Below are 72,089 nucleotides of genomic sequence, written 5' to 3'. Positions count from 1 at the left end.
TTAAATGTTAATCACATCTACAAAATGTCTTCATGCCAACATATAGACTGGTGTTTGGCCAATCTAATATATGGGTACCATGGCCTAGCTAGGTTGACACATAAAGTTTGCCATCACACCAAGTAATCCAGCACTACCATTCAAAAGGGTAGTTTTGCAAGTTAATAAAAAACTCTAGCAGTGTGGAAGCCAATTAGTCAGGAAACAAGCTGAGTCATCTTAGGGTTTCACTGAGAGCCGAAGGGCAAATGGAAATGTATAAAATGGAGGAAATTAAGCCAGAGTACTCAAGATGTTTATAAAGAAATAGAAGAGTGTATAACGGAAATGAAGAGTACTACTGCTGAAAGGAGGATGGAACTGGCAAGGAATATAGAAGGTACCAAAACAAACAAAAACATCCTTCAAACCCAGACCTTAATATTCTGAGCCCCAATGCCTTTGCCCATCTCCTTGGGCCTCTTGCCTCTTGGGGTCCAAGTGTTACAGAAGCTGCTTCAGCAGCAGCAGAGCAAGACCTGGACCCAGCACTGGTGGAGGGGGAGGCCTAAGCCAATTTCCACGACAGGAAGGAATGCTCCAGAGGACAATAAAAGTGAGGTCATCATGTGTCTACGAGTCTCTCCAGAAAAATATCAGATGTGAACTGTAAAACAATCAACATTCAGTTGTATAGGAAAAGTTAAAGCCATACTAGAGCAGGGGCCAAAAGCTTACAGAGAATCTGTGAAAGCCAGTTGCATGTAAGGGAGCCAGCCCTAATGGCATGCAGGTAGAACTCGAGCTTGTGGAATTTTTCTTTTAAACTATGAAGGACAGAGGTTCCTTTTCAGTCGAAAAGTGAACAAATGTTATGCCCATCTTTTAAAAAAATGGGCACTGGCATTGTGGAAAGCATTTGGGAGATTTATCAAAGAGCTTAAAACAGAACTACCATTCTACCCAGCAATCCCATTATTTGGTATATACCCAAAGGAATATAAATCATTCTACCATAAAGACACAGGCATATGAATGTTTATTGCAGCCCTATTCACAATAACAAAGACATGGAATCAACCTGAATGCCTATCAATGGTAGACAGGATAAAGAAAATGTGGTACGTATACAACATGGAATACTACACAGCCGTAAAAAAGAACAAAGTCATGTCCTTTGCAGCAACATGGATGGAGCTGGAGGCCATTATCCTAAGCAAACTAACACAGGAACGGAAAACCAAATACCACATGTTCTCACTAATAAGTGGTAGCTAAACATTGAGGACATATGCACACAAAGAAGAGGATAACAGACACTGGGGCTACTTGAGGGTGAGAGGGTGGGAGAAGGGTGAAGATTGAAAAACTACCTATCATATACTATGTTTATTACCTGGATGATAAAATGATCTATACACCAATCCCCTGTGACACACAACTTACTTATATAACAAGCCTGCACATATACCCCTGAACCTAAAATAAAAGTTTAAAAAAAGAGGGAAGAATGGGAGATAGGGTTGAATTAATATAGTAATTATAGACCAGACAGCATTGAAAACCAGGAAAATTTGATTGAAGCTTTCATTAATCACTGTATCTAAGAGCATAAAACACTAGTGGGTAAACTGTGCTAGTCTGTTTGGACTACTGTAACAAAATGCCATAAACCAGATGGCTTATAAACAGTAGAAACTTATTTCTCACAGTCTGGAGACTGGGAAGTCCAAAAGGCTCCAGAAGATCTGGTGTTTGGGGCCTGCTTCCTGGTTTGCAGATGGCTGTCTTCTCGTGCCATCCTCATATGGGCAGAAAGCAGAGAGAGAGAGTGGAAGCAAGCTCTCTCGTGTCTTCTTATAAGGGCACTAATTCCATTCATAGAGGCTCCAACGTCATGACCTAATTACCTCCCAAAGGCCCCACCTGCTACTACCATCACCTTGGGGATTAGCATTCTAACATATCAATTTTGAGGTGACACAAACACTCAGGCCATAGCACAAACCACAGGGCTTTTTGAAAGTCTTAGGGAAAAGAAAGTTGAAGTGCAACTTCCTTTCCAAATGTGGGCACATACACCATAGCCACACCACCTGTTAGCCCAGAACTGTATTTATGTCATCCTCCAGCCTGAGCCTCCAGGGGGCTAGGACTGCAGGACCCATGCTCTTAGTATGAAATGTGCTATCAGTGTTTTTCTTTCTGCCCACATAGTTACAAACAACTGAATTCAATCCAAAGTGCATTTCTTGAGTGTTTACTAGGTACTGCCTTACCAGGAAGTGACTTAAAGAATATAAAAATGCATAGGACATGGTTTCTGCCCCTCAAGATCACTACATGAAGGAGACCCACATACATATTAATAAATGAAAAAGATTATTTTAATTAAAACAGAAGGGAGAATTCAGACTTAAGCAATAACTCTTGACCATCAGAATGATAACACTGGAATTTCCTCTGAAAGGCGAGCTGAAGAGTTTCCTCCTTTAGACATAAAGTGAGACTGAACAGCCAGCCATCTTTGGTTGGTTAGACACCCACCTGACCCAGAACAGAGCTTGGGGCAGGTAATATTGCCAGGCCCCTCCCACTGTATAATTCTAAGACACTGTCATTTCTAGGTTGCTAAAAATAGAAACATGGCATCTGGTATGTAACAATATACAATATTGCAGCTGTGTCTTTATGATGAATAATAATACTTTGGAGTTATATGATGAGGCAATCACCTTGCAAGTGCAATCTCATTAACCCTCACAATATTCTGATTAGGTAGGCAGGTGGCAAGTGATCTGAACTCAGTTTGCAATTGAAGGAACCAAGACACAGAGAATCTGAGAAACTTCCCAAGGAGCACCCACTTTCAGTCACAGGTGGGAATGTGGCCCAGGTCTCCTGTCTCCAAATTTGTTGCTCTGAGCAGTAGTCCACACTGCTTCCAAGGTTCAGCAGCAGAACAAACTCGAAATTGGCATTGTCCTGGATCTACCCCCTGGGAAATATTGCTGACTTCTCTTAAGTGAATGCCAGAACCACCCCAAGATTAAGTTCAGTATTTCCTTGTTCTATTAACCTCTGGCAATTAACCTCTTCCTCCTTCCAAACTCCAACCTGTCTTGAAATAAACCGAAGAAATATTTAAACCACGCCAAAACTTCTCTATGACTTCTGTTAATCTCTCCCGAGTTTTTGTTCTGGTGTGTGGGTGCAATTTAGTTGAAGGTCAGTTGTTTTTAGAGAGTCACTGTTCTAAAAGTCTTTAAACACTCGTTCAGGCACCCTGTGTAAATAGATTTCTTCTCTCAGTCCCGATTTTATTCATGTCTTTGATAATAGAAAAAAATACTTGTTTGCTTTCCTAAACATGCTGTGTGATTTTGCTCAGACTAGAGGAACAGGTTTGGTGATGCTGATTTAAAATCACAGGAAAATGACACCATGAGCCAGGAGACATTTGCCAGCCCAGAGCAAAGGCGTCTTCTGAGCCTCTGGGGAAACACTGATATTCGTTTATAGGGAAACAGTAAGATTAATATGGGAACTCGGGTTGTGCTTTTGGGGGCAGGATTCCCTGGCTCCTTTTGAGACAATGACACGCGGCCACATCTTCAAATTGTTAATTATGTACTGCCCCCTAGGGATTTTTGTTTTGCTGGTGACAACCTGCTTCAGATCCTACAGGAAATATTTATCAGCCAGCTTCAGCCGGTATTTGTCTCATCGAAGGCTGCACCTTTTTGTGACCTTGTTGTACTGAGTCTACCCCTTTCTCTAGCAAGTCAGATTCACACACTTTACTTTTTGAATTGTTGATTTTTTCCCTCCCTCTTTTGTCTTTATTTGGTTTTATTTCCCCAGGATGGCTGCATTTGAATAGTGTGGGGAGGACTGACGTCTCTGCTCTTTAAAGCGCTGCTCTTACCAACCTCCACATTTCCCCTGTGGCTTTGTAAACATCCTTGGATTTGGGTAACAGAGGAAGAGCAAACTGTTAATCATAGACACTTACACATATGCACTTACATGTTTATCTGCACTTACTGATGGAGGAGTTCTCTATACTCTGAAATGTTCTCTATGAAATTCCATTTAAATCAAAAACTTTTATCAGAAAAATGAAATTGCTTCATGATTGAATAGCACTTTGCTTCTAAGTACCAGCCATCGAGGCTGATGAAATGGCCCAGATGACGCTTTTCCCCAGAAAGACATCCTTTACCCTTTATTTTAAAGTTAGAGTAAAAAATGTTGGCCCTATATTTCTTCGCACACTTTCAATACAGAAACGGTCTTAAGCTATAATAAATGACACAGTATCTGATATGAATGTTGTAAATATGCGTTGTTTTTACTGTTTGTGTAGTTTGTTCCTTTTTTTAAATAATGCATAAGACAGCCCTGGCAGGAATCTTTCTTCATGGATTGTATATTTTTTTAAACACACACACACACACAAATCCTGTACACAACAACTTTAGCAAATATATGCACGATCCAAACAGTTCAGAAATATAAGATCTGAAAATGAGCAAAGGGCAGCAGATTTTTGAATAGGCTTCATCAGCCGAGGGGAGAGGTCAGTCGTGGAGATTAGTTATAGGAGCTATTAAGTCTCCTCTGACACCCACAGTACAAGCTGCTTAACATAATCAGCCGCAATCAGCAAAACTGCTGTTTATTACAAAACGTTTTTCCCTTTTAATATTTCATATTGTTATGTAAAATGGTGCAGTGTAGGGACACACACATTTCACCAGGGACATATTGTACAAATTGTCAGCAATAATAATTTGTGGCTCTTCTCATGACATCTTTTGAAGTTAAAACGGTTGAGCGATACCTCTCCAGGGCTATTTTCTCTAATGTGGTTAATAGTTTGCACTGGAGTTGACCAAGCACCCTCTGGGTGATGTCGACATTTACCAGTATGAGAAAATGTTTGTGTGACCGAACATCAGCCAGACAAGTCTGTAATTCCAGGCCATGAAGCTTGGTTCTGCTTTCTCTTACCCATTTGGTCAGTGCCCTCAGTTATAGGTGTGTCTCATACTGGAATAAAAATGAGCAGAGGCATTCCCTAGTCTGTCCTAATCACCAGAGTAATTCCTCTTTCAAAACATTTTAATTTAAATAGAACTGATTATGAGGCACACGGTAGGAGTCTATGTAGAATGAATTTCATACACTGAGTATTGGGATAAGAGAAATTTCCTAACTGTCCAATAGGACAGGTTGCCATGGCCTAGATTAGAGGACACTTGGATATTTTTTTTTTCACAGTGCAAGTTCATGTGTGTTTTTTTTTAATACTTTAAGTTTTAGGGTACATGTGCACAACGTGCAGGTTTGTTACATGTGTAAACATGTGCCATGTTGGTGTGCTGCACCAATTAACTCGTCATTTACATTAGGTATATCTCCTAATGCTATCCCTCCCCCCTCCCCCCACCCCACAACAGGCCCCGGTGTGTGATGTTCCCCTTCCTGTGTCCATGTGTTCTCACTGTTCAATTCCCACCTATGAGCGAGAACATGCGGTGTTCGGTTTTTTGAGAGGACCCTTGGATATTATTTCCACATTTCTCTAAGAGAATAAGAAAGTACAGAGGCAGACGTTGCTGGTTCCCCTTCCAGTCCACTAAGCATCTTGTACAAGATGTCCTAACCCCTGACAGCTGTCTCCTAAGGTTCCATCCCTGGTCATCCCTCCCATTCACCCAGAGCCAGCATAGCTGGTTCATGGGAACTCTGGGCTGAGCAGGAGGCACTGGAGCAGAACAAAAGTGTAGGGTTTTATTTGTACAAATATGGGAATACTTAAAAGCTAAAATAAGCATTGTCCCTTTCCAAGTGAGCACCTTAGCAGGCTAAATGACACATTTATTCGAACACTGGAGCAGCCATTTCTCCCAATTTTGGTCCATCTTGTTTAGAAGCTGTGAAAGACAATCAGTGTCCTTCCTGTAGAGTCACTCATACCTTCCTTTGAACATTAACTCAATCATCTATTTCATTCATCAGGTCTGACTCCAAGTGAATGGACATTCCTCATTCTTTGTACACCTCCTATTTGGAAAAATTCTTTTGGATATTTATTTCTGTATCTATATCCCCAGTGTAATAAACTTCTTGAGATGAGGAGATTTTCATTTTCCCCTCTATATGCATCACCGTCTAGCTGCATCAGACACATAGTAAGTGCTCAATAGATGTTTGTTGAATAAATGAGCAAAGAGTTTAGGAAATTAAATTCACTCTTAGAGAACAAAGGTGTTCCCCTATGAGGGCTCTGGACTTGGAAGACTATTCAAATGTAGGGTTTTCATTCCTTGAACGTTTCTTGAATAATGGAAACTTCTCAGGAATTAGTGTTCACGGACAACATATCATTGAAATTTTAAAACGCTGTTAGATTTCTTAAAACCCCAATTATTGGACTTTCTAGACCAGTGCTCTCTAATAGAAATACACCGCAAGCTGCTTATATAATTTTAAATTTTCTAGTAGCCACATTTAAAAAGATGAAACAGGGTGAAATTAATTTTGATAAAATGCTAACAACATTTAATTTAACCCATATATGCAAAAACTTTTTTCAACATATAATCAGCTTAAAAAATTATTGATGTTTTTACATTCTTTTTTGCTGTTGTCCTAAGTCTTTGAAATTTGGCATACATTTTATGTTTATAGCACAACTCCATTTGGAGTAGCTGTATTCCACGTGCTCAGTAACCATGCATGACTGCTAGCTACCAATACTAGCAGCACTGTTCTAGATTCTGGGCCTGCCTCATTGCCCTCTTGGCCAGTACCTTCTTGTGATTGATACCTCCGAGGGTGGACTACAGGGGGCAGCAACAGGCAATGACTGGATGTGCCATGAGTGGTCACTTCTCTACTTATTTGCCCTTTCTTCCCTAGCTGGAGCAAAGACGCCAGTGGTACAATAGCATTTTGAGCAAATTAGAACATGAAAGCATGTGCAACACCCCAGATTTCATGTTATCAGTGCCAACCACATTTTTATTCCTTGGGCTGGTTGTTTCCTTGATTTTTCTTATATTCAGCCTAATGCAGCTCATGAAAAGGCTCAGACAAGAGACAAGTGTGGTTTCCACTCCTGAAGTCAATAGCAGAGCCGATGGGACCTAATGAACCCTGATATAAGAAAAAGAGAGGAGTCAGGGTGATTCCTGGGTTTTTTCCTTGTTCAACCATGTTAGAGAGTGGCATTGGTACAGTCACCTAGGGAGGGAGTGTGGCTGGAGAAGCTGGTATTGCTAATTTCAGTGCCTTGGGGCCTTCCAACACAATGTGGCTGGGAAGAGGAGGAGGAGCAAAGGAGCTGGTTAGAGAGATAGAGACCAAACACCAGGGAGTGAAGTCTCAGACTCTTAGGAAAGAAGCTGTCCCCAAAAGCAGGAAGTGCCCAGCTCCCAGAGGCCAAATAAGCCTTCTGGATGCAAACATGTGAGGCACAAGAAGTAGATTGAGAAGACAGGCTTGAGCAGTGAGCCGAGCAGCATCAGATGGTCTGAGGAGAGAGCTGGCAGGTCACACTGATGCAACAGGCCCGGGCAAGTGGAGGGCTGCATCAGAGAACCGGTGCTAGAACCCAATTAAGCAAGCTGTAGAGGGAGCATAGACAGAATAAGGCTACATAGCAGCCTTGAGTGCTTCTATGTCCCTCATTAGCCAGGGAAGAGCTGTCCCTCCACCATGTTTTCCTCCTGCACAGAGAAGGATGAGGGACTTCTCCCTCACAAGGATCCTATGGAGGTGAAGGGTGTGGTGATTTGAGCTCACTGAAACTAAGCATAACCTGAGACCTGGTTTCTCAGAATCAGATTGGCTTAGGAATTTTAGGAAAGAAATTCTTGTTTGTATAACTGATCTAAATATTCTTCAGTAGAGAATTAGTCAAACAAATGATGGAACATTCGGACAATGCAATAGTAATCACCCGTAAGAATAAGCGAGAAGGTATTGATGTAGGTATGTGCATATTGATGTAGGTATGTGGACAAGATTCATTTAGAGTGAATAAAGCAAGATTCAGAACAGCATAGAGAGAAGGTTCACTTGTGAGGGAAAAAAGACAATCATATACATATACATATTCACCTATATATATGCACCTTATATATGTATAGAAATTTTCTGGAATGATGAACAAGAAGCTGTTAAGGGTAACCGTCTCTGGGGGAGGAACTAGAAAGGACTTCAGAAGGACAGAGAGATTTGCCTTTTGCATCTCATCTTTGTATTGCTCAGTTTTGAATGGCCAGGTGCAGGAATTATTTTTCAAATTAAAATAAGTTTAAAGTGTTTTAAACAATGTTTTACTTGTAATGTCTATATTAAACACTATGAAATCTCTTAGAGAAAAGACTGCCTACTTTTATGTTGTGACCAGTGAACTGTATTCATTCATTTCATCCTTCTTTTGAATTTCAAATTTGGAGGCACTGGAAGACTGCATTGATTAGGGTCCATTCTCCTGATGTCAAATCTTTTCCTTTGAGTAATTCCACTCAGTGTCCAAATATCAAGTTCATACACTGGCTGGCAGTGAGGCACTGATGTGCCACTGGACATCAAGGCACCTAAGAGCCCAAAGACGAGGTGAAGTGGGAAAGGCAAAGTGTGGACCAGTCACAGACGCACCCCCAGGGTTTCCCGTTGCTGTATCCGCATCCCCTGCCACCCACTTCATGACAAACAGAGATTGCCGCTGGGAAGACACCAGGAGGCTGTCTATAGGGAGCAAGGAGACAGTGTTTATTGAGACTATGTTTACTGCTGTGTAGCTCCTTTCTGCTTGTATATAAAGTACCAGTCACCCATTCCCTAACTAAACAGATGTAAAAAACTACTGGCATCAGGCAGGTGGAGGATAATAGGGTTACAGTCTCTTCAGAGAGATAAGAGAGAAATGACTACATGCTTTAAGAGTAAAAGGTGGTAGAAATTGCTTCTAATCTGTTTGATTAGAAAAGATAGAATTTGGGGTCCATCTTAATGCATGTGAAGGAAAATGTTACTTTATTTTATTTATTTATTTTTATTATACTTTAAGTTCTGGGGTACATGTGCAGAACATGCAGGTTTCTTACATAGGTATACACGTGTTATGGTGTTTGCTGCACCCATCAACCCATCATCTACATTAGGTATTTCTCCTAATGCTATCCTTCCCCTAGTCCTCCACCCGCAACAGGCCCCAGTGTGAGATGTTCCCCTCGCTGTGTCCATGTGTTCCCATTGTTCAACTCCCACTTATGAGTGAAAACATGTAGTGTTTAGTTTTCTGTTCCTGGGTTAGTTTGCTGAGAATGATGGTTTCCAGCTTCATTCATGTCCCTGCAAAGGACATGAACTCATCCTTTTTTATGGCTGCATAGTATTCCATGGTGTATATGTGCCACATTTTCTTTATCCAGTCTATCATTGATGGGCATTTGGGTTGGTTCCAAGTCTTTGCTATTGTGAATAGTGCTGCAATAAACATACGGGTGCATGTGTCTTTATAGTAGAATGATTTATAATCCTTTGGGTATATACCCAGCAATCCCATTCCTGGGTCAAATGGTATTTCTGGTTCTAGATCCTTGAGGAATTGCTACACTGTCTTCCACAATGGTTGAACTAATTTACATTCCCACCAACAGTGTAAAAGCATTCCTATTTCTCCACATCCTCTCCAGCATCTGTTGTTTCCTGACTTTTTAATGATAGCCATTCTAACTGGCGTGAGATGGTATCTCATTGCAGTTTTGACTTGCATTTCTCCAATGACCAGTGATGATGAGCTTTTTTTCATATGTTTGTTGGCCATACAAATGTTTTCTTTTGAGAAGTGTCTGTTCATATCCTTCACCCACTTTTTGATGGCGTTGTTTGTTTTCTTCTTGTAAATTTGTTGAAGTTCCTTGTAGATTCTGCATATTAGTCCTTTGTCAGATGGGTAGATTGCAAAAATGTTCTCCCATTCTGTAGGTTGCCTGTTCACTCTGATGATAGTTTCTTTTGCTGTGCAGAAGGTCTTTAGTTTAATTAGATCCTATTTGTCAATTTTGGCTTTTGTTGCCATTGCTTTTGGTATTTTAGTCTTGAAGTCTTTGCCCATGCCTATGTCCTGAATGGCATAGCCTAGGTTTTTATGGTTTTAGATCTTAAGTCTTTAATCCAACTTGAGTGAATTTTTGTATAAGGTGTAATGAAGGGGTCCAGTTTCAGTTTTCTGCATATGGCTAGCCAGTTTTCCCAACACCGTTTATTAAATAGGGAATCCTTTCCCCATTGCTTGTTTTTGTCAGGTTTGTCAAAGAGCAGATGGTTGTAGATGTGTGGTGTTATTTCTGAGGCCTCTGTTCTGTTCCATTGGTCTATGTATCTGTTTTGGTACAAGTACTATGCTGTTTTGGTTACTGTAGCCTTGTAGTATAGTTTGATGCCAGGTAGCATGATGCCTCCAGGTTTGTTCTTTTTGCTTAGGATTGTCTTGGCTACGTGGGCTCTTTTTTGGTTCCATATGAAATTTAAAGTAGTTTTTTCTAATTTTGTGAAGAAAGTCAATGGTGGCTTGATGGGGATAGCATTGAATCTAAAAATTACTTTGGGCAGTATGGCCATTTTCACATTATTGATTCTTCCTATCCATGAGCCTGAAATGTTTTTCCATTTGTTTGTGTCCTCTCTTATTTCCTTGAGCAGTGGTTTGTAGTTCTCCTTGAAGAGGTCCTTCCCATCCCTTGTAAGTTGGATTCCTAGGTATTTTATTCTCTTTGTAGCAATTGTAAATGGGAGTTCACTCATGATTTGGCTCTCTGTTTGTCTATTATTGGTGTACAGGAATGCTTGTGATTTTTGCACATTGATTTTGCATCCTGAGACTTTGCTGAAATTGCTTATCAGCTTAAGGAGTTTTGGGGCTGAGAAGATAGGTTTTTCTAAATACACAATCATATCATCTGCAAACAGAGACAATTTGACTTCCTCTCTTCCTATTTGAATACCCTTTATTTCCTTCTCTTGTCTGATTTCCCTGGCCAGAACTTCCAATACTATGTTGAATAGGAGTGGTGAGAGAGGGCATCCTTGTCTTGTGCTGGTTTTCAAACGGAATGCTTCCAGTTTTTGCCCATTCAATAAGTTATTGGCTGTGGGTTTGTCACAAACAGCTCTTATTATTTCGAGATACATTCCATCAATACCTAGTTTATTGAGTGTTTTTAGCATGAAGAGGTGTTGAATTTTATTGAAGGCCTTTTCTGCATCTATTGGGATAATTATGTGGTTTTTGTCATTGGTTCTGTTTATGTGATGGATTACATTTATTGATTTGCATATGTTGAAACAGCCTTGCATCCCAGGCACGAAGCCGATTTGATCGTGGTGGATAAGCATTTTGATGTGCTGCTGGATTAGGTTTGCCAGTATTTTATTGAGGATTTTTGCATCGATGTACATCAGGGGTATTGGCCTGAAATTTTCTTTTTTTGTTGTGTCTCTGCCAGGTTTTGGTATTAGGATGAAGCTGGCCTCATAAAATGAGTTAGGGAGGAGTCCCTCTTTTTCTATTGTTTGGAATAGTTTCAGAAGGAATGGTACCAACTCCTCTCGTACTTCTGGTAGAATCTGGCTGTGAATTCATTCAGTCCTGGACTTTTTTTGGTTAGTAGGTTATTAATTACTGCCTTAACTTCAGAACTTGTTATTTGTCTATTTAGGGATTCGATTTCTTCTTGGTTTAGTCTTGGGAGGGTGTATGTGTCCAGGAATTTATTCATTTCTTCTAGATTTTCTAGTTTATTTGCACAGAGGTGTTTATAGTATTCTCTGTGGTAGTTTGTATTTCTGTGGGATCAGTGGTGACATCCCCTTATCATTTTTTATTGTGTCTATTTGATTCTTCTCTCTTTTCTTCTTTATTAGTCTGGCTAGCGGTCTATGTATTTTGTTGATCTTCTTAAAAAACCAGCTCCTGGCTACATTGATTTTTTTGAAGGGTTTTTCGTATCTCTATCTCCTTCAGTTCTGCTCTGATCTTAGTTATTTCTTGCCTTCTGCTAGCTTTTGAATGTGTTTGCTCTTGTTTTCTAGTTCTTTTAATTGTGATGTTAGGGTGTCCATTTTAGATCTTTCCTGCTTTCTCCTGTGGGCACTTAGTGCTCTAAATTTCCCTCTACACACTGCTTTGAATGCGTCCCAGAGATTCTGGTACATTGTGTCTTCATTCTCATTGGTTTCAAATAACTTCTTTATTTCTGCCTTAATTTCATTATTTATCTGGTAGTCATTCAGGAGCAGGTTGTTTAGTTTCCATGTAGTTGTGCGGTTTTGAGTGAGTTTCTTAATCCTGAGTTCTAATTTGATTGCACTATGGCCTGAGAGACTGTTTGTTATGATTTCCATTCTTTTGCATTTGCTGAGGAATGTTTTACTTCCAATAATGTGGTCAATTTTTGAATAAGTGTGATGTGGTACTGAGAAGAATGTATATTCTGTTGATTTGGGGTGGAGAGTTCTGTACATGTCTATTAGGTCTACTTGGTCCAGAGCTGAGTTCAAGTCCTGAATATCCTTGTTAATTTTCTGTCTCATTGATCTGTCTAATATTGACAGTGGGATGTTAAAGTCTCCCACTATTATTGTGTGGGAGTCTAAGTCTCTTTGTAGGTCTCTAAGAACTTGCTTTATAAATCTGGGTGCTCCTGTATTGGGTGCATATATATTTAGAATAGTTAGCTGTTCGTGTTGCATTGATCCCTTTACCATTATGTAATGCCCTTCTTTGTCTCTTTGATCTTTGCTGGTTTAAAGTCTGTTTTATCAGAGACTAGGATTGCAACCCCTGCTTCTTTTTGCTCTCCATTTGCTTGGTAAATATTCCTCCATCCCTTTATTTTGAACCTATATGTATTTTTGCACATGAGATGGGTCTCCTGAATACAGCACACTGATGGGTCTTGACTCTTCATCCAATTTGCCAGTCTGTGTCTTTTAATTGGGGCATTTAGCCCATTTACATTTAAGGTTAATATTGTTTTGTGTGAATTTGATCCGTCATTATGACGTTAGTTGGTTATTTTGCACATTAGTTGATGTAGTTTTTTCATAGTGTCAACGGTCTTTACAATTTGGTATGTTTTTGCAGTGGCTGGTACCAGTTGTTCCTTTCCATGTTTAGTGCTTCCTTCAGGAGCTCTTGTAAGGCAGGCCTGGTGGTGACAGAATCTCTCACCATTTGCTTGTCTGTAAAGGATTTTGTTTCTCCTTCACTTATGAAGCTTAGTTTGGCTGGATATGAAATTCTGAGTTGAAAATTCTTTCCTTTAAGAATGTTGAATATTGGCCCCCACTCTCTTCTGGCTTGTAGGGTTTCTGCAGAGAGATCTCCTGTTAGTCTGAGGGGCTTCCCTTTGTGAGTAACCCGATCTTTCTCTCTGGCTGCCCTTAACATTTTTTCCTTCATTTCAACCTTGGTGAATCTGACGATTATGTGTCTTGGGGTTGCTCTTCTCAAGGAGTATCTTTGTGGTGTTCTCTGTATTTCTGAATTTGAATGTTGATCTGCCTTGCTAGGTTGGGGAAGTTCTCCAGGATGATATCCTGAAGAGTGTTTTCCAACTTGGTTCCATTCTCCCCATCACTTTCAGGTACACCAATCAAACGTAAGTTTGGTCTTTTCACATAGTCCCATATTTCTTGGAGGCTTTGTTCATTCCTTTTTATTCTTTTTTCTCTAATCTTGCCTTCACACTTTATTTCATTAAGTTATTCTTCAATCTCTGATATCCTTTCTTCTGCTTGATCAATTCGGCTATTGATACTTGTGTATGCTTCACAAAGTTCTCATGCTGTGTTTTCAGCTCCATCAGGTCATTTATGTTCTTCTCTAAACTGGTTATTCTGTTTAGCAGTTCCTGCAACCTTTTATCAAGGTTCTTAGCTTCCTTGCATTGGGTTAGAACATGCTCCTTTAGCTCAGAGGAGTTTGTTATTACCCACCTTCTGAAGCCTACTTCTGTCAATTCATCAAATTCATTCTCCATCCAGTTTTGTTCTCTTGCTGGCGAGGAGTTGTGATCCTTTGGAGGGGAAGAAGCATTCTGGTTTTTGGAATTTTCAGCTGTTTTGCACTGGCGTTTCCTCATCTTCATGGATTTATCTACCTTTGGTCTTTGATGATGGTGACTTTCGGATGGGATTTTTATGTGGACGTCCTTTTTGTTGATGTTGATGCTATTGCTTTCTATTTGCTAGTTTTCCTTCTAACAGTCACTCCCCTCTTCTGCAGGACTGCTGGAGTTTGCTGGAGGTTCACTCCAGTCTGTTTGCCTGGGCGTTACCAGGGGAGGCTGTGGAACAGCAAAGATTGCTGCCTGCTCCTTCCTCCAGAAGATTCGTCCCAGAGGGGCACCCACCAGATGCCAGCCAGAGCTCTCCTGTATGAGGTGTCTGTCGACCCCTGCTGGGAGGTGTCTCCCCATCAGGAGGCACAGGGGTCAGGGACCCACTTGAGGAGGCAGTCTGTACCTTAGCAGAGCTCGAGCACTGTGCTGGGAGATCCGATGCTGTCTTCAGAGCCAGCAGGCAGGAACATTTAAGTCTGCTGAAGCTGTGCCCACAGCTGCCCCCCTCCCCCAGGTGCTCTGTCCCAGGGAGATGGGAGTTTTATCTATAAGCCCCTGACTGGGGCTGCTGTCTTTCTTTCAGAGATGCCCTGCCCAGAGAGGAAGAATCTAGAGAGACAGTCTGGCTACAGCAGCTTTGCCGAGCTGTGGTGGGCTCCACCCAGTTAGAACTTCCTGGCAGCTTTGTTTACAATGTGAGGGGAAAACTGCCTACTCAAGCCTCAGTAATGGTGGACGCCCCTCCCCCTACCAAGCTTGAGCATCCCAGGGCAACTTCAGACTGCTGGGCTGGCAGTGAGAATTTCAAGCCAGTGGATCTTAGCTTGCTGCAACTGTGGGGGTGGGATCCGCTGAGCTAGATCACTTGGCTCCCTGGCTTCAGCCCCCCTTTCCAGGGCAGTGCATGGTTCTATCTCAATGGCTTTCCAGGTGTCACTGGGGTACAAAAAAAAAACTCCTGCAGCTAGCTTGGTGTGTGCGCAAATCACTGCCCAGTTTTGTGCCTGAAACCCAAGGCCCTGGTGGTGTAGGCACCTGAGGGAATCTCCTGGTCTGTGGGTTGCAGAGACCATGAGAAAAGCATAGTATCTGGGCCAGAATGCACCATCCCTCACAGCACAGTCCTTCATGGCTTCCCTTGGCTAGAGGAGAGAGTTCCCCAACCCCTTGTGCTTCCCGGGTGAAGCAACACTCCACTCTGCTTCTGCTTGCCCTCCGTGGGCTGCACCCACTGTCTAACCAGTCCCAATGAGATGAGCCAGGTACCTCAGTTGAAAATGCAGAAATCACCTGCCTTCTGCATTGATCTCGCTGGGAGCTGCAGACCAGAGCTGTTCCTATTCAGCCATCTTGCCAGCCACCCCTATTCATTTATTTTTTGAGATGGAGTTTCATTCTTGTTACCCATGCTGAAATGCAATGGTTCAATCTCGGCTCACTGCAACCTCCGCCTCCCGGGTTCAAGCAATTCTCCTGCCTCAGCCTCCCAAGTAGCTGGGATTGCAGGCATATGCCATCACACCTGACTAATTTTGTAGGAAAATACTACTTTAAAGTGTTATTTTAGGTAATTTTTATTCACCCGAATTCCTGCTACTTTGCAATTCTCCATCCATTGGAGCTGAAATCATCCTTCTTTTAGGGAAGGGCAGAATATAGCCCTGAATTTGGGGAGGATGCTATTTTCTCCTTCCTGTTTCAGGTCTAAAAGTTGTGAAAGCCCAGGCTTTCATTTGTGAGAGCTAACCTTTGCTGAAGGAAGAAAGGATTGGTGGATTTCAAGGATCTCAAGTGAGAGGAGCAGAGTTTTTACAATTTACCACAGGGGGAGGATGGCATGCAGGGTATGGTGTAAGGAAAATTCTTAAAACCATGAAAGAAGAAAAGTCCTTTCAAAAATGACAAGGAGGGGGAGGGCAGAGGAGAAGGAGGAGGAGTACAGAGGACACAAACCTGGTGTTAGAGCACTAATTATACCTATAAGAAAGACCTGGGTTTCTCAGTCTTGGCCCTGGGCTAGAGAGCGTGCAAGATGACAGAAACCCAAGATACACTAATGAGGGCTTGGGTCTTGATTTCCGTTGAAATTAAGGGAAGAGACCACCTTGCAGGTCCCTAAACCAACAAGCATTGTTGCAGGAGAATATGGCAGTGTGGCATGTAATTGTACTGGTAACCCCCAGAGAAGGTCTGAGATAGAGTCCCTCAGATCCTCACAGTCTGCATGTGGAGATCCAGAAGTCCTGTCATGATCCCAGGGGAAGCATGGAAGGCCTGAGAGATGGAATAGATCAGACAAGTCTTGGGATTAGAACAAAAAGATGGTGGATCTTGTGAACAGAGACTTCAGCAGGGACCTCAAACATGAGCTGTGGATACCACTGAATACTTCTGATTAGAGTAATGTGGAGAATGTGGTACTTGAGAGAAGCTGGTCTTGACGCTGGGTTAGTTCATTGTACACACTTAGGAGGCAGAGTCTCAAAAATTGAGCCCTTACACAAAAGAACAGCAGCCAAGGCCGGGAGGCAGTCTTCCAGAGAATTACAAGATTGGGCTACTTCAAGGGAAACCAGATATTTTCTTGTAGCATCTCGTATTTTAAGCATTATATTTTTTTAACCTAGAACTGAGGAGAGAGAACAGTGATGGCTTTCTGCCTCTGGGAACTCTGTCTGTGACCAGTGCAGGTCTTGGTTCTGTCACCTGGGGGGCAGTCATCTGAGGTGATGTTTACCTGGTTGCATAGATCATAGCTATAATCACTGGTTGTCAATGAACACATACAGCTCGTCTTTCCTTGTACATAACATTTCTCATCCTACAATGCGTGCCTTTATCATTCAATGCCCACCAACATGGCCAAAATGCAAAACAAAAACCCAGAAATACAGTTAATAAGCCCAGGGGAAATGGTTATTCTCCTTCGATCTTAACTCTGTTGAACTGGATATGCAGTGTGAACTGAGCTCTTCAAGCAAATGATAAATCAAGTTTGCTCCTGAAGTGGGGGATACATTATTTCAAGTGGACTCTACTACTGAGCATCTTTTAACTCGTTCTGAGCATCCTTTCCTTCAGCCTACATTTCTAGACTCTGGCTAAAAATCCTACTTGGTGGGGAGTCTAATGAATTCATTTCTACCATTTCTTTCGACATGAATATGTTTATATGGTTGCTTTGACTAGGCCAGCTAAGAAAACAGAACTGAGTGTTTCATCCCTGCTTCCTCCAACATTATGATGGTATTATTCTCCATTTAGAAAGACCATCCAGCCATAAAGATGCAGATGAAAAAGACAGCGTATGCCTATCCAGATGCTTTTCCAACTCTATTAAGTGTTCCACCAATGCATGTGCATCCCATGTATTTTAAATTTTATTTACAGAGAAGAAACACTTACCCCATTATACATTATACATTGTATCCCTGATGGACATTAAAGAAGATTACAGTAGATTCACTGCCCTTGATGTATTGTTTTTTCTCCTTCATTTCCTAGGAGCTAAGATAGCCAAATACGCCCAGCAAGAGCCAGACACATCAGCTCATATAGTTTTAAAGGCATATTTGGTTGAATAGTAAGTCAAAATCCCCTCCTAATGAATTTCCCTCATGGAAATTATCTTCCATGTCAGGAAATAGTCCACAAGGAGCAAGCATCTTCTTTCTCTAATTTGCATTGTGGAAAGAAAAGGAAAATAGCACAGATGCATTCGGTATTGAACAAAGAGCATATATGGGCATTTCAATCCCTAATATCGCACTAGTTTCTGATGCTAATGTAAAATATGTTCTTTTTGCATTTATAATCATGATGAGCAGATGGCGAAGACGGTTTAAAGTAGTACTGTATGTCTATTAAAATAATGTATGCTGTTAGCAAGTCTTCCCTAAAACTGGAGTTTAATTGCTCATAAACACATACATTAGAAAGAACCACGATTCTAAGAGCCATTTGCTTTGCCAGGACAATAGTTTAGACAGAGTTCCCTGTAACAAGCTTTGGCCAAAAGACTTCTTACGGTAGCAGATGCTTCACTGTGCTCTCTCTCCCTTAAAGAGGCTTAATTGACAAAAATGTTGAGATTGGCACAAAAGGACCCTGGTTTCTTAAAACAAAGAAATCCCTCTTAAACATAAGCTAAAATGGAAAAACTAAGGAAAATGTGGACTTGGGGAGAACTGGTAAGGAAAGAATTAAGTACATAAGCTGCATTATTCTTTGGCATTCTTTGGAGTTTTGTTTTGTTTTTTTTTCTTTATTAGATTTCAAGCAAACCATCAACAATGGCATTTTGTCATTTTCAGTGATTAATATTGATTATATGGTTGCTGTGTTTTCTGAAAGTAAAACCAGCCAGACAGGAGAGAGTTTATTTTTTCATTCCAAGGGGCTTCACCGCCACATCACAGAGGGAGAAGGAGATGAACCTCTCTCTCTGACAGTTTCGCCACCCACTCAGCCTCTTGGAAAGGGGTCCTCCGAAGGAAGGACGTCTGATCTTCAAAGCCGATGACAAAGTCGGGAGTATCAGAATCCACCCTGAACACCAGTAAATGGGAATTGATACTGTTTGCAAACAGGAGGAGGAGGAAGGGGGAGGAGGCAGTAGAGAAAGGCAGGCTGAGAGCCAAGGGCCCTAAAAAGGCAGCAAGTTTTAGAAAACACTCATTTGACTAATTTGCCTAATATAATAAAGAAAGGATGGTTTTATTTTCAAATGCAGAAGTGGTGATTGATTAGGTGGGCATTATATTTGCAGCATGTGGAATGAATAATGGCTGTGAATGGATATGGAAAATATCTTACCAAGAAGGAAAAAAAATCCATAAGTCATACAAGGCAGAGCACAAAAATACCAACATACCAACATTCAAAGAGAGTTTCAATAATAACAGACTGAATCTTGGAAGGGAGCCAAGGAAACGGGGAACAGAAAGAGAGCTACATGCAGCATAATGGTTTCTAGACAATAGGCAATGAGAGAGGGTCTGCACATGCTTGTGAATGTGGTATTAGCTCTTTCATTATTATAATTACCTAAGTTTAAGGTCAAGTCACCTGTGTATTGCTGATAAAGTTAATGATTTCTTTTAAAATAGAAGTAGTGCTTAAATTACCTAAGATGTTAGAGGAATAGATAATCCATGTGGGTGAGCTATTACAGAATTATCCCCGTCTAACAGAGCAACATCCCTGATAGAGAATGGCACTGAATCCCACCACATCTGCAGAATTCTAATGTAGAACCTTGCAAATGCATTCTCCTGCCTGAGTTCTCTCTTTGGTTGAAGGCGACCCTCCCATTACCGAAGACATGCATTCTTCTGACAGTTTAAAAAAGCTGTCTCAGAATAGGGTTTACCTCAGGTAAGATGCAGCCAGATTTGGAAACCTGAATTCACATTTTGCAAGCTTTGATCAGTCATCAGATTGCAGTCTGAATCAAAAAAAGACTGGGTATAGAAGGTTTGCCAAATACTTGTATTTTAAATGTTTCTGAATGATGAAATTCCATGAAGTGTTATTTAAGTAGTAGGATGGAAGATTTTTCTCTTTTTCTTGTCACAGAAATAACTCAAAAATTCCATAATTCTTCACCAGCATAAATTCTGAATACTGGAGAACAAATACTTGAGGAGTCTAATAGAAAAACCATAGGAAAAAGCTATCAGGTCCTTCAGGTGGGTCCTAGCTCCATCTCAGCATTAACGGAGATGTGTCCTACGCATCTGCATTTTTCAGATACTTCATGAGTGATTGTGTCTCACATCAGGCTTCAGAACGATTGCTGTTGGTGGGAGGCAGTGTTTGAATGGTGTTAAGACCTGGCCAGATCTGCATTTTTCAATAGATCACTAGTTAAAACATAGTGGAACAATTTGAAATGGGACAAGACTGCTGCTAGGGAGGGCCCTAGGGATGCTACTCTACCTGCTCGTGTGAGAGTCACTAAATGTCTGAACTAGGGCAGTGGTAGTCAGAGAGGGAGATGAGGGGTCAGAGATAGGGAGGCTGAGTCAATACGTATTTAGGAGGCAAAATCAGCATTATTTAGCGATTGAATGTGGAAGGTGGATGAAACAAGTCTGAAATATATTAGATTTCTACCTTGGATGACAGCTTGGATGGTACAGCTTTTAACTAAGTACCTTCTAACACTAGTTCTCCAATACCAACGGGGCACCTTACAACTCAGTTCAATTCTGACACTAACTATGTAAAATTAGCACAGACCTCACAAGTTAAGAGGCTCAGTCCCACGTGACTACCCCCACTTCAGACACTAACCACAAGCAGAGTCCCCATGCAACAGAAGTCCCCCAGAGTTCTGTTTAAAATTTGAGGGTTCCTACAACTCACTTCTGGTTTAATAATTTGCTTAAAATGATTCACAGAACTCACTGAAAGCATTACACTTAAGAATTACTGGGTTTTATTTATTTATGTATTTATTTTTGAGACAGGGTCTTGCTCTGATGTTCAGGCTGGAGTGTAATGGTGTGATCTCGGTTCACTGCATCCTCAACCTCCCAGCTTCAAGCAATCTTCCCACCTCAGCCTCCTAAGTAGCTGGGACCACAGCTGTGCACCAACACGCCCAGCTAATTTTTGTTTATTTTTTGTAGACATGGGGGTCTCCCTATGTTACCCAGGCTGGTCTCAAGGAATCTTCCTGCCTCAGCCTCCCAAAGTGCTAGGCTTACAGGTGTGAAGCCACTATGCCCAGCCTAGGATTACTGTTTTATTATAAAGGATACAAATAAACAGGCAGATGAAGAGGTACCTGGAGCAAGTCTGGGAGGGTCCTGAACATAGGGACCTCTGTTTTCATGGACTCAGGGTTCACCATCTTCCCTAAACAGGATGTTCACCAAGTAGGAAGCCCCCTAGCCTCCTCGTTTCAGAGTTCTGGGTTTCTGGGGTTTCTTCGGGTAGGCATGATTGGTTAGAGCATTGGCCACATGACTAAACTCAACCTCCCTTCCTTAGAGGTCAGGAGTGGGGCTGAAAACTCTAGCCCTCTAATCGCAAGCTTAGTCTTTCTGGCATAGCCAACCCCTTTCTTGAAACTATCCAAGGGCCCACTGGGAGTCACCTCATTAGCATAAACTCGGGTGTGGTTGAAAGGAGCAAAAGACAGACGACACTCCTCTGAATCAGAAAATTCCAAGAGTTTATGAAGGTCTGTGCCGGAAACTGGGGGCAAAGGCCAAACATATGTGTTTGATTATACCACACTAAGAAATAATAAAGTGAAACAGACTTTCAGGGGAAGGTAACTAGTTCCATTTTGAACACGTTGAGTTTAAGGATTCCCCAAGTGAATGCATCTAGCAGACAGGTGAACATGCAACGAGAAACTCAGGGCAGAAGTCACAACTGGAAGCAGAAATCTGGATGTCACTGTTTGAGGAAATGCTCCTGTAAGTAGTATAAGGGTGTGTGAACTATGGTGACATTATTTTTTAAAAAGACATCGGGTTAAACTGTGTTCATTAGGACCCGTGATGAGCATAGATAAGCTAATGTCCTGACATTTCTCACACATGATAATTTAGATTTTGTGCTGTAAACCAGGAATCAGAAAGGTTTTTTGTTTTTGGTGTGTTTTTGGAAAGGAACAGGTAACAAATATCTTAAGCTTTGCAGGCTATACAGCCTCTGTCACAACTACTCACTTCTGCTGTTGTGATGTAAAAGGAGCCATAGAAAATACCAATCAAATGAGCATGGCTAGGTTTTAATAAAATTTTATTTGTGGACACTGAAATTCAAATTTCTTACAATGTTCATGTGTCACAAAATGTTTTTTTTTTAAATCATCTAAAAATGCAAAAACCATCCTAAGCTCATGGGCTGTATAAAAACAGGAGGCAGGCCAATTTGGTCCTTGGGCTGTATGTTGCCAGCCCCTGCTGTAAACCGATAAACTTGTGTGGCTCCCTGAAAAAGAAGACTTAATGTGAGGACCCAAGGGCAAAGCCTCAGTTCAGAGGAGATGCACTGTAGTCCCTTTGCTGATGAAAGCAAAATTGACCTCGAAAGATGTGGAGAGCCTGCTGTCTGAAGGAGTCTGCTTCATCTGATTGGGTGTTTGTGAATAACTCCAGCTCAGAGTTGAGCCTAGATACAATTCTTCAGGGCGAAACAGTTCTTCTCTTGGCTTTTGGACACCACACTCTCCTAGATTTCTCCTACTTCCTGGCTGCTCCTTCTCAGCCTCCCTCACCCATTCCTGGCTGCCCTACTTCCCCGTGTTGAAATGCTGAGCAGCCAAGACTGGGTCCACTTTCTTCCTCTATCTATTCTCCCTTTCCTGCTGATTTTATCCAGTCCTGTGGGTTTAAACATCATTTATATTCTGATCAATTCCAGATCTCTATCTTCAGTCCTGAACTGGCCCCAGAATTTCAAATTTGTATATCCAACCAACTGCTTGATGTCTAAACGGGTGTGTCTAATAGGAATTTCTCACCATTTACTCAGTTGCTTAAGCCCCACACCTGTCTTTCTTTTGCCCTCATATTCAGGCCATCAGGATTGGGTCCTGTTGACCTAGTTCCCAAAATATGCTCTAGATCTTTCCATTTTCCCATCTCCTCCCTCCTGACTCCCCTCCATTCTAGAGTCCAGGCCATGTACCCCTTACCCAGACTGCAGCAACTGCCTCCCCAACAGTCTTCCTACAACCACTCTTCACTCTATAATCCCGTTATAAATATCAGCTCTAGTGACTTTTTAAAAAACATTGAATTAATTTTTTTTGGAGAAGTTTTAGGTCTATAGAAAAATTGAGTGAAAAGTAAAGAGTTCCCATATACCTTCTCCCCATCCCATTCTCCCTTCTCCCCCAGCTTCCTCTATTATTAACATTTTGTATTAGAATGGTACTGCTATGGTTTGAATGTCTCCTCCAGATTTCATGTGTTGGAAACTTAATCCCCAAATTCATATGTTGACTGGAGGTGGAGACCTTGGGAGGTAATTAGAATAAGAAAAGGCCAGGGTGGGTCCCCCATCATGGGACTGGTGCTTTATACAAAGAAGAGATACTTGAACTGATATGCACATTCTTGCTCTCTTGCCATGTAATGCCTTCCTCCATATCATGACACAGCAGGAAGGCCCTCACCAAATGTCAGTGCCATGCTCTTGGACTCCCCAATCTCTAGAACCATGAGTTAAATAAACCTCTATTCTTTATAAATTATCCCATCTGTGGTATTCAGTTATAGAAACAAAAAGTGGGTTGAGACACGTACATTTGTTAAAAATGATGAACCAGTATTAATAGATTACAATTAATTAAAGTCCATAGTTTACATTAAGGTTCACTCATACTGTACTATCTGTGGGTTTTGACAAATATATAATGACATGTATCCATAATTACAGTATTATACAGAATACTTTCACTGTCCTAGAAAACCTCTGTGTTCCACCTGTCCATCCCTCCTTCATTCCCCCCAAATCCCTAGCAACTACTAATCTTTTTACTGTCTCCATAATTTTTCTTTTCCAGAATGTCATATAGTTGGAGTCTTACAATGTGTAGCCTTTTCAAATTGGCTTCTTTCACTTAGCAATATGCATTTCAGGTTTTTCCATTGTCTTTTCTTGGCTTGATAGCTCATTCATTTTTATCAATGAATAATAAATATTCCATGGTATGGATCTACCAACACTTGTTTATCTAATCACCTGCTGAAGGACATCTTCCTTGCTTCCAAGTTTCAGTGACTTTTTGACATAGAAGTCATAACATGCCACCCCATCATCATACCCAAACATTCCTTATTCTGCCTTTCAACACTGTAATAATCTGGCCCCTATTTGACCATCTCAGTTCCCTCCCACTGTGATCCTTTCACTTTGCTCTTCTTTCTGATCATGCCTTGGGGCCTTTGTACCAGCTGTCCTATCCACCGGGACTCTCTTCCCTCAAATAGCCACATAGGCCACGTGTTCTCTTTCAGCTCTCAGCTTGCACTCCCCATCCTTGGTGAGGCTTTCCCTCATCCCTAGCCAAAGTTACCACTCAGTCGCCCCCAGTTACATCCCATTTTTTTTTTTTTTTTTTTTTGAGACGGAGTCTCGATCTGTCACCGAGGCTGAAGTGCAGTGGTGCAATCTTGGCTCATTGCAAGCTCCGCCTCCCGGGTTCACACCATTCTCCTGCCTCAGCCTCCTGAGTAGCTGGGACTACAGGCGCCTACCACCATGCCTGGCTAATTTTTTGTATTTTTAGTAGAGACGGGGTTTCACAGTGTTAGCCAGGATGGTCTCGAACTCCTGACCTTGTGATCTGCCTGCCTCGGCCTCCCAAAGTGCTAGGATTACAGGCTTGAGCCACCACAACAGGCCTATATCTCATTTTTCATTCTCTCTATTTACCATTTAACTCTATTTGATACTTATTTTTGTTTATTTGTTGTTTTTCTTCTTCCAATAAAAGCAAGGACCTCCTCTGTCTTAACCAGTGACCTATACCTAGCTCCTAGAACTATGCTGAGTGAATAAACACTTTATTATTAAATGTTTCCCATTTCTGGAAGTCAGTTGCATCAAAGTATTTACAATACTTAAAATAGACATCAACATTTTGAAATGAATGTTGTCTAGACCATATGTTTTTTATTTGCTTAATGAAATGCTCCTCGATTCACATTCCTAGACAAGGTCCACATCCTCCAAGGCCCTCTGAGTCATCTCTGGAGTCTCTCTTGTCTTTGCTAGCACAACAAAGCTGTAGGCACCAGTGGCAGAATCAAAGTGGTAGGGCAGATGATAAGAAGGCTAACCAGGTGATGCCCAAAGAGAAGGAAAATAAAAATAACAAATGGATAATCAAGTAAAAAGAGCTAATTTGGTAAAAAGTTCTGAAAGCAATTCAAAAAGTAATCTTGTAAAATGACTAAGCAAAACATACTCTGAATAAATGTTTAGCCTCTCAAAGAGATTCCTTTCAAGGACAACTTTCATTAGAAGTGAAGCAAGATTTGTAGAAAATTTTATACCCATACATTTTATTCAATCTTAAAGCTGATAAAGGAAAAAGAAAATCAGCCAGTGACTAAGGGATTTTCGCATTCTTCTATCTTAAGAGAGTATAGAATATATAGCTTTTAATTTTATGGATTTAGGATTAAACTCAACATTATGGAACTTTCTATCACCTTCCAGCTGTAAGAGTCTGTAGTTCCGTGTGTGGCCATTGTTGGGCCATTTTGCCTTTGTATAAATGTGATAATAGATCAAAGTATTAAAGTGTACATCAGGATTTGGTCATATATTTTTAAGTCAGATATGTCTCTAATTGCCTGATGGGACTGCACTCAAGGTGGAGGAAGAAATTCTGTTTTGAAGAAGCAGAGTGCTCAAAAACTTGATTAACAGAAGTCCTGGCAGGGGCGGGAATAGCTGTAAGACTGGAGGCAGCTGGAGAGGACCCTGATTTGGAAAGGCAAATCTTCAGAGAGGTAAATAGGCACGTTCATGGCATCAATTTGTTACAAGCCATGGCCAGCACTTCAACCCAAGACCTCAGGCTTCCTGTCTAGTGCTCTACCTAACTTATCTCTACGGCTTTTCTGTTGTTATTTTAAGTCACTAGGTTGTGGGGTGGTTTGTTACACAGCATTAGATAACTGGAACACACTCATTAAGGGCAATTCTTAAAAAAAAAAAGGAAAGCAAGAGAAACAGCAAGAGACAGAAAGATGGGAGTGAAGAAGAAAGGGAGGAAGGGAGAGAGAGAAGGAGGGAAGGACAGAAAGAAATAAAAGATGAGAGTGTAGCAAACATCTATATTTGTTTCAAAAAAAGGACCCCAAAAGTTCCCCCCACCTTCCACCAAATCCTTTTAAAGAAAACCAAGACTCTCCCGCTAAAGCAGCCCTTGAATATTAATTGCCCTGAGGGAGCTCTTGCATCTGCTTTGTTATTGGAGAAATTAGCAGGAATCATGAAGATAGACATTTAGTTGCGGGCTTTTGCCCTTGAATGTTATCAGGTGATTGGTTACTGTGCGATCTTGTTGAGTGACCAAATGTACTTTAGAATGCTTTCTGGTGTCCAGGCATATCATTTATAGTTCACGAAATATGGTGATTGAGGTTATTTCTGCAAGAGGGTCTGTGAACAGGAGAGTTACGCTATGCTGTTAAGTCAAGTCAGAGGTGTCTTACATTGTTTCAGCTAGCAGTACCATTTCTCAGGAACATGAATGCAATGACTGTCAACGGTAGAATATTTCTAATTCTGAGACTACAGAACTCAGCCCTTTTGGGAATGCCTTGGGAACTCACTCCATCTCAAGGTCTTTCTTACAAACCACAATTTAAATTGCTCTTCAGACATAAAGATGTACCAATTAATTGAGAGTTTGAAGAGCAGTGTTAGATTAGGGAATAAACCTGCTTTTACTGTATTCCTTAAAACTTTCTATAATAATATTTTTATTTTCCTTTCATACCAACTGTATGATAAAAATATCATTAAACTACTCATTAAATTTCCTCATTCTCTAATTTACTCTCCTTATTCACAGTATCTCTGGATTAAACAAATGAGTTTTTGAAGCCTCTGATAGCTAGGTATTGCCCATTTTTAAAAAAATCAGTAGATGGATTTTTATTCTTTACTAATAAAGATAACTTACCACAAATACTGTTATTAAGAGAATTCATTCCTGGAGGATTTAGTTATCTACTGGGAAAAAAAAATAAAGTTTTCAACCTTGACATCTTTCTCCTCATCTTTGCCTCCTGGCAAATTTTGCCAATAAAAACCTGTCAGCAGTTCTTTCTGAAATTGCCTTGCCCAGGTCCCTATTACACAGAGTTAGGTTGTCCACTCCCTCATCACGAAATATGCCTGACATTCCTCCTCAAGATTAGAATATTTTCTTACAAATGTTATAATGAAATTTTTTTGTATATTGGCTATAAGTTTTTTCTCTTTTTCTTATTCCTCCTATCTGAGGTTTTGTATCCTTTGAACAGTATCTCCCCAACCCCAAAGCTACATTTTAAAACTACGATCTCTTTTAAAAATCCATTGTAATTCATTACGTGTTGAATGCTACATGCAGATTTCTATAAAAACTTGTGAGTAGTACTATTTCCACCAGCTCTTACCTATAACTGACATTATCATCTTTTCTAACCACCAAGAGTGCCATTTCTTCACCCTGTGTATAAAGCTCTTTCTCTTTTCTCTCAATAAAACTTTCAGGCAGTGCAGTTTTGCCCACTTCTCTTTCCCTTTCAGGGTTTGTTAACTGCTCTTGAGGCACTGAAAGCTTTTTCGTTTCTCTTTTACTTTCCTGCTACTCAGATACCAAGTAGAAGCTCTTTTACCTTCTTCTCTTCCACTTCAATCAGAACAATGGAGTGCTCCTCTGAGGTATTCGGCTCCGTCTGTGTGGGCGATCGCTAATTTCTTGCTTTTATCCAGAACTGCACCATGGGCACCTGTGCTTTTTACTGCAAGCCCGACTGCTTTACCATTTTCAGGAGTCCCCAGATTAGCACCTCACTTTGAATGCTGACAAAGATGCTGCTCAACACCCCCCCAGATGGAAAGCACACTGCCATTCATCAATCAAAGGAAATGCGTATGATTAGAACACATCACATTGATCAAAATGACTTTACTTCTCTCAGATAAACTCACAATTACTGAAAATGATCATGGAAATTTGCCACATCAGATACTCAAAAGCTCATCTTAGGAGAGTTTAAAGAATTTTTTAAAGGTGGATTTGTTTCTTAGAGTCTATTTCCTGCTGACACTTTATCTACAAATACACAGTGATTACAGTGTCTGATCAATTAATAGGACATGTTTTCTGGTAGCATAATTGGAGGGGACAGAGAAAATATTCCATATTTCTTGTTTGTTCATTTTGGTAACTGTGATTCATATGAATGTGAAGTTATCCCATTCTGATAATCAATAATTAGTAAATAGGTTATAATATTTTAAAAGACTTATATGGATTCCACATCTTAAAAAAGAACAAAAAAGGGAGAAATACTTCAAGTTCAATATGGCGGAATTATAACATGCATTTGTTTCCTTTTCTTCCCCAAACTTCTCTAAAATGACAATAAAAGAATGAAAAGGTATTAACATACAAGGAGAGAAAGGATAACAGAGGAAACAAAAGCAGAAGAGAGATTTCCACAGGCATTTTGAAGATGAAAACTAGATTGGAAAGCTGGTAATGGACTTAGCAGAGTGGAGGAAGTAACAAGTCAAAATGCTTCAGAGATATATCCATAAGCAATGAACCAATCTCTCTCCCCCTGCCCCTCCCTATCCCCCACCATCAATCCTATGGGACAGTTGAGGCTTATTTGGAGAAACTGAACAAAAGCAGCTTCAGATCAGGCATAAGGTTCAAGGTCAAACAGAGAATTACATAAAAACCTGTGTTTGGAACAGGGGGAGACTCAGCTCCTGACCTTGTCCTGCTCCCGAATGCCAGCAACCAGGTCCCTCATGCAAGAGCAGAGGACTCCTAAGGAAAGTTGGGCAGCCTCCAAGAAAAGACCTGAGAACCTGACATTAAGGAATCTCCCAACAGAAAAAGCCCTTAAAGCCAGACCACCCCACAATGACGCCCACCACCACCACCCCCACTCCAGATTTGCCAAACCATTGTTTAGTGCCTCAATCTTTAACAGAAATGAAAGACAGCAGACACTTGAGAAAAATCTTCAGCACATAGGATAGAGACCAAAATAAGCAAACAGGAAAAAGAAGCAGAGGCAATATAGGGAGGAGAAGAGCAAAAGGAACCTTAGGAAAAAAAAAAAAAAGCCAACTTCTGATTAAGCTAATGCATTCACAAAAGAAATCCAAGACATAAGGAAGTAAAGAATAGTCACAGGAAGAGAAAGACTTTTTGGCAATTAAAAGTACAGTAACTGAAATTAATAAAATTTAGTACAAGTTCTGCTCTATTTCATTGAATATTTCTGGAAACTCAAATAAAAATACAGATATGGAAGATAGCCAAAAAATAACTTTTAAAAATAAAATTAGAAGATCAAACTCGAAGCTCTTAGACATTATCCACAAAATTCCCAGCAACAGAGAACAGAGAAAACGAAGACAACAAAATTATCAAAGATAAGATACGTGAAAATATTTTAGAACTTAATGGCATGAGTCTCCAATTTCTTACTTAACTTCTCTTCTGGGAACTCTTAGAGAAAGCTAAAAGTCCACATTTCCAAAATTCAACTCTTGATTTCCCCTCTGAGCTGCTTCTCTTGCAGTTTCCTGTCTCCATGAAGGACAGCACCATTCATCCAGCTGCAGAAACCACAAACCAACGTCACCCCAGCCCAAGTTAGCCTCATCCCCTGCATGATCACTGAGGTGGCCTTTTAACTAGTTTCCTATGTACACTCCACAGAAAGTGCCTTCAAAAGGCAGAGTTGAAGATATTTCATGCCCCACAGTTAAAACCTTACAGTGGCTTTCACTGCTCCTGAGTCAGAACAAACTCTTTAACATGGCCTAGAAGGTTTTGCATGGTCTGGCCATCCACGTTTCTCTAGCTTTACTTTGTACGATGGTCCCTTTCAGTCTCCACCCAGCCATGTTATCCCCTTCTGTGTTCCCCTTACTGCTTATCTGGCAAACAGTAGACTTCCAATAAAGAATTATTGAAGGCATGATATCACACAGATACGGGCTCAACACCTAACGTGTCTTTAAACACATGAACTTCCTTCAGCCTCAGTTTTCTCATCTATAGACTGCAAATAAGAACAGCACCTACCCATAGGTTCTTATCAGGATTCAACAAGATAATGACAATAAAGAACGTATCTTAGTGCCTGGCACAAAATAAACACTCAGAAAATTTTAGTTATCTAGTATTCTGCAGAATACCATCTAAATATTCCTGTTTCCATTAGTAACTGATCATGCATGTCATCTGTTAATTAATATGAGCCTTCAAAAACTCTATTTATATTTTGTCTGTACAAATTCTTGGGAATAATAAATTTTATGACTTTATTGCCCTCATTGCAAAGTAGTTGATCATGCCAGAGGTGTGCTAGAGATGGCTAATCCTTGCTTGCAAGGGTAAATTGTTAACTTTTCAGGAATTTGGTGAGCTGGTTGTTAAACATGGCATTTGTTAAAAATTAAACCGTATAAACGTAAGATTAAAAGAATTATATTAAAGGCTGGGCATGGTGGCTCATGCCTGTAATCCCAGCACTTTGACAGGCCGAGACCAGTGGATCACCTGAGGTCAGGAGTTCAAGACTAGCCTGGCCAACATGCTGAAACCCTGTGTCTACTAAAAATACAAAAAATTAGCCGGGTGTGGTGGCACGCACCTGTAATCCCAGCTACTCAGGAGGCTAAGGCAAGAGAATTGCTTGAACACAGGAGGTGAAGGTTGTAATGAGCTGGGATCATGCCATTGCACTCCAGCGTGGGCAACAAGAGCGAAATTCTGTCTCAAAAAAAAAAAAAAAAAAAGAATTGTATTAAAAACAACAAAAGGCTAACTGAAGTTCTGTGAGGAGGAGAGATGGTGGCATGCTTTCTTGCCCAGGCTGGTCTCAAATTCCCGGCTTCAAATGATCTTCCTGCCTTGGACTCCCAAAGTGCTGGGGTTACAGATGTCAGCCACTGTATCTAGCCCATAGTGTTCTCTTCTAATCCTTTTTATTTCTATGAATTGTCTGCCCTATTGCTCAACAAGACAAAATTTCTGGGCTAGTGGCTGGAGGCTGGAGGAAGAATCTGGAGAGAGAGACTGTGGAAAAGGCACAGAAAGACCTTTGAACTAACAGAACATATTTATATGAGGGACTTAGGATCTTCATTCTGGGTCTTCCTCTGTCACCCAGGATGGAGTGCAGTGCTGTAATCTCAGCTCACAGCAGCCTCCACCTTCCAAGCTCAAGTGATCCTGTCACCTCAGCCTCCTGAGTGAAGATCTTTGAAAGATGGGAGTTAATTTATAAAAATAGAAAGCTAGAGAATTCCAGTGTTTGAAAGTAAACTTCTGATGGTTACTGAAATCCGGAACAGTGTTTCTCCATGAAGCAGAGATGTGATGCTGCATTAAGTTTATGAGAAACTGATTGCTTAATGCCAGCATGGTTTTTCTGTTGGTCTTATTGAAACCAGGGGCCACAGATTTTCATGTATACATTCATGCCCATTGTTGGTGTCCTTTCTCTAGGTCATACACTCTACAAATGGATGTTGTTTCTTCTTTCTTTCTTCCCTCCCTTCCTTCCATTCTCTAAGTCAATGGAATCAGTTAAACGAGCCAGGCTCTATGCCAGGGGCTGATGAGTAAATAAATAAATAAGACAAGTGCTCTGGCCTTTAAGGAGGCTCAATGACAGTTTTAAATGGCGCTCTGTTCATGGTGTAAGCAGGTGAAAAAGAGGGAATTGTTACTTCAATCCTGGGCGTTGGGGAAAGGCTTCAATGGAAGAGGTTAGTACTTGAGTTGAATCTTAAAAGATGTGTAGATTGGGGGTGAGATGGTCAGAGAGAAATGGGAAGAACATTCTAGTAAGAGGGATCAGCAAGAATAGCCAAGCCTTGGAGGAGGCAAATAGTAGGACATGTTATGGAAAGGGAAGAGGGCATTGCCTAGATGGAGTAAGGGGGTGATGTGAGGCCATTTGAGCAAGGCTGGGGAAGTAGGGGAAGTCAAGCCAGTTGAGACAGAGGGATTCATCACTGAAAATCCACTTCCAAGACCTGCACCCAACACAGGAACTGTGTATGGTTATCATGATTTGAACATTCCCAGCAGTTTGTCATGTAGTATTTGAGATTCAGGGCTTCAGGGATGCTGGATACTTTTACAAACATATTCCACAGTGTTTTATATAGGTCCCGGCAAGATTAACATATTGTTTTCTATGATGACAAATAGCTAACATGAAATGAGGATCAGTTTGATCTTTCATATAAGGTCTGGAGAATGCTTTTTCACAATTACCCCAGACCTTTTATATAGCATCTGTTTTTCAGTTCTAATGCAAAAGTATGTTACTGATATTGAATATTAGTGACTAGCAATATTTCATTCCAAATACCTATTTCCATCAAATTTCTTTTTTTTTAAAACTTTCATTTTAAGTTCAGGGGTACATGTGCAGGTTTGTTACATAAGTTAACTCATGTCATGGGGGTTTGTTGTACAGATTATTTCATAGGTATTAAGCCTAGTACCTATTAGTTATTTTTCCTGATCTTCTCCCTCCTCCCACCCTCCACTCTCCAGTAGGCCCAGGGGTCTGTTGTTACCCTCTATGTGTCTGTGTGTTCTCATCATTTAGCTCCCATTCATAATTGAGGATTTGTGGCATTTGATTTTCTGTTCCTGCGTTAGTTTGCTAAGGATAATGGCCTCTAGCTCCATCCATGTTCCTGCAAAGGACATGATCTCATTTTTTTTATGGGTGCAGAGTATTTCATGGTGTATATGTACCACATTTTCTTTAGTCTACCATTGATGGGCAGTTAGGTTGATTCCATGTCTTTGCTGTTGTAAATAGTGCTGCAATGAACATACACGTGCATGTGTCTTTATGGTAGAACGACTTACGTTCTTTTGGCTATATACCCAGTAATGGGATTTCTGAGTCGAATGATAGTTCTGTTTTTAGTTCTCTGAGGAATTACCATACTGCTTTCCGCAATGGTTGAACTAATTTACATTCCCAGCAACAGTTCCATTAAATTTCCCAAAACATAAATATGTAGTGCTTGCTATATTCCAAACAATGTTATACGCATTTTACCAATATTAAATCATGTGATGTTCTAACAACACAATGAAAGGTAGGCATCTTCATTATCCCTAGTTGATAAATGAGGAAACAGTAGTTGAGTAACTTGCCCAAAGTTAAAAGCTAGTGAATGATGCAGCTGGTAATTGTGTGCAGGCAACTTACTCCAGAGATGTTAGGCCTGATTATCACATAGCTACTCTTCCAATTTAGATTTTTTTTTTTCAAACTAAAAATCACTGGACAGATTTTTAAATTCTTTTGACCACTTGCTTAATTGACATGACACTACATTATATGAATATAATTCACATATACAAACATTACATGCCCATATGTGATACGTGATAGTTATTATAATTCAGTAGTTCTCAACCCTGGAAACACACTGAAATCATAAAGTGAGGGGTTTTTGTTGTTGTTGTTGTTGTCTTGTTTTTTGGTTTTTTTTTTTTTTTTTTTGAGACGAGGTCTCACTCTGTTACCCAGGCTGGAGTGCAGTGGCACAAACAAGGCTCATTGCAGCCTCGACCTCCTGGGCTCAAGCAATCCTCCTGCCTCAGCCTCCCAAGAAGCTGGGACTACAGGTGCACTCCACCATGCCTAGCTAATTTTTAAAATTTTTTGTACAGACAGAGCATCACCATGTTGCCCGGGCTGATCTCAACTTTTGGGCTCAAGCAGTCCTCCACCTTGGTCCCCCAAAGTGCTGGGATTATACGTGTGAGCCACTGCACCTGGCCCATGTAATGAATTTCTTTAAAAATTGTTATTGGCTTAAGCCCCACCTCCAGAGATTCTGATTTAATTACTTTAGGTGAAGCCTGGACATCAGTATTTTCAAAACTCCCCAGGTGATTCTAACATTCATCTGGGCTTGAGAACCACTGTACAGACCAATCATTTATGGTTGACTTCAGGCACTGTACTATGCATTTTACACACATTATTGTCCTTTCACGTGACAAGCTGATTAGATAGGGTATAATTATTGGTGTTTTACAGATGTGGAAATTGAGGAACCAAAAGGTTATATATAATTTGCCCAAGTTCACGCAGCTAGTAAATTGCAGAGACAGAATGTATGAGGTGAAACCACGTTTTCTTAATTATAACTACCATGCACAAAAATTAGTCTGTGTCATAAATTAATTTATCAGCATTCTGGAATTTATCTATTTGTATGTACATGTTAAAACTCTTAAAATCTGAATAATTTAACCAATTTTCCATTCGGTCTGTTAAAAATACCTTTTAGGCCGGGCGCTTTGGCTCATGCCTGTAATCCCAGCACTTTGGGAGGCCGAGGCTGGCGGATCACAAGGTTAGGAGATCGAGACCATCCTGGCCAACATGGTGAAACCCCATCTCTACTAAAAATACAAAAATTAGCTGGGCGTGGTGATGCATGCCTGTTAATCCCAGCTACTCAGGAGGCTGAGGCAGGAGAATAGCTTGAACCAGGGAGTCGGAGGTTATAGTGAGCCAAGATCGTGCCACTGCACTCCAGCCTGGTGACAGAGCAAGACTCTGTCTCAAAAAAAAAAAAAAAAAAACTTTTAAACTAAATTATATATCTATCTATTTCTATTATATACAATACAATATATCCTTTATATTATATAATATGTTGCTATATATGTCATGTATTTGTGATATTAACCTTTTCACTTCATCTTTTGTATTTCTACATATGAATATGTAAAACATTCTAAATAAGTTTTCAAATACATGAGTAGCTTTAAAAAATAATAATAAAGGTAATAAATACTCAAAATGCTTAACTTCTAATTGTTTTACTATTATCTATGTTATTTATGACTACGGTAGCAATGTGGTGAAAAATGACACTCCATTGCACATCTCTTCTCAATTCTACATGCAGTGATAGCATAGCGTAGTTTAAAATTGGCCATACTTGGAGTATTTACACCATGGAAATCAGCAACTGCTCTAAATCAAGACCTCCACCACCACCCCTGAAAGCTAGTTTTTAGACATTTACTAACACACCAAGGAGTAATACCCAACTACACAGACATCAGACAAAGACTTCAACATAGATGACAGCAACTTCTTAGCAAAGTCAATAGCTCTCCTTTAACTAAACATAATTCCCTTTGTCTTATTCATGAATCCTCTAGATCTTTTCTTAGAGAATATTGGCTTTAAGTTTATATACAATTTCTGTTAAGTTTGGCTATCAGTTTTGTTTCTATAGAAACAAATGAAGAGGGTGCACTCCTATGAGGAAGACATAATAGCTCAGAGTTTGACAGTCAACAGTTTGATGACAAAAAAGAGCAAACAAAGCCATGCAAAACTAGAGAAGGATAAATGAATCCCAGCAGTCCAAGGGTAGCAGTATAGAAAAGCCCCTGGGAGACTTCCTGTAAGACAACATGGAACAAGTGTTAATGATCCTAGCGGTGACCAAGAACTCTCGAGAAAATGTTTGCCATCTTCTACATACTGTTTAAAATAGCAGAATCATGTGTAATAGACATTTTAAATATCTAAAAATATTTTTTGACAAATGGTGCTGAGAAAACTGGATATCCACATGCAAAAGAATGAAGTTGGGCCCTTACCTTAAAGCATATGCAAAAAATTAACTCAAATAGATCAAAGATCTAAATATAAGAGCTAAAACTGTAAAACCGTTAGAAGAAAACATAGGGATAAGCCTTCATGACATTGGATTTGGCAATAGTTTCTTGGATATAACACCAAAAGCATAGACCATAGAAGAAAAAATAAGTAAATTGTACTTCATCAAAGTTAAAAACTTTTGTGCATTAAAGGACACTATCAAAAAAGTCAAACAGCAACCGATAAAATGGGAGAAAATATTTGTAAATTACATATTTGATAAGAAATTAATATCTAGAGTGTATTAAAAACTCCAACTCAACAACAACAACAAAAATAACCCAATTTAAAAGCGGGCAAAGACTTGCATAGACATTTCTCCAAAGAAGATATACAAATGGCCAATAAGCACATGAAAAGATGCTTATTCATTAGGGAAATACAGATCAGAGCCACAGTGGGATACCATTTCACATCCATTAGGATGGCTGTCACAAAACAAAACAAAATAGAAAATAGCAAATATTGGTGAAGATGTAGAAAAATCATAACCCTTGTGCATTACGGTTGGAAATGTAGAATGAATACGCGGCTGTAGAAAATAGTGTGGCAGTTCCTCAGAAAATTAAATACAAAATTACTACATGGTCCAGCAATTCCACTTCTAGGTATATACCCAAAGGACCTGAAAGCAGGACTTGAACAGATATGTGTACACTCACACTCGTGATCATAGCAGCATTACTCACAATAGCCAAAAGGTGGAAACAACTCAAATGTCTATGAAGGAATGAATACACAAACAAAATGTAATTTATATATACAATTAAATATTATTCCTTTTAAAAAGGAAGGAAATTTTGACAAATGCTACATGGATGAACATTGAAAACATTATGCTAAGTGAAATAAGCCAGATACAAAAGGATAAATATTATACGATTCCACTTATGCGAGGTTCCTAGGGTAGTCAAATTCATAAACATAAAGTAGAACTGTGGTTACCAGGGCCCGGAGGGAGGAAACAGAGTTTCTTTTTGGGCTGATAAAAAATTCTAGAGATTGACAGTGGTGACGGCCGTACAACAATGTGACTATACTTACTGCAACTGAATTATACACTTAAAATAGTTAAAATGGTAATGTTATATTATATATGTTTTACCACAATGAAAATGTGCCTTATAAGCACAAAAAACTATAACTTTGTTAAAGATGTGCAACTTAAAGCAGGCAAACTTCCGGTTTCCAGAATAATGCCTTATGTGGAACGTCACAGTGTCTGATAGAAATGATACATGAGATGTGGGATTTATGTATTAGAAATGTAGCCATCAACAGTGACATCCTCTATTACTCTAGAGCAAACATATGATCAGTATAAAGAAGAAAACAGTCATTGCAAGAGTTTGTGGAGGGAGAGAGAGGAAGAGCAGAGCTCGACGGGGCAGGGGACTGGCAATGGGTGGCTTCTCTCAGGGAAGTCAAAAAGGGGAAAGGTAAAAGAAGGCTAGTTATCCTTAATAATAACACCAGATGTGAACTACAGTATGACAGGAGTCACAAACAGATCCATGGGCTGGGTTCAAACACTGTTGGCTTCTGCAGCTGTTGCTATAGGATATCATTTGGGGAGTATTAGCCAACGTGCACCTCCACACCCACACCATGCACTGCCCAACCACTTCCTTGCCCTTTGGCACCTGCCCCATTTGAACCTTGCCCTGGGCTCATCCCTCAGACAGGACAGAAAGCAGCCATCCTCAGATATTCTTCTGGGGTTTTGTATTTCAATAGCTTATGTGCTGAAAGGAACACAAAAAATTTAAGGTTTTAGTAAATCATATTTGAGAGTTTAAGGAACATGCTCACTCTTCTCCGTCTCCTACCTCAAACAATTTGGAGACCAGAAATAATGTGTCCTGGCTATATTGAGAGACCACAGGTAGAGGGAAGGGAAATGTTGGAAATATAGATGCTGGTTGGCCCTAGAGAGGTGAGCTCTGCAGCAGCCACAAAGAGGTGCTGCATTATGAGTGTAGGTTGGGCAGGCTCTTAGACAGTTTTACAGACATTTTTGTCTGGGAAGGAGAAACCCTAGGCTGAAAAATAAATGATTGAAATCAAATTTTTTGCCACTTCAGTAGAATGGTGATGCAAAACAGAAATTAAGTTATAGAAAAATCAAGAAAGCTACCTATTTTTTTCACATGTGAGTTTGTGTGCTGAGATTTGCCCTTGGTACACACTCCCAGACGTTATAAGTCCAGGAAAACATGTAAAGTGAGCAGGGTATGGGGGCAAGCAGGAATTTTAAACTGTAGCGTATCTTTATAGAACCATCTCAAAAGGTAAAGGGAGAACCAGGACAGAGTGTAGCCTGGAGAACAAGGACCTGAACATGAATGGGAGGCCCACAATCTGGCTGTGGCTGTCATCAACATGATATCACTTCCATAGTCTTGGAGTAGAATCCTCATCCCTGACTTACCCTGGTTAAGGATCTTCTCTGCCCACAAACCCAAGCCCACTGAGTTCCATTTTGATTTCCCCAGTTTGGGTGATATAATGGCTTTTCCCTGGTTTGGGTGATATAACATGGCTTTTCAGGTCATACTTGACTTGTCTGATGAGTGTCTTTTCTATCTGTGACATAATGATTTCCATTTCCCGCATGTCTCCTGCTTCATTACAGTCTCATCTCTTTCAGATGCTTGAGTAACCACTTTATTGTGACCGTACCTGCTTCTTTCAACCTGTCCTCAGGATTAGGATCAATACCTGCTTGCTTGGCTTTTATTCAAGTGATGAATAGCTTTGGAAACTCTTATCTGGGCTGGTTTGCTGTATCTATCTGATATTCCAAACTGACCTTCAGCCTAAGAATCTTAAAAAATGTCCATATTTTAAGGAAAGATGGATGATCCTCTCTGTTTCAAATAAGAAGGAAAATCTTTTGATCAGACTGAGAGCAAAGAGGGAATTTGGTTCTTTTTTGTTTCAAGGAGTCCTTGAAGAGGTGTTAATGGATTGTTTTTCTTTCCTTTAATTATGTTTATGCTCTAAACAAGGTAAGGACCTGGTTTCGGGGAAGGGAAGTTTGAAGCAGCATGAGAGTGTCCTGGGTCTTAAATTAAGGCTATAAGCAGAACTTCTAAATGTCTTTGAAAAGTTCTCACCAAATTGTTTTCTACCCTTTCTTTCAGTCCCAAGAAATACTGAGATTTCAAGAAATAGCTAAGATTTCATTTAGATGCTCAAAGGAGGTCCCCAACCTGGAAGGCTTGGTTTTCCAGGTGGCTCATTCTTAGGGGTTTTCATGAGCTTTTTGCTTGAGCTTTTAGCCCCAAGGAGAGAAGAGATACCACCTAAAAATGGTCTTTTTCATCCCATCTTCTGCAGGTGGTTTTGGTGTTGCACTTAATTAGTTGTTCCCTCTTCCCAAATTATGATTCAATTCCAAGCTTGTCTTTCAAAATCTGTCCATTTGATCTAAATTTTAAAACACTTATCAGAGACCTAAGACATGCAGTATATAGAGCCAGCTGGAGGAAGCTAGAGAAGATCCCAAACCCCCCATGAAAGGTGAACTATTGATCTTGATATCATGAAACTTGGAAAGTAGAAGATGGGAAGTATGAAAATAATTATAACATGATTGTGTCATCAGAGAGAAAATAATGACTATACAAAATTTGAAGGAGGCAAAAGTTTTCAACTAACGGGTAGTTAGAAAAGAATCCGTAATACAGTGTGGTACATCATTTGAGCTGAACCAGAAGAATGGGTAAGATGTCAAGCGCAGATACAAAGTTGAGAGGACAATTTGTTGGTTTAGAAAATAAGATACAGCTTTCTAACTCAGAAGAACTAGGCATCACTCTCTGATGTAAACTGATTTATATATTGTTTTATGTTAGTAGTGCTGTTAAATAATAAGTAAAATCCTAAAAATATGACTATAAAGCAAATTTCTGCATACTACATTGAATGCTATTTTTCCCTCAGTGACTTATGTATTCAGATTAGAAATGCACTTCCACGGTTAGGATGAAGAGAACCAAATAACTTTTTAAAGAAATAATAGAAAGCATTATTCAATAACTGTGACAGATACAACATTAAGTAAGGCAAAAATCTCTGTTTCGAGATATATACAACCTAGCATGGGAAGCCCACAAATAACCATATGTATTAGTTCGTTTTCACACTGCTATAAAGAAATACCCGAGACTGGGTAAATCATAAAGGAAAGAGGTTTAATTGACTCACAGTTCCTCATGGCTGGGGAGGTCTCAGGAAACTAACAATCATGGTGGAAGGTGAAGGGGAAGAAAGCACCTTCTTCACATGGCAGGAGGAGAGATAAGTGCAGGCAGGGGAAATGCCAGAGGCTTATAAAACCATCAGATTTCATGACAGCTGACTCAGTATCATGAGAACAGCATGGGGAAAACCGCCCCATGATCCAATCACCTCCCTCCTTCAACAGGTGGGGATTACAATTTGAGATGAGGTTTGAGTGGGGACACAGAACAAAACCGTATCACCATACTACCATGTAAGTCTCCTTTCCTGGGTGATGCCAGATTCAAGAGCCTGGGAGTGAACTCTGCTTCCCCCACACCAAAAAAACAAAAAAATGCTGTGAACAATTCAGAGCAAGAACAGTTAGAGATATGGGAGGAGGTCATATAGTATCATGAAAGAGGAGGGATACAAACTTGAGTAGAGTTGGGGAACTACGGTACATTACGTAAATAAGTCAGGCAGAATAAGCTCTGACGTAAAGATCTATTGGGTGTTAGCCTTTGGAAGTCTCTGTGACCTTCCAGAATGTAAGAGAAGTGGTCATGGATTAAAGAGATGTCAGAAAACAGGAAACTGAGACAGCCAGTGCAAGTTGCACTCTCAAGAAGTTTGGCAGGGAAGAAAGCAGGAGCAGAGAAAGTGAACAGCAAGGGATGCCAAGAGCTGGGGATTTGCCTGGAGTCAGGTGGAGCCAGAAATGGACACACAATTTTTTTTTTAAAGTTAAAGGTCTGGAGGTCAAGATGAACATGAAGAATCAAGAAAGGTATGGCTGATGAAGTCATGATGACACCAAGGTACTCAGAATATGTGACAGGCCCACCCTTGAAAAATGAATAAATAATCTATTTTTCCCTACCCAACTCTGATACCTGTTGCAAATACAGTAGAGATCAAAAAGTAGAAAGATTTCAAATAAACAACCTAACAATGCACTTCAAGGAACTAGAAAAGCAAGAATAAACCAAACCCAAAATTACTATAGTAGACGGAAATAAATAATAAAATCAGAGCAGAACTAAACAAAACAGAGACAAAAAAAATACAAAGGATCAACGAAATGAAAAGTGTTTTTTTAAAGATAAACAAAATTGATAAGCAATTAGCTAGACTAACCAAGAAAAAAAGAAAGAAGACCCAAACAAACAAAATCAGAAATGAAAAAGGAAACATTACAACTGATACCACAAAAATACAAATCATCATTAGAGACTACTATGAGTAGAACTACACACTAACAAACTGGAAAACCTAGAGAAAATGAGTAAATTCCTGGACACCTACAACCTACCAAAATTGAATCGGGAAGAAATAGAAACAGACTAATAAAAAGTAATGAGATTAAAACGGTAATAAACAGTCTCCCAGCAAAGAAAAGCCCAGAACCTGATGGCTACATTGCTGAATTCTACAAAATTTACAGATAAAAAAGAACTAATGCCAATTCTCCTCAAGCTATTCCAAAAAATAGAAGAGGAAGGAATTCTTCCTAACTCATCCTATGAAACCAGCATTACTTTGATACCAAAACCAAACAAGGAATAACAACAACAAAAACCTTCAGGCCAACATTACTCATGAACATAGATGTGAACAATCTCAACAAAATACTAGCAAATCAAATCTAAGAGCATATCAAAAAGATAATACATTGTGATCAAGTGGGATTTACCTCAGGGATGCAAGGATGGTTACCATATGCAAATCAATAAATGTGCTACATCACATCAACAGAACAAAGAACAAAAATCATATTATCATCTTCATAGACACAGAAAAAGCATCTAATAAAATTCAACATCCTTTTATGACAAAAATGCCCAACAAACTAGGCATAGAAGGAACATGCCTCAACCTAATAAAGTCCATACATGATACACCCACAGCTAACAACGTACTGAATGAAGAAAAGCTGATAGCCTTACCTTTAAGAACTGCAAATAGAGCGGAGGAGCCAAGATGGCCGAATAGGAACAGCTCCGGTCTACAGCTCCCAGCTTGAGTGACGCAGAAGATGGGTGATTTCTGCATTTCCATCTGAGGTACCGGGTTCATCTCACTACGGAGTGCCAGACAGTGGGCGCAGGTCAGTGGGTGCGCGCACCATGTGCGAGCTGAAGCAGGGCGAGGCATTGCCTCACTCGGGAAGTGCAAGGGGTCAGGGAGTTCCCTTTCCTAGTCAAAGAAAGGGGTGACAGACGGCACCTGGAAAATCGGGTCACTCCCACCTGAATACTGCGCTTTTCCGACGGGCTTAAAAACCGGCGCACCACGAGATTATATCCGGCACCTGGCTGGGAGGGTCCTACGCCCACGGAGTCTCACTGATTGCTAGCACAGCCGTCTGAGATCAAACTGCAAGGCGGCAGCGAGGCTGGGGGAGGGGCGCCCGCCATTGCCCAGGCTTGCTTAGGTAAACAAAGCAGCCGGGAAGCTCGAACTGGGTGGAGCCCACCACAGCTCAAGGAGGCCGGCCTGCCTCTGTAGGCTCCACCTCTGGGGGCAGGGCACAGACAAACAAAAAGACAGCAGTAACCTCTGCAGACTTAAATGTTCCTGTCTGACAGCTTTGAAGAGAGCAGTGGTTCTCCCAGCACGCAGCTGGAGATCTGAGAACGGGCAGACTGCCTCCTCAGGTGGGTCCCTGACCCCCTGACCCCCGAGCAGCCTAACTGGGAGGCACCCCCAAGCAGGGGCACACTGACACCTCACACGGCAGGGTACTCCAACAGACCTGCAGCTGAGGGTCCTGTCTGTTAGAAGGAAAACTAACAAACAGAAAGGACATCCACACCAAAAACCCATCTGTACATCACCATCATCAAAGACCAAAAGTAGATAAAACCACAAAGATGGGGAAAAAACAGAACAGAAAAACTGGAAACTCTAAAAAGCAGAGCGTCTCTCCTCCTCCAAAGGAACGCAGTTCCTCACCAGCAACGAACAAAGCTGGACGGAGAATGACTTTAACGAGCTGAGAGAAGAAGGCTTCAGACGCTCAAATTACTCTGAGCTACGGGAGGACATTCAAACCAAAGGCAAAGAAGTTGAAAACTTTGAAAAAATTTAGAAGAATATATAACTAGAATAACCAATACAGAGAAGTGCCTAAAGGAGCTGATGGAGCTGAAAACCAAGGCTCGAGAACTACGTGAAGAATGCAGAAGCCTCAGGAGCTGATGCGATCAACTGGAAGAAAGGGTATCAGCAATGGAAGATGAAATGAATGAAATGAAGCGAGAAGGGAAGTTTAGAGAAAAAAGAATAAAAAGAAACGAGCAAAGCCTCCAAGAAATATGGGACTATGTGAAAAGACCAAATCTACGTCTGATTGGTGTACCTGAAAGTGATGGGGAGAATGGAACCAAGTTGGAAAACACTCTGCAGGACATTATCCAGGAGAACTTCCCCAATCTAGCAAGGCAGGCCAACGTTCAGATTCAGGAAATACAGAGAACGCCACAAAGATACTCCTTGAGAAGAGCAACTCCAAGACACATAATTGTCAGATTCACTAAAGTTGAAATGAAGGAAAAAATGTTAAGGGCAGCCAGAGAGAAAGGTCGAGTTACCCTCAAAGGGAAGCCCATCAGACTAACAGCGGATCTCTCAGCAGAAACCCTACAAGCCAGAAGAGAGTGGGGGCCAATATTCAACATTCTTAAAGAAAAGAATTTTCAACCCAGAATTTCATATCCAGCCAAACTAAGCTTCATAAGTGAAGGAGAAATAAAATCCTTTACAGACAAGCAAATGCTGAGAGATTTTGTCACCACCAGGCCTGCCCTAAAAGAGCTCCTGAAGGAAGCACTAAACATGGAAAGGAACAACCGGTACCAGCCGCTGCAAAGTCATGCCAAAATGTAAAGACCATCGAGACTACGAAGAAACTGCATCAACTAACGAGCAAAATAACCAGCTAACATCATAATGACAGGATCAAATTCACACATAACAATATTAACTTTAAATGTAAATGGACTAAATGCTCCAATTAAAAGACACAGACTGGCAAATTGGATAAAGAGTCAAGACCCATCAGTGTGCTGACTCAGGAAACCCATCTCATGTGCAGAGACGCACATAGGCTCAAAATAAAGGGATGGAGGAAGATCTACCAAGCAAATGGAAAACAAAAAAAGGCAGGGGTTGCAATCCTAGTCTCTGATAAAACAGACTTTAAACCAACAAAGATCAAAAGAGACAAAGAAGGCCATTACATAATGGTAAAGGGATCAATTCAACAAGAAGAGCTAACTATCCTAAATATATATGCACCCAATACAGGAGCACCCAGATTCATAAAGCAAGTCCTGAGTGACCTACAAAGAGACTTAGACTCCCACACATTAATAATGGGAGACTTTAGCACCCCACTGTCAACATTAGACAGATCAACGAGACAGAAAATCAACAAGGATACCCAGGAATTGAACTCAGCTCTGCACCAAGCAGACCTAATAGACATCTACAGAACTCTCCACGCCAAATCAACAGAATATACATTTTTTTCAGCACCACACCACACCTATTCCAAAATTGACCACATACTTGGAAGTAAAGCTCTCCTCAGCAAATGTAAAAGAACAGATATTATAACAAACTATCTCTCAGACCACAGTGCAATCAAACTAGAACTCAGGATTAAGAATCTCACTCAAAACCGCTCAACTACATGGAAACTGAACAACCTGCTCCTGAATGACTACAGGGTACATAACGAAATGAAGGCAGAAATAAAGATGTTCTTTGAAACCAACGAGAACAAAGACACAACATACCAGAATCTCTGGGACGCATTCAAAGCAGTGTGTAGAGGGAAATTTATAGCACTAAATGCCCACAAGAGAAGGCAGGAAAGATCCAAAATTGACACCCTAACATCACAATTAAAAGAACCAGAAAAGCAAGAGCAAACACATTCAAAAGCTAGCAGAAGGCAAGAAATAACTAAAATCAGAGCAGAGCTGAAGGAAATAGAGACACAAAAAACCCTTCAAAAAATTAATGAATCCAGGAACTGGTTTTTTGAAAGGATCAAGAAAATTGATAGATCGCTAGCAAGACTAATAAAGAAAAAAAGAGAGAAGGATCAAATAGACGCAATAAAAAAATGATAAAGGGGATATCACCACCGATCCCACAGAAATACAAACTACCATCAGAGAATACTACAAGCACCTCTACACAAATAAACTAGAAAATCTAGAAGAAATGGATAAATTCCTCGACACGTACACTTTCCCAAGACTAAACCAGGAAGAAGTTGAATCTCTGAATAGACCAATAACAGGATCTGAAATTGTGGCAATAATCAATAGCTTACCAACCAAAAAGAGTCCAGGACCAGATGGATTCACAGCCGAATTCTACCAGAGGTACAAGGAGGAACTGGTACCATTCCTTCTGAAACTATTCCAATCAATAGAAAAAGAGGGAATCCTCCCTAACTCATTTTATGAGGCCAGCATCATTCTGATACCAAAGCCGGGCAGAGATACAACCAAAAAAGAGAATTTTAGACCAATATGCTTGATGAACATTGATGCAAAAATCCTCAATAAAATACTGGCAAAATGAATCCAGCAGCACATCAAAAAGCTTATCCACCATGATCAAGTGGGCTTCATCCCTGGGATGCAAGGCTGGTTCAATATACGCAAATCAATAAATGTAATCCAGCATATAAACAGAGCCAAAGACAAAAACCACATGATTATCTCAATAGATGCAGAAAAAGCCTTTGACAAAATTCAACAACCCTTCATGCTAAAAACTCTCAATAAATTAGGTGTTGATGGGACGTATTTCAAAATAATAACAGCTTTCTATGACAAACCCACAGCCAATATCATACTGAATGGGCAAAAACTGGAAGCATTCCCTTTGAAAACTGGCACAAGACAGGGATGTCCTCTCTCACCACTCCTATTCAACACAGTGTTGGAAGTTCTGGCCAGGGCAATTAGGCAGGAGAAGGAAATAAAGGGTATTCAATTAGGAAAAGAGGAAGTCAATTGTCCCTGTTTGCAGACGACATGATTGTATATCTAGAAAACCCCATTGTCTCAGCCCAAAATCTCCTTAAGCTGATAAGCAACTTCAGCAAAGTCTCAGGATACAAAATCAATGTGCAAAAATCACAAGCATTCTTATACACCAACAACAGACAAACAGAGAGCCAAATCATGAGTGAACTCCCATTCACAATTGCTTCAAAGAGAATAAAATACCTAGGAATCCAACTTACAAGGGACATGAAGGACCTCTTCAAGGAGAACTACAAACCACTGCTCAGTGAAATAAAAGAGGATACAAACAAATGGAAGAACATTCCATGCTCATGGGTAGGAAGAATCAATATTGTGAAAATGGCCATACTGCCCAAGGTAATTTACAGATTCAATGCCATCCCCATCAAGCTACCAATGACTTTCTTCACAGAATTGGAAAAAACTACTTTAAAGTTCATATGGAACCAAAAAAGAGCCCTCATCACCAAGTCAATCCTAAGCCAAAAGAACAAAGCTGGAGGCATCACACTACCTGACTTCAAACTATACTACAAGGCTACAGTAACCAAAACAGCATGGTACTGGTACCAAAACAGAGATATAGATCAATGGAACAGAACAGAGCCCTCAGAAATAACGCCGCTTACCTACAACTATCTGATATTTGACAAACCTGAGAAAAACAAGCAATGGGGAAAGGATTCCCTATTTAATAAATGGTGCTGGGAAAACTGGCTAGCCATATGTAGAAAGCTGAAACTGGATCCCTTCCTTACACCTTATACAAAAATCAATTCAAGATGGATTAAAGACTTAAACATTAGACCTAAAACCATAAAAACCCTAGAAGAAAACCTAGGCATTACCATTCAGGACATAGGCATGGGCAAGGACTTCATGTCTAAAACACCAAAAGCAATGGCAACACAAGACAAAATTGACAAATGGGATCTAATTAAACTAAAGAGCTTCTGCACAGCAAAAGAAACTACCATCAGAGTGAACAGGCAACCTACAAAATGGGAGAAAATTTTTGCAACCTACTCATCTGACAAAGGGCTAATATCCAGAATCTACAATGAACTCAAACAAATTTACAAGAGAAAAACAAACAACCCCATCAAAAAGTGGGCAAAGGACATGAACAAACACTTCTCAAAAGAAGACATTTATGCAGCCAAAAAACACATGAAAAAATGCTCATCATCACTGGCCATCAGAGAAATGCAAATCAAAACCACAATGAGATACCATCTCACACCAGTTAGAATGGCAATCATTAAAAAGTCAGGAAACAACAGGCGCTGGAGAGGATGTGGAGAAATAGGAACACTTTTACACTGTTGGTGGGACTGTAAACTAGTTTAACCATTGTGGAAGTCAGTGTGGCGATTCCTCAGGGATCTAGAACTAGAAATACCATTTGACACAGCCATCCCATTACTGGGTATATACCCAAAGGACTATAAATCATGCTGCTATAAAGACACATGCACACGTATGTTTATTGCGGCACTGTTCACAATAGCAAAGACTTGGAACCAACCCAAATGTCCAACAATGATAGACTGGATTAAGAAAATGTGGCACATATACACCATAGAATACTATGCAGCCATAAAAAATGATGAGCTCATGTCCTTTGTAGGGACATGGATGAAATTGGAAATCATCATTCTCAGTAAACTATCGCAAGAACAAAAAACCAAACACCACATATTCTCACTCATAGGTGGGAATTGAACAATGAGATCACATGGACACAGGAAGGGGAACATCACACTCTGGGGACTGTTGTGGGGTCGGGGGAGGGGGGAGGGATAGCATTGGGAGATATACCTAATGCTAGATGACGAGTTAGTGGGTGCAGCGCACCAGCATGGCACATGTATACATATGTAACTAACCTGCACAAAGTGCACATGTACCCTAAAACTTAAAGTATAATAATAAAAAAAAAAAAGAACTGCAACTAAAAAAGGATGTCCACTCTTACCAGTCCTATTTAACATAGTCCTAGCCAGGGCAATCAGGCAAGGAAAAGAAATAAAAGGCATCCACATTGGAAAAGAGGCAGTCAAATTGTCCTTCTTTGCAGATGACATGATCCTATGTCTAGAAAAATCTAAAGAATCTACCAAAAACTCTTAGATTTGATAAACAAGTTCCGTAAAATTGCAGGATACAATATTAACACACAAAAATCAGTAACATTTTCATATGCCAATAATAAACTCACTGAAAAACAAATCAAGAAACAATCTCATTTACAATAGCTATAAAAAATACAAAATACCTAGTAATCAATTTAACCAAGAAGGGGAAATGCCTTTGCAGGGAAAACTACAAAGCACTGATGAAAGAAACTGAAGGGAACACAAACATGTGGAAAGACATCCCATGCTCATGTATTGTAAGAATTAGTATGGTTAAAATGACCATACTACTCAAAGTAATATACAGATTCAGTGAAACCCTGTCAAAATACCAAGGACATTTCTCACAGAAATAGAAAAAAAAAAAACTAAAATTTTTATAGAACCAAAATAGAGCCCAAAAAGCCAAAGCAATCCTGAGCAAAAAGAAGGAGGCTGGAGGCATCACACTACCTGATTTCAAAATATATTACAAGGCTATAGTAACCAAAACAGCATGGTACTGGTATAAAAACAGACACATAAACCAAAGGAACAGAATAGAGAATCCAGAAATAAGTCCACATATTTGTAGCCAACTGATTTTCAATAAAGGCACCAAGAACATAACATTTTCTTGTATGTTTCATTTATATTTATACAAGTATAAACATATTGTTGAATATTATGTAGGTAAACACCAGAAGAAGAACTTAACACAGAAATGGTTTTAAAATGATTAGGAAATGAGACCAGGCAGGGAGAGAAAGTGATCTTTTCATTTCCTTCTCATCTATACTGTTTGAAATGTTATTTCCATGTGCATGAATTATTTTATTATAATTATTTTATACATCACTAAGAAAAAAAGGAAACATCAGATAATTCTCATTAACAGACATGTTTGGGAATACCTGCCCTAGAGGACAGCTGAAGGCTTCCCAAGAGAAGCCAAAGGCAAAAATGGGAAACAGATAAGGCAGTTCTGGGGTTTTCAATCTAGACAAGTTTGAGGGTCAGGGAAGAAGGTCAAGTGTCTGGGAAGAGCCTCCACCAGAGTTTGCCGGTTTCTAATCTTCATTACATTGAAAGCCTTTATCCCTCTTGAGGTGGGTATATGTCTGTGGTCTGTGATCTGTGTTGGGAGGGCAATTCATCCCTGGGTGTAGACACTGCTTTGCATATCATTATGTACATCACATGCTTGCCTCACTAAGTGGCACGCTGAGATATTTATGATGAAGAGGGATTATCACATATATAAAACTACACTAATGTTTTATATGAAAAGAAATTCCATGTGCCTTGAGGACAGTCCCCACCACCATCAATAAGATCTGCCCAGAGTTATGGTCTCAAAACATTGATTTTATAATAGCAATAAAGTTTACAAATGGTAAAAATATGAGCTTGTTTACTCCTGGAAGATTTTATTATTCATGCAAACTCTTAGTCAAAGATAGAGGCTGTTATACACTTTGGGAAACCATTTATGAGCCAGAAAGACCCCAAGGAAAGGAATTCAGTAGAAATAATTTTGTGAAATCAATTTGAAGAATGCTTAATCCTTAGATTAAAAAGCCAGGCCATGTATATGTGTGTGTATGTGTGTGTGTGTGTATATATATACACATATGCACACATATATATACACATATATATATACACAACACAGATCACAGACCACAGACATATATATATACATATACACACACACACACACACACACACACACACACACACATATATATATATATATATATATATATACACATCACAAAGAGAGACAGATTTGCATTTTTTTCCATACCCAGTGAAAAGGTGAAACCATCCCAATCTTAGTGATCAGGCAGAAGTGGGAGGAGGGAGGGCTTATTTTAAGACTTGGGCAAGCCCAAAAGGTTCTGTTGGTGCAAACAACACAGTTAACTGGGATACCCCCAACTTAAACCCAAGTCTAACAAGCCATCCCAGACCTGTCAATCATACTCTGTTGGAGGGTCCTTGAGTCCTATTGCCCAAAGAGGGGCAATTCAGTAGGTCCTGCCAGGCAGCATGTTCATTCCTGGGTTTTTAGGGTGTTTTATGCATCTCCTCCACTGGTCTGCACTAAATACAAAGGCAACTCCTCTCTCCCACTTCACAACCATCACCTGGTTCTTAGCTGGTTACCAGAGTCTCTCAGTCCAGCAGTGGTCACTTGCTGAGAAGATGAATGTACTTAGTATGAGTGAGACAGATCTTTTTTCCTTTCCCTTAATATAATCTGCTTAGAACTTCCCTAAAATACATTGTCCATCTTCTAATTATAGATTTTCTTACGGCATAACATCATGCAGGAAGTTCAAAACTAGCAATGAGGCAGTCAGTTCTACCAGTAGAAGCCATTGCAACATTCTATAGGCAGACACTAGAGGGTTTTCGTGGACTGATAAACTGCATTGTTCCTCTAAGACTCTAATAGCAATAGTGAGCTTTTTTGTCTGTTTCTTTCCCCATTCCCAACCACATACACTCCTCAAGTATTCTTTTTTTGCTTTCTTCCCATCTTCCTATCAGGACTCCACATTTCTAGCTATGTGGTATAGATGTCCTTGTCCCTACCCTGGTGGGACCTGATTGTCCTTAGTTGCGTCTCCTCTGATTGGCTCAGAGGTGAGCATGTGACACAAATCGGTCCGAGCAGAAGGAAGCTCCGATGTGGAGAAATCGCTGGTGCTTTCTCCCAGGAGATGAGAATTAACAACTCCAGTTGTTGCTGACAACTATTCTGCAATAAGGAGAACCAGCCTTGAGAAGAAACTGCCACAGTGTGAGGTTCAGTAGAGAGAGGACACAGACTGAAAGACACTGGTGGCCTTGTTGAGCTCGAGTCTCAATTCTGGATCAATTCTTGCATACAACTTTTCTAATTCTGGATTTTTCTGTCAATAAATTCCCTTTAATTGTTTAAGCCCATTTGCGTTAGGTTTCTCTTCTATATGACCAAATGCATCCTAACTGATTACAGTGACCAACAACACAAAACTAATTGTCAGCCCATAGATGTCTAGCTACCTTACATGCAAATTCCTAGATTTCTTTTCCAACAGTTAGCCTGGAATATTGTCGCCACCCCCTAAAAGGCCCTAATCTTTAGGGTCCTTAAAACTCTTCCAGGAACCTGTCCACAAGAATTTTAGGTTGAGATTTGAGTTCTACATGAATCTGCAATCTACAGGATTCCTTGGTATTCACTGAACAATATCCCAGGCATCTAGAGGAAAGGGATCACTCAGGAACACCCCCACTTCCCTACAATCGTTGGACCTAAGGATGAATTCTGGCCATTGCCAATAAGAGGTCTTGGTCACATCAGGGTGTGACCAGAATTAGAACATCTTCCTACACAGTCGCTTGCCTCCTCATGTTTGAACTTCTGCTTCCCCGAAGTGCTGAGTGAGCATTTGCAGATCTGCCGGTTAGAACCATTCAAAATAAAAGCTCCTGAGTTTGACCACTCAGGCTTCAGTGAAAGAGCCACAGAGGGATCCATAGGATATTTTTACATTTTAAAAAAAGTATTTAATGGATACTGGGCATATTGCCTTAACACTCTATTTATATCTCACCTCCAAAAATGATTTGAGGTGCTTTAAAATACTTAGGATAAATGGGATTAAGTAAACAGATGAAATCAAACAAAAATAAGAGTAAAGGCAGGAAAATAAAATAAATATAGGGTAAGGTTAGTATATAAAATGGTCTTATAATATCCTATGCAGTTGCTATAGGTGGACAACAAATTTGTCTCTGACCTTCTAAATTAGCCAAAGCATGTCTCTGAAAGATTCACAAAGTTCAACGGACTTAAAAAAACAGCAAAAAAGGGGAGATCAAGACCATCCTGGCTAACACAGTGAAACCCCTGTCTCTACTAAAAACACAAAAAATTAGCTGAGTGTGGTGGCAGGCGCCTGTAGTCCCAGCTACTCAGGAGGCTGAGGCAGGAGAATGGCTTGAACCCGGGAGCGGAGCTTGCAGTGAGCCGAGATCGCACCACTGCACTCCAGCCTGGGCGACAGAGCGAGACTCGTCTCAAAAAAATAGAAAAAAAAGGTAGAAAAGGAAAGAAACAAACAAAAATGGTTGCTTGGAAAGAACAGTTTTCCTGAGAAAATTTTTTCCTGTAGTGATTTATGAAGGGGAAAGGGAGTGTTCCCAAGAGCAAATTTTGGGAACCATGTCAATGCAGCTGACAGTATAACCTCAGAGCACTTTTCAGCAAAAGCAGTTCCAGGGGAGGAATCAAAACTCTCCGAGCTCTTTAATTATCTGCCTTGGTCCAACCAGGCAATTTACAATGTCTATTTAGATGTCGGGACTGTATGTAACTTTAGGGAATCTTCTGCTGATATAGTTTGTACCACAGGGCTTTTAATAGAACAGAGTAATTGGAGATTTTATTCTCTAGCAATAATCTGAGGTGTAGATATTCACTGTGTCTGATTAAGGGCAAAGTCATACACATTGACAATTAGAGCAAGGCAAAGAGATGACATCATCTCATAAAGTTAAAAAAAAAAAAAAAGACCGATGCCTAACAGACATTATCTAGTGTCTGCTCTGAAGAGACCGGAGAATCTCCACCCTAACATATAAACATAGGGGCAATCGAGGCCTCGCTGACATAAATAAAGCACGAGCATGAGCAGTACATTTGCCAGAAGAGCTCCAATTCTAACAAGTACAGCTGTACTTATGGAGTGCCTGCTTTGGGTTCTATACAGAGAAGTATTAGGCATGACTCTTGACTTCACAGTTTAGAGGGACAATTCCATATTCATAAAATAATTCTAGAGGTCAAGTGTTGTACAGACTAACAGAAAAGTATATAAAGACAATTTTTTTCAACAAGGTAAATCCTATCCATCTTCAAGCCTCATCTCAGAGACTCCCTCCTCCATAAAACATTTCTGCATCCAAGATAACCTTTCCTTCAGAAAGCCCCACAGTGCTCTGTGGCTCTCCCTACTCACCCTTTATCCTGCGGAGACACGGTGAGTACCATCTCCTTCACCTGCCCATCAGCTGTTCCTTCAGGGCATTAGCCTACCTCAGTCCACAGTGACCTATTCAGTCATGTGGCTTTGGAAGGGCTAAGTGCCTCCCCACCCAGCCATGCACTCCAGGAGTGGAGTGGTCAGGTAAAGCTGGCCTCGCCAAACTGAGCACTTTATCCTGTCTCCCAAGCCAGACCAATCAGAGGGCTTCCTAAATTCCTACATTTATTCTTCTACTGGGACTGCAAGCTGTAAGGATGCTATCTGTCCATGGGCATCTTGTATTCATGGACCACCTATGAGGAAAGCAAACTTGAGAGATAGAGACACATACAGATGGATTTGATTATCTGAACACCTGGACTATTCAGTTAGTTCTATGGGTTCTCTCCACCCTCCTATATTCCAACATTCCTGAGGGATGACACACTATTATCAAACAATCGTTAACTCCAGGAGGAAGGAGACATAAGGGAGCACATATATGGACATGTGAGAGGGTAGGGGCAATGTTGACTCTAATGCCCACAGCCCCCACCACATATTATGACCAAGTAGCAAAATGGCAACAGGATTTATATTTGTAGGTCTCTTCCCATCTCTGGCTGTCATGTGAAACTGTTTATATTTCTTTACCTAACATTTATTAAGTTCCATGTCAATTAAATAATCCTCTATTAGTTGATCCTACCTACGAACTAAATAGACATCATTTGAGTAACCAAGTGATGGAGAACAGATGATATGTTTGAATATGAGATAGTTTCCTTGTCTAAAGTCTCTGTTCTTTGTAACTGCTATACCCCCCACAGCAGGACTGACTTGTTCCAGGTAATCTATATTTATCAATAGAGTACTAACATTGTAAAAATAAGGGAATTATACTCCAGTGACAGAGCTAAATATTGTGTCACTATATGAAGCAAATGGCATTGTTAGTCATTTCTTCAGATATGATTTGCTTTATAAAAGCTGCATTTCAAGGCATTGGAACTCAGCAGGGATTCTTTGTCAACAATCTGCCATTTCTAGCTAAATTAAGTAATCATCTGGCTACTATATTTAGAAAGCGTGTGCAGGCTACAGAATGTATAGAGAGCTCTAAATGGTGCGTTTATCTTCAGGGGACACCATTGCATAGGAGCAGAGTAGTATCTGCTTTTAAGAGAAAATGGGCTTTCTATTAGAACCACGGAACTATAGGAACACTTTAAAGAAGTTACTTACACCTCCCAGAAGATCCAGGTGTGATCCGGTTGCCTCTGAAAATAATGTGGAATCGTTTTCAGTTTTTCTTGACAGCTCTGTTAATTTTAAATTCTCTCTCCTTTCTGCCCCTACCTTAAGCAAAAGTTTTTAAAGAGCCTCTCTTGAGACTGTTTTAGAACTCCTTCTATAGAAGGCACTCTATGCTCTCATTTATTTTTTGTTGTTTTACAATTTCTACTTTATTTTAGATTCAGGGGGTACAGGAATTTTTATTATTTTAAACCATTACAGTGGCTTTGGAAATAGTGATGGCAGCTCCTGTTTATTGTGAACCTTCTATGTCCTAGGAATAATAGGCAATTTAAAAATATTACTTCCTTAAGTAAATAATATGAAATTATATGTGTGTATGTGTGTGGCCTATTTTGCACTGTTTCATAAATTAGGAAACCAATGCTCAGGATATAAGAAACTTGCCAAATATCTCATAGCAAGTAAGAAACACAGCTGGGCCTGGCTCCTTCTGAGGCTACACTACCACACCATGGCTGCCTCCTAAATAATTAAACTTTCCACTGCATTTGCCCTACCTACGTTACTCATGTCCTCAACCCGTGAATCTTCAAAGTTCTCTCACTTTTTATCTCCTGATGCCTACGGAAAAGGACTAAAATATAACAACTGCTTTCAGGAGATGTCCTGAGTCCTCTGAAAAAGATAAATGGCCCACGAAAATTTAATGAAAAGAATGGCAGATTATGTGAATACTAGCATTGTAAAAATAAGGCAATTATGCTCCAGTGACTGAGCTAAATTGCATGTTACTCTATGAAGCAAATGGCAGGTGCTTTGAGACCACTCGCCTGCCCACTGTCTAATTTCCAGTAGGTCTGCCCTGATTCACTGAGTCCTGTCACTCCTGAGGATGTGTTTAGTTTCAGGCCTGGGCTCTAGGCCGCTACTGTGGAAAAAAGACCACAGGACTTTGCTGTTTCTAAGAACTACTTGCAAGAAAGACTGAGAAGAGTGCCGGCAGCAAGGGCCGAGCCTGAGGACCACCGCATGTCAAGTTTACACAGACTTCCAGGCTTTCATTTATGCCTGAGATCTGCTCTATGGTCAGCAGGAGGAATGTGCCTCATGACACTCCCTTAGAGAGATGAGATGCTGGAAACTCCGCAGGGGTGGGGAAATTGAACTTGGTAGGCATAAGCTAGCAACTTCAAAAAGCTATTTGAAAGAAGTACTGATAATACACAACATATTTGTCTAGGAAATAAGTAGGACCTCTAAAGCCAATAAAATGTTTGTCCAGGGGAGTAAAACATTAGCCATATCTTCTAGATATCTGTCTGCCATTCATTCCTAATTCATTTATTTTTATTTATTTATTTTTTTGAGACAGAGTTTTGCTCTTCTTGCCCAGGCTGGAGTGCAATAGTACGATCTCGGCTCACTGCAACCGCCACCTCCCAGGTTCAAGAGATTCTACTGCCTCAGCCTCCCAAGTAGCTGGGATTACAGGCATGTGCCACCACACCCGGCTAATCTTTTTTTTGTATTTTTATTAGAGACAGGGTTTCGCCACGTCGGCCAGGATGGTCTCGAACTCCTGACCTCAGGTGATCCACCCACCTTGGCCTCCCAAAGTGCTGGGATTACAGGTGTGAGCCATCTCATCCGGCTACACTCCTAATTTAATTCCCTTGTGGTCAGAGAATATACTCTTTATGACTTCAGTTCTTTTAAATGGATTGATGCTGGTTTTATGGTTCCAACACATTATATATCTTGGTGAATTTTCCATGTTCAGTTGAAAAGAGTGTATAGTCTGCTATTGTTGGATAGAATGCTCTATATGTCCATTTGATCAGATTGCTTTATAGTGTTGTTCTAGTGGTCTGTATCATTACTGATTTTCCATCTACCTTTCTGTCAATTACTGAGAAGGAACTGTTGAAATGTTCAACAATAATTGTGATTGTCTTTTTTCTTTTTTGTTCTGTCTGTTTCTGCTTCACGTATTTTTAAACTGTTACTGGGGACACATGCTTATAGAAGTTTATGTTTTCTTGATAGACTGTTTCCTTAATCATCATAAAGTACCTCTTTTTATCTCTAGAAATATTCTTTTCCTGAAATCTACTTTGTCTAATGTTAAAATAGCCACCTGCCATTCTTGTGACTAACTTTTTAAGATTATGTCTTTTTCTATCATTTGCCTTTTAACATATCTTTACAGTCAAAGTGGTTTTCTTATAGAAACCATATTGTTAATTTTTAAATTCAGCCTGACAATCTCTGGTTTTTAAGTGGAGTGTTCAAATCATTTAATTATTCATATCCTGTGAAGGAAACACAAAAAATAGAAAAATGTCTTTTATTTTTACTCATATATTTACCCCTTCTAGTACTCTTTATCCCTTTATGTAATCCAAGTTTCCATCTGGTACAGTTTTCCTTCTGCCTGAAGAATGTCCTTCAACATTCCTTATAGTAAATGTCCATTAGCAATAAATTCCCTCAGTTCTTGTGTGAAAGAGTTTTATTTTGCATTAAATGTTGAAGGATATTTTTGCTGGATATAAAATTCTAAGTTTATAGTTGTTGCTCTTGTTTTACCCAGCACCTTAGAGATGCCATTCTACCTTCTTCTGGCTTATATATTTTCTAGAAAGAAGTCCTTGGATAGTCTTAGTTTCTGTTCATTTTATGTAATATCTTTTATCTCTGTCTGCTTTTAAGATTTTCTCTTAATCATTCATTTTAAAGAATTTTATTATGATATGGTTTGTGGTGTGTGTGTATGTACATGTTTCTCCTGCTTGAAGTTCATTGAGTTTCTTTTATTTAAAGGTTCATGATTTTCACCAAATTTGGAATTTTCAGCCATTATTTCTTCATATATACTAGTGTTTCCTTCTTTTCTCTCCTCTTGTTTTGAGACTCAAATTACATGTATGATAAATCACTTAATATCTCACAAGTCACTGTTGTTCTGCTTGGGTTTTTTTTTTTTTTTTTTTTTTGAGATGGAGTCTCACTCTGTCACCCAGGCTGGAGTGCAGTGGTGTGATCTCAGCTCACTGCAAGCTCCACCTCCCGGGTCCACACCATTCTCCTGCCTCAGCCTCCTGAGTAGCTGGGACTACAGGTGCCCGCCACCACGCCCAGCTAATTTTTTGTATTTTTTTTAGTAGAGACGGGGTTTCATCGTGTTAGCCAGGATGGTCTCGATCTTCTGACCTCGTGATCTGCCCACCTCAGCCTCCCAAAGTGCTGGGATTACAGGCGTGAGCCAACTGCTTTGGGTTTTTTCAGTGATTTTTCTCTCTGTACTTCATTTTGTATAAATTCTATTTTTATATCTTCAAGTTCAATTATCTTGTCTTCTTCAGTGCCTGATCTTTTGTTAATTTCAAATATTGTATTTATGATCTCTAGAAATTCCATTTGGTTCTTTTTATCTTCCATTTTTCTCATTTGTTCATGCTTTTCTTTAACTACATGGGCGTATTTATAACTGATGTTTTAACATCCTTTACTGGTAGTTCTACCTATTGAACAAGCCTGTATCTATTGACTGATTTTTCTCCTGGTTGTGGGTTACATCTTCCCATTTCGTGGCATGTCTAGTGACTTTTTAACATTATATTCTAAACATTATGAATGTTGTGGATGTCTAGAAACTTTCAGCCTCCTCAATCTCCCTGAAAGCCTTCTCCTTAATTCATCAAGGCCATTATACTCTGCTTGGGATTCTCTTTCCTGCACAGTTGTCTGGAAATTGCCTCCGAACAGAAACCAAGGTGACAGTGGGACTTACCTTATTTGTCTCCCTTCTCTCAGGAATCACAGCCCTGAGCTGCCTCTGTCTAATGTCTGGAAATGGTTGTTTCATAAACTTTGCCAGTTTGCTAGTTGTTTGTGGTAGAAAAGTAAATCTGATCCCTATGACACCATTCTGGAAGGAAACAGAAGCCAGTAAGGAATATTTTTAATTTGAAAGTTATCTCAACATTTCCCAAATATATTTGGCCATGAAACACTTCTTACAGAATACCTATTAATATCTTTAGCAATTATTATTCCTTGAAATACATCTTGGAAAACTTTGCTTTAGGAGCACGATCTTAAAAATAGATCAAGGAATATGTAAGCTATTAGAGAGAACAATTGTATGGGCTTAGCACATTTCTAATATAGTTGTTTTTCTACAAATGATTCATCTTGCCAATAAGTTTGGTTTAGTTTATTCTTTGGATTTATAATTTTAATTATTGATTTATGCTTAGTTTCTACTTATAGTTAAGTATCTTATATTGATTGAATAATTTAGTTATAAGGGGAAACGATGCTGCAAAATTTCTCCCAATATTTAGGCACCAAATTAATATAATTAGCAGATTTTTCATTCAATACTCTAAGCCTCCAGTTAATTGACTAGCAGGAATTTTGTAATTTTTACGTCTCCTCCATAATTATGTTAAAGAATAATCAGGGATGTTTGCATCGGTGACCAAATGGTTCCAGACCTCACCAGTTGGTAGGTCACATTATTTTTCCCTGGGAGGAATGTGAAACACGATGTTGTATACAATCACAGCTACTACCTCTAACTCCAGGTGTCTGAAGTCTCCATGACACCCAGAGCTCAGTACTGGGCTACAGGCTAATTTCCTTTTCAGACCTCATGTCCTTCCCCACTGCCTTCCCTTTGTCACATTTTCAACATTGCATTAACAACATTTTTTAAGTTAAAAAAATACAATTCAAAAACAAAGAAAGAATTCTTTTGAGGTCAGGCAGAATCTCAGGATACAGGTGAGGAGAGGCTGGGACATGATTTGCTAAAGCCATTGGAAACCTTTGGTCAATTTAATACATGTTAGGCATGTAGATGTACAATATAAAGTATTTTGGGGAAGTTTTCTTGATAGCTGATCTCCTCCAATTATGTGAGAACCAGCAGAATGCAATCAGGCCAGCACCTCAGGGGATACTTCTACAATCCCTAGCCAGAAGCCCTTGATACCTTTTTTAAGAAAAATTTTTATATCTGAGATGTATTAATTGATACCCTGCCTTATAGAAGTTTCGAAGGTTAGATCCATTCAAAATACCAAATATTAACTATGAATTAACTTCTCAAGCTAAAATTACTCCAGCTGCGATGTGACTTATAGAAGGGATGAAAAGGGAAGCAGAGGACAGAGGAAAACAATTTCGTAAACAAGGTTAGATCAATGAAATGAATCAAGAAACAATGACTTAAGGAGGGGTGTAAGACAGTGAAATCAGATTCAAGATTGACTTAAATATATGTAAGTACATGTGTGTGCGAAAATACAGAGCTAACATAATCTGAGTATTTCCATGAGAAAAAAAAAACTAAACAAAATAAAAACACTTCCCCATTTAACTAATAACCTTATGTTTCCCAATTTTTTCTAAACTTGAAAAACTTCTGCAGTTGCAGGTAGAATGAGACACTGGCACACATAAATAGTTCCAAAAACATCTATAAACTCTTCATGAATCCGTCATCTCTCCATGTGTATTTTTGTAAGCCTATTTTTATCAGATGTAGGTGCCTAGAGCCTAGTAAGTATTTCATGAATATCTGTTGAATGTATGAATGGATGTTCTGACGATAATAATACAGTGTACTGTGTAACTACAAATCAAAGCATGCTTTATTGGTTACATAGGTCTCAGGTGTCTTTGACTATTAAAAACTCCTACTATGCAATATTGCCACTTTCCTTAGAAAATCTGAAAGAATAGATCACCTATGCTTCAAAATAAAAGTATGATATAATTTACCAGGGGTTAATCAGTGTGTATAACCTATTGCTTCTTATATTCAACCTTAATTCTGACAAAAGCATTGCTTTTTGCCCACCCAGGTGTATGTGATTTGAGACCAGTAATCTTTGACATGTGGGACACATGTAAAAACCAATCTTTGGTTTAGAACTGTAGCTGCTTTTAATAGAACCTATTATTTGTGGTTTTGCCTCATTGTATCGTGGGCTACATAATGCCTTTGTCCAATGTTTGTCATCTAATCTCCAGCTTCCATCTATTATGCTGCTTTTTACTTTTTCTTTTACCATTTTCCACAATTCAATATTTAATAGCTGAACTACCGAGCACAATCATGTGCCTCAGTGGGGTGCGTACAGAAAGCCTTCCCATCTGATACCAACTGCCTTGCTGAATCGTGACTGTGTATGCCTCTCCCTTGACACCTTCTTCCCATGTGTCCTCTGAGCAAAGGTGTGATGCCCACCATTCACAGAGCTCCCTGATGATCAGTCAGTATAAATGTTGCCTGTTTTATATGTGTTGATGAAACTACAACAGAAGCCAATTCCAAAAGGCACTACTAAGCTTATAGGATCCTTCCTGCACCTGTTGGATGAACTGATTCAGTATTTCTGATAAAATATTGATCAATTATGGAGTTGTTTTGGATAACCAATGTCAATGATTCTACCACTGCTCAATAATCACAGAACTTGTAATAATGCAAATGTTGGGATCCTATTCCCAGAGATTCTAACAGGCTGTATATGTAGCCCAGAAATCTGAATTTTAATAACACTTTCAGGATACAGGTGATGCCTTGATTACATGTTGAGAAACACTGATCTATACAACCTCAGAAGATAATAAGTAAGGGGGCTATATTATCTGTAACCTTTGGGATATATTATCTGTAAATTCCATTTTTTAAAAGTCCACTTTGCATTTTACAAATAAGTAAACAAGATATTACACTGATTTTTGTCAACAGATATCAATAACTGAATTTCAACTTAGCTAGCTGACATTATGTCTAGTTCAACTTTGAGATACCAAAGAGAATCGCCAGCACATTTACGTGATGGTTTGACCTTGATAAAATACTATATAGTACAGACAGCGTGTCCCAGAATAAGACAACTTGTTCTAGCTAAGACAGGAGACACCTGAGCAGAGAAAGAAATTGATTTGTTTTCTTATCAACAAAATCTGGAATTTTGTCCCATTTTATTTGTACCTAAAACATAATCATCAAAACTTCACTGAATCTGTCAAATATTAGACAAAGATACACTTGACCTGGAGTGAAGTATCACGAATTTTTAAACATTTAACTCCTAGTGTGTATTAGTGTGAAACTAAGTTGAGCAGAACCCATTAATGTCACAGTGATCGGTTACCAATGGAAATAAATAATTCATGATGAAGGGAATTAGTCTAATTAGCAGGCAGTTTGAGTCCTTTGATAAAACCCAGCTCTAATTCCGTGAAGGGCAGGAAGTGCTGTCATCAGTCAGCCCTGAAAAGATTAGCATCTATTATGAATGAGGTTCGACACCCTAGCGAAGTCATGTGTGTCCTGGAGACAAACTTAATATGTTCCAGAATGGGACACAGTTTGTCTCACCAACACATCACGGTTCCTACCAAGCTATTGTATGTAATAACAAGCAAAGATCAGCGCTCTGTCCTATCATTCGCTCCCCTGTCCATCATTCTGACAACTGTGCAAATACATTTTCCATGCAAAGCAGGGAATGTGCCCTGAATACTTGTAAAATTGCACAAGATGTCAAAGAAAATATGTGTTACTTTCTCACTCACCAAAACAAACACACAGAACCAAATGTCAGTCCTGAAACTGACGGTTTCAAACATGGTGGGCAATATAGTATGTCAGGCTTGGTGTATACACATTTCATTTTAAAAACTGTTGTCAGCTCTCCCAGGAAATTTGCTTTCCTACTTATCTTTCTCCAGATATTGAAGTTACAAGATCAATCATAGGCTTCCAGCTTCTGTAACTGCAGATACATGGCGATGAGGATCCTAAGCAAAGTAACTTCTGGAATTCCAAACTAATATATAAGGGAAATAAGAAAAAGTTGTTTTGTTTTTCTTTACAGCACATAAATGCCTTAGCTTATTGGGATGTCTCAGCTCTAGGAAGATTTATAGTTTCTGAATCATATCTGGCCTGGTGTATCTAAAAGATGTTGACTGTTCCACACTGTGCAAGTCCCACATTATTTTGCAGCCCACAAGCTGACGCAGCATCAGCTGTGTTTCCATTTTTACTTATGAGCTTTTTGAAATTACATGTTTCCATTTTGCAATTTGATGTAATAATGAAGAAACTCCAAATTTGTAAGTTATTGTATTGCTTGTTTTTATTGTGTAAAATTAATTGCTTCATTTATTTATGTCATTAAGAAGGGGGTACCATTTTGCACATTTTATCATTTGCTGTAATAATTAACATGCCAATAACACCACGGAAGCCTTGGAAACAGGATGGATCATGCCCGAATGTCTGAACAGCATATAACATGGCAACCCTGGTAGGTTAGAAGGGCTGCTTTTCAAAAGTGTAGTGAGGAATGTAACGTCACCTCAGTATTGCTCAAGTCAAATAATGTATAGAAACAAATCTCTGAAATTAACATGTTTTACTTGGGAAGAAAGAATTGCAATTTGGAGCACACATGCAGACTGGGAAGTCTTTGGTAGGTCTGAAGAACAAAGAGAAGGTTAGAGGTTTAATAAAAAGGAGAAATATTATGTATTTGTCTTCAGGAAAGTTCACTGACACTAGCAAGATTTCAGGGAGCTGGCAAGCTCTTATTGGTGAACGGTAGTGGTCAGCAAAACTAGTCTTAGATTGCAGCAGGTAGTTTCAGTAGCCCTGAGATAAAACTGGTTTCAGGTTACAGCAAGCAGTTTCAGCAGTCAGACTTGCAGAGAAGTACATTGTTGGAGCAATAGTATAAGTCCTGAGTGCTTTCCTTCCTGGCCTTGCAACTCTGTTTTAGTTGGGTACAATAAGAATGAGTAGTACAGTTCTCAAAAGTTGTAATCCAGCTGTCCAAAAACAGTTGAACCAACCATTAATATTGCAGACTTACACAGACTGCACAAACTTGATGAATTTATTTAGATTTGAAAAGATATCCTGGTAAATACAGTCAGCCCTCCATATCTATGGGTTTCACATCCATGGATTCAACCAACAAGGACTGAAAGAAGTTGAAAAACAAATTGTGTCTGCACTGAACATTTACAGATTTTTTTCTTGTTATTATTTCCTAAATAATACAGTATTACAACTATTTACATAGCAATATGTAAATACTATTTACATAGTATTACTACGTATATTTCAAGTAATCTAGAGATGATTTAAAGTACAATCATGCATGGCTTACTGAAAGGGATATGTTCTGAGAAATGAGTCCTTAGGCAATTTCCTCATTGTGCAAACATCATAGAGTGTATTTACACAAACCTAGATAGTATAGCCTACTACACACCTCGGCTGTACCATACAGCCTATTGCTTCTAGGTTATAAACCCATACAGCATGTTATTGTACTGAATAATGAAGGCAACTCTAACACAATGGTAAGTATTTGTGTATCTAAACATACCTAAACATAGAAAACGTACAATAAAAATAGTATTATGATTTTATGGGATCACCATTGTATATGTAATTTGTCATTGACTGAAATGTCATTATGTCATGTGTGACTGTATACAGAAAATATGCATAGGTTGTATGCAAATACTATGTCATTTTATATCAGGAAGTTGAAGGTCCTTGAATTTTGATATACAAAGGAGGTTCTGGAACCAATCCCTCACAGATGCTGAGGGATGACTCTATTTAGTACAGATTCTTTAAAACCAGCAGTTACTAATAGTTACTAATAGGGGTTCAATATTGGCTATCTCCTCTATCTCCTTTTTCCAACATATCTATAAACTAGAAAGCTGAATCAAAATCTCATAGGTTTTTATTTTATGTGTTCAGCATTAGACCAGGGTTTCTAGGGAGAATGGAAAATCTTTACACATCTGCAAAATATTTAGCGTTTAGTTATACCAGTTATGCATGACCAGTTCCGTACATGTACATCACTTGAAGGCAGGGACTATGCACGCCCCTTAGCTGTCTGCACATCTTCTCATCCTCCTGCCAGGCTCAAGCAGACAGACGGCGACATAGCTGGTGTTGAATGAACACTGACTGAATGAATGAAACTACTAACCATAGTGGAGTCACCCAATTAAGTGCTTCTCTATATTCTTAGTCTGAGAAGATGGCAAAATAAACCACAGACTGACAAAAATACACACATATCTTAGAACACACCTGTTGCCCAAAGTCTTGTGATATTGTAGTGGTGAGTCCTTTTAGCTCCAAGAGCTGATGATCAGAAGCCTGTTTTTGAGTCCTGGATGCAGAGTCTTGTTCCAAAAGCTTTTTTCAGCTGAGCCTGACTCTCATGCTCAAGATTCCTTTAGGGTCTAGCTGGGACCTTTGACTCTTCAGAGAAGAAAAACCTTTCAAACAAAACTCTAACCACTTTCAAATGTCCTTGCATGGAGACCCATAAAACACTGAAAGTATTTTGAGGGCAATTTTTTTTCCAGAATCCAGAACATTAATCTAAGTCTAACATTTCCTTAGAATCCAGCTCTCTCTATCTGGGTGATATTTACGACAATACTGTGTAATACCATACAGACCATACCATATCTTTGAACCATACCAGTTCAAAGATCATGGAGAAGTTGGCTACTTGAATCCAGTAAAAATCACTAATTTAGATTAATTGGAGAGATTCTGTCTGAAGTAAAAAATTGTGAAATGCAGAATATTTTTAAAAGTCAGAGTTTTATTCCTTTCAGATAGTATATACTACTCTGAATGGGCTACAAGAATTCTGAGAGTACCTGCAATAAGAAGTGAAAAAGCCCACACAAATGAAACTTGGGCACAATTTCTTTAAAAAATATAAAGTATCCTTTAATTGTCTTCTTAGCTATATTTCTATTTTACTTAGGCAGTTATTCTTTACAGGAAAAAAGTCTATTTCAGTTCTAATACCAGAGAAACTACTACCAATTATGAACAACTGAAGCCCAAATTGATCTGTTTTTAATTTTATCTCCCACTTCTCTCTTTCTATATTCTATGTTGTCCCCATTAAGAAGTTTTGAATTTCCTTTATTTTACTAAAGGAGATTCCAAAGTACAGAATGCACATAATAGGTTTTCATCAGCAACGCAAGATGGAATGAGATTTTCAGAACTAATAATTTTCATTATGTTATATGATAACAGATTGAGATAACTGCCTCCTCACTATCAATTTCCCTCTTTTTTCTTGCCCACATAAATCCTATTTTGTTTGGTAGTTAAACAAACAAATAACAACAAAAAAAGCAATAAAGCAACAACAAAAAAACAAAAAACTCCATCTCGCAGCCTCACTTGCAGCCAGAGGCAGCTATCTGAAATCATGGCCAGCGGGAGTTTCTAGCCGGCAGCTCTGGAAAGGATATTTGCAAGGGCTCAGTGGTTTTTTTCTTTTCATCCTTTGCCCTTTGCCTAGGCTGCAAAGATGCTGCCTGGAGTTCTAGAGCCCATCTGGCAATGCTGAAGACAAAAGCCACAGATTAAAAAATGGCTGAGTGGAAATTCAGTTAGGGAGTGGGGCAATCAGGACAACAGCCCTGAACTGGCTTTCTCTTTGGATTCCCAGTTACATGAGAAAAACAAAACCTCTATTTTGCAGAAGCAGTTGTTTGGCTGGGTTTTCTTCTATTTGTAGCTAAACCTACATCCTAAACTGACATAACTACATTCATTCAACCAGCCATGATCAAGCTGGGTTCCAATGACTCCTAGAGCAGTGCTTCTCAAACTTTCAGGTGCGTAAAAATCACCTGGGAGTTTATGAAAATGCAGATTCTTATCCAGTAGAACTTGGGTGGGGCCTGAGAGCCTGCATTTCTAAAATCCCCAGTGAGGCCGATTCTGCTGGTCCATGGACCACTCTGAGTCTCAAGGTTCTAGAGGATATAAAAATTGAATGCAAATTTCATCCATATGTGTTTTGTTTTGTGTGTGTGTGTGTGTGTGTGTGTGTGTGTGTGTGTGTAGGAAAGGGCCCATTGTTTTCATCAGATTCTCACAGGGGCGTGCAAACAAAAAGATTTAAAACAGATATTGTATGGGATTAATTGACAAAAAAATAAAAGGGCCAAGATGACCACTGGAGTCAATTTCCCATCCCTGAGGGTCTTTGGGGGAAGAGAGCAGATAAGCAGTGAATCATCTATCCTCTGTTTGCCTCCACTCCCAACTCAGCTTCATTCTTCATCCTTCCTTACCCTTCTCTAGGCCCTGGACTGAGGGCCCATGAACTGTATCACTTGGACTTTCTTATCAGCTGGCTCTGGTTGGTTTTGACCAATGGAGGCACCAGTAGGGGATCAAAGGCCTGGGGAAGAAAGAGGTGGTGTTTTTCTCCCCGACTTCCTTCCTGCTTTGGGTCATGTCTGTGGCGCTAATTCTGTCCCTCCGTGACTACAGCTCCTCTGGGCAGCTCCTCACTTCACTCTGCTAATGATGTCCTACTCTTGCCTCTTAAGCCCAAGGAGTAGTTCCTGCTGTGGCCAGTTTCTGAGAGCCTCCATATCCCTTGCCTGTCCACAGCTCTGAGGGAGTCCTTCATATAAGTCTCTTCGCCTTGACTATCTGGCGCAGATTCGACCTCCTGTGGGCCCCTGACTGATGTGCACAGCAACTGTTTTCTGCGTCACCAGACCAGTGGCCACCTACCAGTACTCGGCTTGGAATTCTTTTCTAGAACTCCTGTTTTGTCATCAGTGGGCCCTGTCTTTGGCTTGCTAGGATCCTAGTGGGTTGAGCTGGGAAATGAGCAGCAGTGCCCACCTGCCACTGCTCAGGGACTCAGTCAGCCCGACCGCCTCCCTCCACCACAATCCTAACACCCATAAGTCTAAAAACAAATTACCCAGACTGCTTAGCAGAGTATCAAGGTTCCTTGCCAGCCTCGTTTTCAACTTCCATCCATGTCCTGCCTCGATCTGCAATGGCTTGGGTGACATTCCCCTTATACATCTTACTATTTCAAGCCTTTAGACCTTTTTACTTGCTTTTCCTTTTTCCCAGAAGAGACCTCTCACTCTTTAGTTACCCATAAAATTCTCACTTTTACTTTAAAATTCTGCCCAAATGTCACTCCCAAAGACAGGTAGTTTAGCCATCCTCTCCATCCTCTGTGCTTTGAGAACACTCTACACATGGTTCCTTCTGCCCGTTGTTCAGTGTATTGTAATGTTTGTTTCTAGGTCTCTCTTCTCCATTTGACTGAATATGCTGAGGACATGGACAACAGCTTATTCAACTCTGTCTCCCCAAGGTGTGCACATATCAGTGCCCTTTAAATATGGGAGGAGGGAAGGGGTAGAGAGAGATAGGGGGCCCTTGGAAAAGTTTGCATGTATTTGATCAGCCTGTCTCCTCCCTGGGAAGCTACAGTGGCAGCACCCCACCCTCTATCTTCCAAGAGTCTTTCTATTTACATTAAATTTCTATGTGCCTTAAAACAATAGAAAGGGCTAAGACTAAATCCAAAATAGTCACATAAACAAGACTGACTCTTAGGGCAACATGTTGCTCAGTGGTGAAAAATACAATACAAGGTATGATTAAATGCTCAAACATGTATAACATTTACCTGGAAATTCATCAAATGACCTATGGTGGTTCTTTGTTGTTTCCACAATAATTGTCTTTTACCTTAGTATAATATTTATTCTTGGTGAGTTCCCTGACTTATAAAATACAAACAGATGAGAAGAGGAAAAACTATGGGTGTCTTATAGAAATTCATTTAGTATTCATAATGGTGCCCTAAAAGATAGCCAGAGAGGATGAAATAGCTTCAATAATTGCCATCTTCTCTCCCTCCCTGCCAATAACCCAGGGGCTTTATCCTTGCTTTGCATACTTCCATGCTTGACCCATATGCACTGTCTTTGTGAGCCAAACATGAAAACTCTAATATTCATCTGCCTCATTCTGTATCTCTTTTGTTTCTCCCCCTGCTTCATCTCCCCAGCAAAATCTCCAACAACAATAAAGCAATGTGTTGCCACAGCTAAGGACATGCCAAGCAATGTTCACAGCTAAAGCTGCATTACTTACAGCGGAAGCTTTTGTTCATCTTTATAAAGTGTGTGTAAGGGCCCCTAGTGATTCGGACCCCACTGGTTATTAATTATGTTGTTTTGTATCATTCTCCCTGTTGTGCACAGCAACGTAAGTGACATCTGTCTCAAAGCTAACTGTCAATATCTTCTTTAGAACCTCTGTGTTAATCCTGCTGCCTTTGCTGGTGGGCAAGTGTCAGAGTCCCCAAATTGCCACTCCCTAGAATGTCTTACCAGGATTGCTAACTTTTCTATAGAGCACAAACCATACTCAAACTTTAGAGTTTTGTGACTCAATAATGGTGTCTGTTGGCTTAAGTATGATCTTGGAGGAACACTAACTTCCATTTTTCTCCTTCTGAGAACAATTAAAAGAGGAAGAGGTAGCAGTTACTTTCCAATTCTCAAACACCCTCATTTACAGCCTCTTTTACCAATTCAGTTCCAAGAGCATCTTGTCCTGTCACCCAAGGAATTTTTAACTCTTACCATTTAGAAATAATCTTACTTTGATGTTTTGATTATGCTAGAGGAGAAAACTTTTTCTGTCATTCTAAATACAGAATGGAATGAATTATGCAAAGAAATTTATTTGGACTCTGAAAGAGTCCTGTCATCCAGGCTTACATACTCATTAGGAGCTATTGAAAGAGAGGAATGAGAAAAAGGTGTACTTTTGTTCTCTCTTTGGTTGTTTCTCACATGGTCTCATTATTTTGAATTGGACTGGGTATGGCAGTGTCTGCTAACTGTCCTCCAAAATCACTTTTACCTTTCTTTCTCAAAGATGTAGAACTTCTGGTTTTTGATGGGCTCATGGCCACTTAGAAAAAAAGACTACATTTCCCATCCTCTCTTACAGGTAAAGATGTACATGTGTGTAAGTAGGATATGAGTGGAATCAATTAACACGATTTATAGACTGTGCCCTTAAAAAGAAGGAGCATGTCCTTCCCTTCTACCTCCCATTGGCTGCATGTGGTAGACGCCATCTTAGGACATGCCCACAAGGGTAACACACTGTGAAAAGTGGAACAGTAATATATTAATAGAAGGTGCCTGGGCCCCTGCCTTATCTCTAATACTCTTCAGGTGCCACAGTGCTTGGGCTCTCTCTATTAGGGATCAGGGTTACACTTCCTAGCTTACCAACAATCACCCTCATTCCCAGCTGCCCTTCCTGCTAACTTCCTGGCTACTAATGGAAAAATAGGACCTTACATCAAAATTTTAAAATTTCTTTCTAATATTTTACATTTTGAGAACCTTACATCAGGGTGAAGTTAGTTATGCCCATTTTACGGATAAGGAAACTAAGACAAAGTGAATTACTCTCAGAGTTGGTATTGCCATGAATTTGGGAGGTAGAAGGATCCAGAGGTCAAGACCCTCAGGATCCAAGTAGCAAGACCCATAAGACACAGGATTTCAAGTAGTGAGGGGCCCCATAAATGCAATGTTTTTTCACAGTGGCATATGTCCTAAAGGCCCTTCAGTAGGCAGGAGATTTCTGGGGCCAGGTGTCAGAGGCGTGTGAACCAGAGCAGCTCCATCTTGAATAGGAGCTGGGCAAAATGAGGCTGACACCTACTGGGCTGCATTCCCAGATGGTTAAGGCATTCTAGGTCACAGGATGAGATGGGCAGTCAGCACAAGATACAGGTCATAAAGACCTTGCTGATAAAACAGCTTGCAGTAAAGAAGCCAGCTAAAACCCACAGAAACCAAAAATGGCCATGAGAGTGACTTCTGATTGAGGACACTCAACTGCTCTACTCACTGCTATCTCCCAGCAGTGCCATGACAGTTTACAAATGCCATGGTAACGTCAGTAATTTACCCTATATAGTCTACAAAGGGGAGACATGAATAATCCACCCTTGTTTAGCATATAATCAAGAAATAACCATACAAATCGGCAACAAGCAGCCCGCGAGGCTGCTCTGCCTATAGAATAGCAATCTTTTTATTCCTTTAATTTCTTAATAAACTTGCTTTTGCTTTGCAGTGCAGACTCATCCTGAATTCTTTCTTGCATGAGATCTAAGAACCCTCTCTTGGGGTCTGGATCGGGACCCCTTTCCTGTAACTCTGGGACTGGCTATTTTCTCACTGACCACTGCTAAAGGTCCTAGAGATTGCCCCTCAGAACCCTCCATCACCTGCCTTCCTCTAGCAAGTGCTCAATGCCATCGCCCTGGCCTCAGTGCATCACATGCCTCTGAGTCACTGCTGTTGGGGAAGGCAGTAGCATCAGTCCAACGGCCACCATTCCCGATAAACAGTTGGCGGCAGCAGGACTGTTCTGCCTGCTTCTGACTGAATGTTCACTATACCTTCCATAGTTAAACTGAAGTCATTTTGCCTGTTTCCCATGCCAGATACCATTCGTGCCCTCCCTGAAATCAGATGTCAGTGAGAACTTGGCCCATGATCTGCCTTTTTCAACTTAATGATCAAACAAGCAGAAAGCTGAATGCCCCCATGAGCCAAAAGGTGCTTGTGGTTAGGAGTTCATGCCTGCAGATTTCACCAATGAGAAGCATCAAACACTTTTCTGTCCTTGAGGGAAGTTGTGAAGTTTGACTTTGGAGCCTCCCATAGCACATTTCTACCCTAGGGCCTCTTGTCTAGCCTTCCTTCTCCATTAGGTGGTCAACTGCCTTTTGATGCTCCTGAAGAGTAGAAAAGTCTGACAAAGCATAGAGCCTTGCACAGAGCTAGTACTCAAGAAGCCTGGGTTACCTGGATAAACTAATTGAAATAAAGTGTTAGTGAATGCATACGTTAGCCTTGAAAACATTTGTAATCTTTTTAAAGTATCCAAACCCAAGAGTAATAACAGTAATAGTAAAAATTCAGGGCCTGTGGTAACTAAGTGGAGGGAATCTTTTTGGCTTAGCTGGAGGAGGGAAGGTAGGAAAGTAGCATATGTGAATCGCTTGTTCAAATGCAGATTTTCATTCAATGGGTCTAAGGATGTGACCTGGATTCTGCATTTCTAACAAACTTTCAGGTGATGTCCATGCTGCCGGTCCACAGACCCTGCTTTGAGTAGCAAGGACCAGAGTGCTGTCATGACATACCATACTAGCAATGACCTTTCTGTTGATCCACTTCTCAGGGCAACAGCAGAAACACAGATATGCTTCTGGCCAATATCTACGCTTAAATGAGTTCTCACATTTTGCTCCTCCTCAGGAAGCCAAAAGTGAGTAATAAATTATTATTATTATTATTATTAGGGTGTGGGGAGAATCTTCTTAGCAGATTAGACTTTTCAGTTGTTTCAGGAATCCTCCACTTGTTTGAGATGCTCCAAATTACTGTGTGTATGGCCTGAAAAACTGGCCATCTGTCTGGGTAGTTTGGCATTAAAAGTCTGAAGGGACTCAGGTCAGAAACATCAAGTTTAGATCAGAAACCCTGAGTTGCAGATTTCCCAGAAAACAGTCTCTGAGATGGAGATCAGCAAGCAGGATCTTTAATACAGAGTGCTCTTGGGACCAACACCTGTGGTGGGAGGGGAAGAAGTAGGATTGGGCAGAAGGAGACACTGAGCTACGATGCAGGCATAGGGAAGTCCTTAGTGACCAGGAGCCCTGAAGACAAATGGCCCTTTAGAGTTGTTCCAAGTGTAGCCAGGGGATGAGACCTTTCTACCTTTGTGTTGATCAGTCATTGAATGCAGGCTGACCTTGGAAAGGACATGACCTTGAGCAAGGCAGCCTTCTTCTGCAAAGGACTGACAGTTGGGGCTGCCCAGTAGCTGGTAGAATAAGTTCTTTATTTC

At 40.0% G+C, this 72,089-nt stretch overlaps 3 annotated features.

Annotated features, from left to right (window-relative positions):
* Positions 2,028-2,087: a silencer, noted in NCBI's record as "silent region_12116". NCBI's record gives its function as "represses an Ori minimal core promoter by ATAC-STARR-seq in GM12878 lymphoblastoid cells {active_cell/tissue: GM12878}" and the evidence as "EXISTENCE:reporter gene assay evidence [ECO:0000049][PMID:35858748]".
* Positions 41,461-42,041: an enhancer, noted in NCBI's record as "H3K27ac-H3K4me1 hESC enhancer chr2:174397787-174398367 (GRCh37/hg19 assembly coordinates)". NCBI's record gives its function as "activates a minimal SCP1, AML or CMV promoter by ChIP-STARR-seq in naive H9 embryonic stem cells {active_cell/tissue: H9 hESC(naive)}" and the evidence as "EXISTENCE:reporter gene assay evidence [ECO:0000049][PMID:30033119]".
* Positions 42,042-42,622: an enhancer, noted in NCBI's record as "H3K27ac-H3K4me1 hESC enhancer chr2:174397206-174397786 (GRCh37/hg19 assembly coordinates)". NCBI's record gives its function as "activates a minimal SCP1, AML or CMV promoter by ChIP-STARR-seq in naive H9 embryonic stem cells {active_cell/tissue: H9 hESC(naive)}" and the evidence as "EXISTENCE:reporter gene assay evidence [ECO:0000049][PMID:30033119]".

Source organism: Homo sapiens, chromosome 2 (assembly GCF_000001405.40).
Source record: "Homo sapiens chromosome 2, GRCh38.p14 Primary Assembly".
Taxonomy (NCBI): Eukaryota; Metazoa; Chordata; class Mammalia; order Primates; family Hominidae; genus Homo; species Homo sapiens.
The sequence above is the reverse complement of the archived record's forward strand: the minus strand, read 5'-3'. Positions and strand labels throughout refer to the sequence as shown.